Here is a 71,076-nt window from a genome sequence, read left to right as displayed (position 1 = left end):
TTTGGCCATTTCCTCTCATATGCCTCTATGGACATTTTGGATTTTTCTTTATTTTCTTTTGTTTCACCTTGGATTGAATTTGTTGAGTGCTAGGTAGGGTTTCTTAATATTTTCAAACCCTCTAGCAAAGGTAGAAAGGTCTAAATAAAAGTTTCACAAAAGTAGCCATAGGCACATAGGCCCTTTTTCTTTTTAATTTGATTTCTTTTTATTCGGTTATATCTTGAAGGGTAAAATGCAAGAGTAGGGTTTAGGGTTTTAGATCACATTTCAAAATACTTCACACAAGCATTAAGGCAAGGCTCACAACAATTGGGTAGGAGCTCTATGCACCAAACTCAATTGAGTTAAAGTTTTTGTTGGCTCCAATTTTTGGAAAAGGAAATTCATTTTCTTTCTTGTTTTGAAAATTTGGGATGTTACAAACCCTTCCCCCTTAAACAAATCTCGTCCCGAGATTTTAAGAAAAGTTAGGTTCCTAAGAAAGATTGAGCAATGGGATTTAACAGGAAAACATACTTGGCATGGCCTGTGGTGCTTCCTGAGCTTCAGTGGTAGTCATGTGGTAGAAACGGCCGTTGTTGTTGTTCTGGTTCCTTCTTCCTGCAAAGCGGCGCTGTTGCTGAGCAGGTGCAGCGGTATTGGCGGCAATCTTGGCAAGCTTCTTGGGGCACTCATTGGAGTAGTGACCCACAACTCCACATTCATAGCAGTTCACAGTTGACTTGTCTTTGAGGTTGACGGGAACAGCGTTGCTTCCCATCCTTGGGGCAGTATTGGGGTTGTTGTTGTTACCATTGGGGTGGTTGTTGTTATTGTTGGGGTTGCTGTTGTTGTGGTTGTTACTGTTGTTGTTGTAGTTGTTGCCTCCGGGCTTCGGGGTCCTCCGTTGTTGTTGGTGTAGTTGGGGCGATAAGTCTGAGTGGTTGGCTTGTTGTATCTTGAGGCAAATCCTCCAGTTGAGTTGTTGCGGTACTTCTGGGCGTTGTTGGGTCCATTCTGGTTCATCATTCTTCTCTTGCGGTTCTCGTTGACTTGGTGCAGCTTCCCTTCCATCTGTATGGCTGAGTCCACAAGGGCTTCGAGGTCAGCAAACGGGATGTTCACTAACACAGTCTGCATTTCATCATGCAGTCCGTTCAGAAATCTCTCCTTCCTTTTCTCGTTGGTGTCGGTCTCATCCGGGGCGTACCTTGACAGAGTAAGAAACCTGTCGCGGTATTCCACCACGGACATCCTTCCTTGCTTGAGTTCACGGAACTCGTCTCTCATCTTCTTGATCAGTCCTTGGGGCACATGATACTTGCTAAACTTCAGCTTGAAGTCTTCCCAGGTCATCATTTGTCCCGCATTCATTGCCCGGGCACTTGTCCACCAGGCTCTGGCAGGTCCTGACAGGTAGTGCGTGGCAAACAGCACTTTCTCTGCGGCTTCAACTCCCTCAACTTCGAGGTTGTTCTCCATTGTCTAGAGCCAGTCATCAGCATCTAGGGGTTCTTCAGTCTTGTTGAATATTGGAGGGTTGGTGTTCTGAAAATTCTTCAACTTTGATCCAGGGTGATCATGGTTTCCATGGCCTTGGTTGTTCTGGGCTATCTGCTGCAGTGCGGCAATGTTGGCTTGTCTTTCAGTTCTTTCTACTTCTCGATCTGCCATCATCATCTGCAACATCTGCAGCATGGCGTCTTGGTTGGTGCTGCGGGTTGGAGGGGCCATCTGAATATCGAGGTAGATGATAAGATAAGAGGGAAATTTCTATGGTTTGTTTTGTTAAATTTTAAAAAGTTCATAACTTGAAAACTTGAGTAGTGTTGCGGGGGTAAAACCAACAACACTTTTTTTTTCATTCATACCAAACATCACACAGTACAAATCTAACACACCGTTGGTTTGAAGAACCATTCATTCGCTCTACGATACAAGGGGAATCCTGATACAACTCACACCTACGAAAGTGCTTTAAAGATACTACTCTTCAGGGGGGGGATTCTTCGTCTTCACGGGTAATGTGCTTGGCGAAAGGCGAGGGCGTTGTCCAACTCCTTGCGGGTCTTGTACAGCATGAAGTCCAGGTGTGCTACATAATGGTTCATCTCCGGGTGCGGGGGCATGGTTATTGGTCTTCCCAGGGGATCATGTCTTGGGTAGTAAATGAAGCGAGTGTTCTTGATCTTGTTCACATTTTGTCCGCACAGACGGGCAAGTGCTTCCTGCATGGCTCTAGCTATTCCATCCTTCCAAGTTTTTCCTGTTACAGAAAACCATATGGTTTCCCATATTGGGGCTCCAAGCTTTCCTCTCAGATCTGCAGTAACTTCCCACCGAGGTTGTCTCCCTGATGGATGGTTGAGGGGTATTCCGAAGAACTCGGGATACGGGCGTCCTAGATATTCAACCAGTTGTTTCAAATCCTTCTCGAACATTAGGTTTCCTCCGTGGCCAAGCTGATAGGACTTGCAGTTGTACTCCATCTGTGAAGAATTATGATGAGTAAGTTAGAGGAGTGAGCAGTGTGTAAAATTTTTATGTAGTTGTATAAGAAGAATATAGCATAACTTTCTTATTTTGAAGAGGATCTCAAGGATAAGAGTGAGAATAAGTTTTCATAAATAATCACTTCATTTGTTTTGAAACTAAGTTTTTCAGACGTCCATTCTAACTAGGGTCTCCTAAGGTCAGCAATGGCTCTGATACCAACTTGTCAACACCCGGATTTTTAAGTCCAGATGCCTATTATGCCATTCATCGCAATCCCAGGAATATTGTTTTTGCGAGACATAATATATTGATATCACAGAACATCATTCATTACAACACATAATTGTCTTACAACAAAGGATCACATGATCCAGTCTCATTACAATAATAGTTGATCTATTGATCAATTACAAAACACATAGTGGAAGCGAAGTAGCGTAGTAGTAGTCCATCTATTCCACAGGCAACTGTTGACGTCAGGAGTGGTCCTAGTTGTCGAGACGTCCCGCTTTGTCCTTCTTCTGGTTCGGGTACTCCTCTTCATAGTCTGGCCATTTGAATAGCCAGGGACACAGCCATGAGTACTTTAAAGTACTCGCAAACTAATACTAATGTAAGCACTATCAACTATAGTAAGGGGGTGCTAAGCTCTAAGTTTATTTGCATAAAGCCAAATTTTAGTTCACAAACATTTTTGTAAAGCCTCTTCATTTGCTAATTAACTCAAGTGGGAACATTAGGGTCATTCCCACAACTCTGTTGTGATTCAAGTCAAATTCACCATTCACCTTTCAAGTTCAAGTCACAAGTCATATGCCACATTTTTGAAAATGGTCTGATGACGGAACAGTATGGCCTTTCCAACCGTCCATAACCGTGGACGCGGCTATTCGAATAGTTCTACACTCTGCAGAGGTCGTACACTTGTGCCACAACATTTGCAATAATCCGTCAGGGTTAACTGGCCCTGATTTATCACACTCCGTGTGCGGACTACCAACCATAACCATTCACTTACATACCCTAGTATAGGCACCTCTCCCCATGAGCTTGGCCTCCCAGTGAAGACAAACCGTCAGCCTGGGAACTGCACAGGGCTTGGGCCGGACATTCACCTCATTTCACGTCATCTCACATCATTTCATATTTCTTTGTGGAGGCAGCCCTCGGCATAACCCCGATGACGCTTGTTTAGAGGGAACCCATACTAAAGCACATAAATTTCTAGTTAAGCCTTTACCCATAATCAGGTATTGTGGGGGTACTCAAAAATTGGAATGGTATCGCATCCGAACCCAACCATCAGTTTTTGTAAAATTCACCATTCACTTTTCAAAATCTTTCAATAGAATGACTCATCATTCCAAGGTTTTCAAAGTCATTGGTTTTCACAAGTTCCCATCTAGAGTAGTCAATTTTAGTTTAGCACTAGCAACTAGTCATGAGGGGTGCTAACTAGCTTGTAGCTATCTAGGCTAAGTTTGATACTCTTGTACTATTCTATACTTAGACCAAAGTTAACTATAAAAGTAAGCTTTAATAAATAAAGTAACAACTTTGCAAGAATAAAACTTGGGATGGGATCATGAAGCATAAAGTAATAGGTGAGTGTGCCTTGCCCCGGGTAGAGCTTTGCACTTTGCAAGAATATTAGCTTGCCTTGATTGGGGTAGTGATCAAAGTTCTCTTCTTCTTCTTGGTAGAATACCTCCTCCTCCGGATAGTCTCCGGTACTAGCGTCTATAATCGAATACGAGGTATACAATCACCACACCAAACTTGAATACCAAACTAAGCACACACATGAGTCACACAACTTAGGCTAGCATCACACATTAATACTAGGTTGGTGGACTTTGTTTTCTTATTTAAGAAAAATAATTTCCTCTCATACTAATTAAGGTGTTTCTTTTCCTTCTTTAGAGAAATAATTTCCTCTCATTATCTTATTAAGATTTAATTTCCTTCATGAATAATATATGACCTAGGTTGACCAAAGTCAACCTCTTCATACTTATCATTTAAGAAAATGATTTAAATGAGGTGAAGCACCTCATGCAATTTAATCCTAACATATTAATGATTTAATATCATCAAACAATTCCACATGAGATTTACTAAACCATGGTATCTATCTCCTTTTGAATTGTTTGTGACACGATTTAAATGAGAGAAACACTCCCATACTATTTAATAAATCATTTGGCACCATTTAAATGGACTAGAAATAGCCATAGAGCCATTTTTTTAGACTAGGCCATGATCATGCAAACAACTATGGTATTTTATTACATAATTAATTATACAACATCAAATGTGATTTATGAGAGGTGGAATCACTTAAAAATAGTTTATGGCTGATTTTAGATAATTGTTTGAACTCTGAAAAGTTACTGAATTGTCATTTTTACCATTCAAATTCTACAACATATATTGACTTGAATCCAGTGTGGTTGGATGGAGCCTTTCATGAGCTTTCTAAAACATTTTGAATCACTAAATTTGGATTTGTACATTTGAAACTATTCAAAATCTAGCAATGCATCAGTCTGCAAAATTAAAGGAAAAAGATTAAAACGGAAATTAAATTCAAACGGGGGCGGGAACGGAGTTGGGCCGGCCCAGCTGCGGCATGGGCCACGCATGCATGGCGCATGCACGTCGGGTGCAGGCGGACCACGCGGCGCATCGGATCGGGATCCGACGGCGCTGGGCCGTCGTCTTCCTCCCGACGCAGCTAGCTTGCGGGGGCGATTTCTCTCACCTCGGAGCTCGGATTGAGGCGTGGTTAGGTGCGTTGGAAAGGTCTTTTCAAGGGCTACAACTTTGGTGTAGGGCTCGGTGGCTATGGTGATGAAAATCTGGGCGGTTTTTGAGGGATGCCGCCGGTGGCCGTGGCGAGCTTGTTGACGCCGGTGAGCTGTGAGGAGAGCAGGAGGGAGGTGCTAGGGGGGGAGAGAGGGAGGCTGCTGAGTTGTGTGGTGATGTCCAGGGCGCGGAGGGGGTTTATATAGCGGCCAGAGATAGGAACGCGACGGGGCCGGCATGGTGGCCATGTCGTCGGGTTCGTCATGTGCAGGTCTCTCTGGCAAGGGGCTGCGTCAGCTGGGTAGGTACTGGGTAGAGGGTGACGCGTGCGGAGTGGCTAGCCCTCAGGCGTCGTGTGCAGTGCGCATGAGGACATGGCCGACGTGGGCGTCCTCGCGTCATGGCATCGTCCTGGCGCGGGGGAGGGTCAACGACCGTGTCTAGGAGGTGTTCTGAGGTGAGAGGAGTGTGGTGGCGCAGTGGGAGCAGTTGGGTTGCAGTGTGCACGCAGGGAGACAAGGGTGGCCACGGGTGGGTGATCAAGTGGCATGGCATGAGTGTGGTGGTCGATTCCTTGCTCTCCTCCACCAAGGACCATGTCTGGCAGGGTCATCAGGGTCAGGTCAAGCTCAAAGACATGGTGTGGCTCAGCTGAGGTGAGAGGAGAGTGATGGCATGGTAGTGTCATGCCATGCCACGGCATGGTCAGGCCAGGGTCATGGAGGGCCAGGGCAAGGGTTGCAGGGGCTTGGACTGGTGTCCAGAGAGTTGGTGGTGTTCCAGAGCAGCAGAGGAGGGCCAGGTTTGGACTTGGTCCAAGCAAGAACTCAGCATGGGCACAAATCTGGTTACTGCCTGCAAGGTGTTTGTAATAATGGCCGCAAGAGAATTTTTGTTGAATTTTGGAAATCTTTTTGGTGTATCTCATTTATATAATTAGAGGAGTAGAATGGTGGTGGTGGTGGTCAATTTGGTGCAGGTTTGCAAGATTTCAAAATGGGGGTTGATCTTCTCTTTGTTTCAATGTCTCCTCTTGTCAATTCATTTCTGGTCAACCTGGTCAAAGTCAGCACTGATGGTCAACAGCAAATTTGTTCATCTTGATGAGGTCTTGGATGAGGTGCAAAGAGTTGTTAGGGTTTGGTTTAAGAATCTCTTAATAAAAGGGCTCAACGTGGGTATGTTGTTAAAAATATCACATGTGACCATCATCTCATGTGAGTTGGGAATTTCATTTATTTTTGTTTTGATTTGGTTTTTCTTGATTCCATTGATGTGGTTGAGTGTTAAAAGTGTATAAGAATGTAATCCAAGCCATCAAACCAAGTTTTGTGGCCTTTTGCTCAAATTTGCAGTTTTGGCCATTTCCTCTCATATGCCTCTATGGATATTTTGGATTTTTCTTTATTTTCTTTTGTTTCACCTTGGATTGAATTTGTTGAGTGCTAGGTAGGGTTTCTTAATATTTTCAAACCATCTAGCAAAGGTAGAAAGGTCTAAATAAAAGTTTCACAAAAGTAGCCATAGGCACATAGGCCCTTTTTCTTTTTAATTTGATTTCTTTTTATTTGGTTATATCTTGAAGGGTAAAATGCAAGAGTAGGGTTTAGGGTTTTAGATCACATTTCAAAATACTTCACACAAGCATTAAGGCAAGGCTCACAACAATTGGGTAGGAGCTCTATGCACCAAACTCAATTGAGTTAAAGTTTTTGTTGGCTCCAATTTTTGGAAAAAGGAAATTCATTTTCTTTCTTGTTTTGAAAATTTGGGATGTTACAGGCCCCCTCCCTCTCCCCTTCATTATATAGGTGGAATCCCTAAGGGTTTGCCCAAGATTCGAATAAGACCCCAATTCAAAACTTTCCATATGGGCGAAACCTAGGGGAAGTGGGACTCCTCCCTTTCCTTCCCCTATGGCCGGCCATGGTGGTGGAGTCCACCATGGACTCCACCTTCCCCTTTGGTTGGCCGGCTAGGGTTGGTGGAGTCCATCCGGGACTCCACCTTCCATGATGATTTCTTCTGGAAGGTTCTAGAACATTCTAGCGCCTTCCAAAAATGCACCGAATCATTTCCAAACTTGGAAAGTGACTTCCTATATATGAATCTTATTCTCCGGACCATTCCGGAACTCCTCGTGATGTCCTAGATCCCATCCGAGACTCCGAACAACATTCAAACTCCATTCCATATTCCATATCTACTTAAAACGACATCAAACCTTAAGTGTGTCACCCTACGGTTCGTGAACTATGCGGACATGATCGAGACCCTTCTTCGATCAATAACTAATAGTGGGACCTGGAGATCCATAATAGCTCCCACATATTCAACGATGACTTCGTGATCGAAAGAACCATTCACATAAAATAACAATTCCCTTTGTCTCGCGATATTTTACTTATCCGAAGTTTGATCGTCGGTATCTCCATACCTAGTTCAACCTCGTTACTGATAAGTACTCTTTACTCGTACCGTGATATGATATCTCTTGTGAACCAGTCACATGCTTGCAAGCTAATTCGATATCATTCCACCGAGAGGGCCCAGAGTGTATCTATCCGTCATTAGGATGGACAAATTCCACTATTGATACAAGTGCCTCAACCCTATACTTTCCGAACACTTAATGCCACCTTTATAACAACCCATTTACGCAGTACTGTTTGGTGTCATCAAAGCATCCATCTGGTGTAGGTGATTAACAAGATCTCATGGTCGAAGGATTAAGTTACTATGCATATTAAAGCTTGAAGCATAAAGAACTAAATGACTTGATCATATGCTACGCTTACTATGGGTGTATGTCCATCACATCATTCACCTAATGATATGACCTTGTTATTAATAACATCCAATGTTCATGATCATGAAACTATGATCATCTATTAATCAACAAGCTAGTTTAACAAGAGGCTTACTAGGGACTCTTTTATGTTTACATAACACACATGTATTAATGTTTCCGGTTAATACAATTATAGCATGAGATGCAAACTATTATCATAAACACAAAAATATAATAATAACCACTTTATTATTGCCTCTTGGGCATATCTCCAACAACGAGGAGGTCGCAGACGAGGAAAGCGGCGAGGAGGTCGCAGACGAGGATGCCGACTAGGTCGCAGACGAGGACGCCAACGTGCTGCTCCTGCTCTGCGGCGTGCTGCTTCTGCTCCTGCTCCGGGGGCGCGGCGAGCGATAGAGGAGGGGTCGGTGGAGAGGCGCCACCGGTGGGAGGAGGGGGATCGAGGTCTGGCCGGAGAGGCTGACTAGTGTGAGATCTGGTCGGGACGATGTACGGGGTGGGGATTAGTTTGGCTAAGTCCCTGACCCCCCTTAGCAATGGCGCACTGCTAGGGGGTGCGCCATAGAGATGCTTAGCAATGGCGCACCTCTAGGGGCGCGCCACTGCCACTTTAGGTTTGGGTCAAATCAAAAATGAACCATGATTTGACAGAATCTGATTAGTACCGCACTGGCTCCGTCCCCTAGTTGGTTTGCCAAACCTGGCCGCCCAGGTTCGAACCCTGGCGGCCCCAATTTTTTCCCTTTTTTAAAAATTGATTTAACCATGAGATAAATAGCTTAATACACCAAAATAAAGGGCATAAATAATATAGAATCTAGAAAATATCCAAAAATATAAATTATATGTCTATTTTGATCGGTACAATGTGTAGATTAACAATATGACATCCATTATTCATACAAGAAAATGATACATAATTATCTTTTCACAATCTTCTTGCCCTTCTTTCTCGCGGTTGAATAATTTAGTCCCGGAACCCCTTGACTTCTTCTTTTGAATGAACGGCCTTTATTAGGTAGGGTGGTCCTGCTTCTTCTTGTTGTGTATGGTGCTTCATCGTCGTCGTCATCTTCCATCTTCGGGTCACTGTACTGGTCGAAGTCTAGCTCGTTGGCGGCTCCATCCATTCCGATGATGCTCCTTTTGCCTCTCCTCACGACAACACGGCTGGGCTTTTGCAGGTCGGTAATGAAGAAGCATTGGTCCACTTGGGAAGCTAGTACCCATGGCTCATATTTCGCGGTGACCTTTGCGCCCGCTGTCTTGGATTTGTCTTTGGGTATAACCATGGTGGTGAAATGCCGGTCTTCTTTTACGACCCTCTTGGCCCACCTGACACGGAACATCGGCACATTCTCTCTGGCGTAGCTCAGCTCCCAGATCTCCTCGATCTTTCCGTAGTATCTCTGCTTGATGTCACCGGTGTAGGATTCCATCATTACCCCGGAGTTCTGATAATCGCTCTGCATGTCCTTTTCCTCGGTGTAGAATGTGTAGCCATTGATATCGTACGCCTGAAATGTCATCAGGTTGTGTTCGGCGCCCTGTGACAAGGCGAATATGAGTTTTTCTTCCGCAGAAGAATCCTCGTCTATAGGGTACGCCAGCATCTTGTCCTTGAACCACCGCGTGAAGGTTGAGTTGTGCTCTTTGATTATATCTTCGTCCGTCCTATGTTGGCCCTAGTCATTGTACGTCTTTGCGATAAAGGTTTTGTTCTCTACCACCCAAGGATCGACCACGTCTATGTGTTGTAGCGCGACTAGGTTTGCTCTTTCAAAGTCGGCGATTCGACCCTTGAAGTCGACATGCATTTTGCGGCTACCCTCGCGGTGACCCCATCCAGTGAGCTTCCCGAGGTGCCTGTTTACGGGCAGACCAACGGGGTTCTCGATTTCTAGATAACTCGTGCAGAAGGAGATGCACTCTTTGGTCAGATAGCCCTTGGCTATGCTTCCGTGTGGACGTGACCTATTGCGAACGTACCCTTTGATGACACCATTCATCCTTTCGAACGGCATCATGCTATGCAGGAACGTCGGCCCCAGTTGGATGATATCCTCCACCATATGTACCAGCAGATGCACCATAACGTCGAAGAATGAGGGCGCGAAGTACATCTCAAGCTCGCACAGTATCACCACGATCTCTTCCTGTAGCCTTTTGAGTTGCCTCACGCCAACAGACTTCCGAGAGATGACGTCGAAAAAGTTGCATAGGCCAAAAAGCATTTCACGGACGTGCACGTCCATGATCCCACGGATTGCAACCGGAAGTATCTGCGTCATCAGCACGTGACAGTCGTGAGACTTCATCCCGCTGAACCTCTGCTTCGCTTTGTCTAGGCATCTGCTTATCTTCCCCGCGTAACCGTAAGGAAGTTTTACTCCTAGGAGACAGTCGAAAAACTGCTCGATCTCCTTCTGACTTAGAGTGAAGCACGCGGGGGGCAGTAATATTCGATCTTCTTGGCCTTTTGGCCCTTGCAACGACTTTGCGTGTCCTCCACCTCATCATCGGCATCGTCATCGTCATCATCATTAGGGCATCCCACGTGAAGCTCCTCCCTTATCCCAATTGATAGCAAGTCGTACCTTGCTTTCGGCCCATCTTTGGTCCTCTCTGGCATGTTGAGGAGGGTACCAAGCAGACTCTCGCACACGTTCTTCATGATGTGCATGACATCAAGGTTGTGAGGCACACGGAGGATCTTCCAGTACGGCAAGTCCCAGAAAACAGACCTCGTCTTCCATACCTTAAGCAGCGGCTCCGGCGCCTTCCGCTTCTTTCCCGGCGGTGGGCACTCTTTCCAATTTTTCAATAGCTCGTCTATTTGCTCGCCGCTTCTCGTACGTGGCCGTCTTCGGGGTTCGTCTTCACCATCGAACAGATCCTTGCGTTTCCTCCATGGGTCATCGTCGTGAAGCCACCTTCGATGTTCCATGAACACCGTTTTCGAGGACCCGGGATCTCTATCTAGCTGGCGGTACGTTGTGTCATCCATGCACCTGACGCATGCATTGAATCCGTGGACCACCTGCCCCGCGACATATCCGTAACCGAGAAAGTCGTACACCGTCGTGAGTAGCGCGGCTCTCATAGGGAAATATTCTTCCACGGCGGTGTCCCACGTATTGGCAGGCGCGTCCCATAGCGTGGCTAGCTCCTCTTTCAGAAGCCCCATATACAGATTGATGTCGTTCCCTGGTTATTTCGGCCCTTCAATTAGCATACTCATTTGAATGTACTTCCTCTTCATGAACAACCAGGGGGGAGGTTGTACATCCACACAAACACGGGCCAGGTGCTATGCGTGCTGCTCTGGCTGCCAAACGGATTGACTCCATCGGTGCTCGCGCCCAGCCTTATGTTCCTAGGATCGTCCCCAAATTCTGGGTACTCGAGGTTCAACGCATTCTACTGGCTAGCATCCGAAGGGTGTCTCAACATCCTGTCCTTTTTCTTTATCTCCGGATCATCTGCGTCATCTTCTCGCTTCCTCATCTCCGCGTGCCAGCGCATTAGCTTTGCTTGCTTAGGGTCCGCGAAATACCGGTGCAGACGGGGAGTGATCGGAAAGTACCACACCACCTTCCGAGGAGCTTTCTTCCCCTTCTTGTACCGACTGACGCCGCACTCCGAACATATGGTAGACTTCGTGTGCTCATCCCGATAAATGATGCAATCGTTCAAGCACACATGGTATTTCATGTGCGGTAAATCCAGAGGACACACGATTTTCTTGGCCTCCTCGATACTAGTCGGACACATGTTCCCTTTGGGAAGACGTTCGTGCCAGAATGACATGTTGTCGTTGAAGGATGTGTCGGTCATTTTGTGCTTTGCCTTCATCTCCAGAGCCATGAGCGTTACTTTCAGGCGGGTATCCTCCAGCCTGCATCCTTCATACAATGGAGTAACCGCGTCTATCTCCAGTTGATCCATCTTGGCTTTCTCTCGGGCGGCAGCTCTTGCGTTACTCGTCTGCTTGAGAAGCATCTCTTGAAGATAAGGGTCCTGCACCCAGTCCATCGACGATGGTCCATCGTCTTCATCTTCATGATCGTCATGATGACCTCCATCTTGATCTTCCTCATCATCAGGTCCAGGATCTCCTACATTGTGATCATGATCATGTCCGGGATCTTCTACATTCTGATCATGTCCGGGATCTTCTACATTCTGATCATGTCCGGGATCTTCTACATGGTGCTCACCTCCTTCCTTATTTCTTGAAATCCCATGGACAAATTCATAATCATCTTCATCACCTTCCCACCGATAGCCATCCATGAAACCACGCACGAGAAGGTGGTCCCGCACCATATCGGCTTTAGGGTTCACAAGGCTCGTCAGCTTGCATCTTCGACACGAACATCTTGTCTCCGTTTGGTTATTTATAATCATCTCGGCCGTCGCGGATTTCAAAAACCTAGCCACAACGCCTTCGCTCGTCATGCGGACCATGGTCGCTTGTGGGTATAGAGAAAATGGATATCTTAGTATACCAAAAGAAAATTTTGGCATGACCTTCCCTAAAAATAGGACATATGTATATGCGTAGTATGCCCATTATTCACCGAAACGGAAATGAATCAATGTTTCGGCAAAATATTGGCAACTCGATCTCATTTCAAATCCCTGCAAACAAAAACATGCAACACATGTGTGGAGGCTTCGCATATACAACACATGTGGAGGCTTCGCATACAACACACACATTATGCATGCATGTGACGCTTCGCGCATGCACAACACACATGTGGAGGCTTCACATAACATATATGCACACACACGTGTGCAAGACGATCGGAACCGGTCACACACAAAGCATAAAACCAACAAAGTTACCGATACGGAGAGACCGAGAGTGTTGGATGAGGAAAAAAGTTGAGATTGAGTAGGGTATTGAGCTAGAAAGCTTCACCCTTACTTACCTCTCAAGAAAATTAAGTTTACCAACTTAATTTGGGTGAATGAAGAGGTGGAAATGAGGTGGGGAGGAGGGGCAACACGACCAGATCCAGATTTGGTGGGAGGTGGTGGTGGAAGAGTGTTTGGGGAAAGTGGGTGGCACATGTGGGAGAGGGGGGAAAAGCAGGAAATGGTCCCAGGTTAGCAGTGGCGCACCACCTAGTAGTGCGCCATTGCTAGGGTGACATAGCAATGGCGCACTGCTAAGTGGTGCGTCACTGCTGACCTGGTACAGCACCATCGAATCCTTACCCAACCTAGCAGTGGCGCACCTCTACAGTGGTGCACCATAGCTAGTAGTGGCGCACCACGGCAGTGCGCCATTGCTAAGGTTCTTATGTGTAGAGGGGCCCTAGCCACCTCCTAGCAGTGGAGCACCTCGAAGCAGTGCGCCATAGCTAGTCAAGATAGCAATGGCGCACTGCTACATGGTGCGCCACTACTAAGTGGGTAAGGAGCTGGGGATCGAGTTGCCCTATAGTGATGTCGCACCACATAAGCAGTGCACCACTACTACATTTTTATCAGTGGCCCACCACTTTTAGGTGCGCCACTGCTAAGTAGTAGTGGCGCACTGCTTTTGTGGTGTGCCACTAACACTCATCTTATGGCTAGGCCTTTTACTAGTAGTGAGACTTCTATTCCAAAATCAGAGATTTTCAGAGTGGAAAATAGTTGGATGGACATGGAAGGTTTTCTTCCCTTGGTTGAGCTGAATTGGACTCACTCTATACATTATGCTGATGCTGCCAAAAGAATAACTGCCAAGTTCAAAATTCTTAGGAAGAGCCTCAAAAGTTGGTCCAAGCAATTGTCTCCCCTTAAAGAAACTATTGCAGACCTTAATGCCCTTATTTCTCTTCTAGATGCCATTGAGAATTTTCGTGATCTTTCTGTCATGGAGAATAATTCAGGAAAGCAATGAAAAATCATTTTGCAACTAAATTGCCTCAACAGTTGGCTTATTGTAAGCAGAGGGGGAAAATTAAATGGGTCACTCTTGGAGATGAGAATTCGAGTTTTTTTCATTCTATGGCCTCCACTCAGAAGAGAAAGAATCACATTGCCTCTCTGGTAAATGCTTCAGGTGACACTATTAGTGATCATTCAGATAAGGCTTCTCTGCTGCTCCAAGCCTTTAAGGACATGTTAGGACAGGTGGATCCTGCTGTTCCTCTTCACAACATGCCTAAGTTATTGCACTTTGATATAGATTTTTCCTTCCTGGAGGCCCCTTTCACTCATGATGAGATTGATGTTGTTGTTAAAGTCGTTCCAAGTAATAAATCCCCTAGGCCAGATGGCTTCAATGCAGAATATCTCAAGAAATGTTGGCATATTATTAAAAAGGATTTCTATGACCTATGTGAGCAGTTTCATAATGGAACTCTCTGTCTAGAAAGTATCAATAGTTGCTTTATCACTTTGGTGCCAAAAAGGATGATGTCTCTGTTGTTAATGACTATAGGCCCATCTCTCTGCTGTTGCACTTTGAAACTGATCACTAAGCTGTTAGCCAATCGATTACAAACCATTATACAGAAGTTGATCCATGAGACCAATATTGTTTTATCAAATCCAGGACAATTCAAGACTGTTTGGCATGTGCTTATGAGTATTTGCACCACTGTCATAGATCTAAAAAGGAAGTGATTGCACTCAAACTGGATTTTGAAAAGTCCTTGACAAAGTGGATCATTCTTTTATTTTGAATGTCCTACAAGCAAATGGTTTTGGAAATTTGTGGTGTCAGTGGATTAAGCAGCCTTTTGATTCTGCGTCCTCTGCAGTTCTCCTTAATGGAATTCCTGGTAACTTTTTCAAATGCAAAAGAGGGGTTAGGCAGGGGGATCCTTTATCCCCTTTGCTGTTTGTTCTTGCTGCTGGTGTGCTGCAATATTTGATCAATTTCTCATTGGCTGAAGAGTTATTGAAGAGACCCTTAAATCTGCAATGTTCACCCTCCTTCCCTATACTCCAATATGCAGATGATACCCTCATTATCATGGAAGCAGATGTTACTCAACTCCAACACCTTACTGAGGTTTTACATACTTTTGGGGCTGCCACTGGCTTAAGAGTGAACTATGCAAAATCCAACCTTATTCCTATTAACATTCAAGAGTCGAGAGTGCATCTTTTCACCGCTGCCCTTCAATGTCAGTTGGCTGCCATGCCTTTTACATATTTGGGTCTGCCTTGATTCTGTGCATTCAAAGAAGGTTACCTGCAAGTACTATGTATCTCAATTATGTAACAAGCTCAGAATGCTTAACTATGTTCTCTCTTCTCTTCCAATATTCTATCTTTGCTCCCTAAAAGTTTATCAGTGGGTGATACGTCTCCAACGTATCTATAATTTCTGATGTTCCATGCTAGTTTTATGACAATACCTACATGTTTTGTTCACACTTTATATCGTTTTGATGCATTTTCCGGAACTAACCTATTAACAAGATGCCGAAGTGCCAGTTCCTGTTTTCTGCTGTTTTTGGTTCCAGAAATCCTACAAAGGAAATATTCTCGGAATTGGACGAAATCAACGCCCAGGGTCTTATATTTCACGGAAGCTTCCAGAGAGCCAGAGAGGGACCAGAGGGGAGCCCTAGGGGCCCCACCCCACATGGCAGCGCGGCCAAGGGGGGGGCGCCCCCCTATGGTGTGGGTCCACCAGGACTCCTCCGAGGCTGCCCTTCCGCCTACTTAAGGACTCCGTCGCGAAAACCCTAAACCAATAAGCCACGGGACGAGAAAAGTTACGCAGCTGCCGCCATCGCGAAGCCAAGATTCGGGGGACAGAAGTCTCTATTCCGGTACGCCGCCGGGACGGGGAAGTGCCCCCGGAAGGCATCTCCATCGACACCACCGCCATCTTCATCGACGCTGCTGACTCCTATGATGAGGAGGGAGTAGTTCTCCCTCGAGGCTAAGGGCTGTACCGGTAGCTATGTGGTTAATCTCTCTCTCCCATGTACTTCAATACAATGATCTCATGATTTGCCTAGCATGATTGAGATCCATATGATGAGCTTTGTAATCTAGATGTCGTTATGCTATTCAAGTGGGTTTTACTTATGTGATCTCCGGAGACTCCTTGTCCCACGTGTGTAAAGGTGACAGTGTGTGCACCGTGTGGGTCTCTTAGGCTATATTTCACAGAATACTTATTCACTGAGTTATGATTTGAGTTGGATGTCTCTATGAAATTGTGGTGTGTTAGTACCTCCTATGAATGCTCACAGTGACAGCGTGGGGTTTTTATTAGTACTTGGGAATACATCTTTAAGGTTTGCTTTTGCAGCCCTACACGGTGAATTAGTGTTCGTTATCCCGCCAGAGAGTAGTTCAGAATAGCATAGTGAAGTGCTTATATTTATATTCCTTTATGATTGCAATGTTGAGAGTGTCCACTAGTGAAAGTATGATCCCTAGGCCTTGTTTCTAAGCATTGAAACACCATTTCCAACAAGTTCTGTTACATGTTTGCTTGCTGCCATCTTTATTTCAGATTGCAATTACTACTTACAATCATCCATATTACTTGTATTTTACTATCTCTTTGCCGAACTAGTGCACCTATACATCTGACAAGTGTATTAGGTGTGTTGGGGACACAAGAGATTTCTTGTATCGTAATTGCAGGGTTGCTTGAGAGGGATATCTTTGACCTCTACCTCCCTGAGTTCGATAAACCTTGGGTGATTCACTTAAGGGAAACTTGCTGCTGTCCTACAAACCTCTGCTCTTGGAGGCCTAACACTGTCTACATGAATAGAAGCGTGCGTAGACATCAAGCTATTTTCTGGCGCCGTTGCCGGGGAGGTAAGGTAAAAGGTATTCACATCCTCCGACTACTAAGCTATTTCCTAGCACTGTTGCCGGTGTGTGAGTGCTCGAAGCTATTTCCTTTAGATCCTGCAATTGCATCTTTTTGTTTCTTGTTTTTATTTCACTAGTTAGGCATAATGGAAAACAACAAAAAATTTAGTGAGCTTTTTAATCTTTTTCCTGAGTTAAGACATGGATTGTTTGATGCGAAAATTAAAAAACCTATGGAACCTTATTTGCATGCTAGTAGCAATGTTATTAGTATGAACGCAATTACTGCTAATGTTATGGAAAAGTCTAAGCTTGGGGAAGCTAGTTTTTATGATCTTTTTAGCTTCCATCTTTAGGGGAGAAAATTTGCTCTGATAATACTTTATCTCCCATATGCGATAACTCTAGTGATGCTTGTGATATTTTAAATCCACCTACTGAAAGTATTCCTTTCAAGATACCTATGAGAATTGTTGAACTTGCTATGAACAATTGCTATTTTGGAGATGGGACTGTCCATCCTAGTGATCATCTACTCTTTATACATGAATTATGCGAGTTGTTCGAGAGTGCATGTATTTCAAAAGACCAAGTTAAGAGGAAGCTATTCTCTATATCTCTGAAGGGCAGAGCTGCGGAATGGTATAAGATGCTGAAGAATGGTCGATCTCTTGGTTGGGAGGAAATTGTACCTCTCTTTTATTCTAAATTGTATCCTCCTCATGAAGTGCATATTGATAGGAATTACATTTATAACTTTTATCCTCGTGATGGAGAGAGTATTTCCCAAGCATGGGGGAGATTGAAGTCACTAATGCTCAAATGTCCCATTCATGAGCTTCCCCGTAATGTTATTATTAATAATCTTTATGCAAGGCTTTCAGGACACCACAAGGACTATCTAGATGCCTGTTTGGAAGGATCTTTCACAAGCAAGGAGGTTGAAGCTAGATGGGATCTTCTTGAAAGAATTCAGGAGAATACTGAAGATTGGGAGAACGACAAAGGTAAAGAATCAGGTATAAACTATGAATATGAATGCATTAAGTCTTTCATTGAAACTGTTGATTTTCAAGAGCTTAGTGCTAAATATGGTCTTGATCCTCAAATTATGGTCGATTGCTATAGAGCCTTTGCTTCTCATATTAATGTTCCTAAAGAAAATTGGTACGTGTATCATGAACCTTTCAAAGACACTTGCATGGAAAATGAAATTGCTGTTAATGATTGCAATAAACATGCCCAAACTTCTGAAAATACTACTTCTTATAAGCATGTTAATTTTTGTGGAATGCATAGACCTTGTGGAATTAATCAAATCTAAGATGAATATTGTATCCATCATAGGAATGAAAAAACTAGAAAGTGGTTTAGGGCTATAGATGATCTTGGTAAAAAAGTTTGTGCCCTCTATCCTTTTATTTGTGAACTTTGCCATAGAGTGGGTCATTTTAATTTTCAATGCTCCTCCAATGATAATTCGAACCCCATGAGTGCTGCAAATTTGTATTGCGATGATGAAATCATTCCTAATCAGCATGATGAACTTACTTTATTTTTGGGGTGTGAAGAGTTATCAAGAAAAATTTCTTTGTTAGATATGAGTGATCTTGATATTAATAGTGTCCTGCATGGGTGTCTTTCTTATTGCATTGATAATTGCCATACAAATACTTACATACAAAATATTTTAGAAGATGACACTTTACCAAAATATGATAGGACCGCTGTGTGTTTTAAACTTATTAATAAAAAGGAGGAATCCTCCCAAGTTTCTTCTATTGTTTCTGGAAATAAATCAGGTTATGTGGAGAAGCCTCCCTTCAAGCCTCTTCCTCCTAAAGAAGGGAATGAGGAGAAGGAAAAGAAGAAGAAGGGAACGAAGAAGAAGAAGAAGAAGAAGAAGAAGAAGAAGAAGAAGAAGAAGAAGAAGAAGAGGGGGAATAAAAAGAAAGAGGTAACGGCATATCCCCGCGTGTATGAGATAACGATAGGTAACCGTAAGTATGTTGCTCCTAATGATTACTATGATAATGAATCTGAGTACAATGATCTTCCTATGCCCTTTACCTACATTAGTGATCATGATTTAGAAGAGCACACTACTTTTGATATTGAAAATCTCTGGGAAACTAATTCTGAAAATTATGATGTTAATAATTGCCATAGTATCAGTACTATCCATGCTTCCTCCCATAATGATATAGAAAGCTCTAAGCTTGGGGATGAGGTGTTTGAAAATCCTTTTGCTACTGATGATTATATGTTTGATACATCTCCTTCTAGTAACAATGATGGTATGGTTACAGATGAACATACTGTGGAAGATAACTATTCTATTTCTTATGATGACGCTATGCCTCCAATCTTTGACAATTATTATAAAGAATGCTATGACATAGGTTATAATTATCCTTATGAAACTTGTAATAGTTATGATGGGATTGCCAAAAACCATTCCCTTAGTATGCAACTTGTTTACCATGTTCAAATTCTTGATAATGATCCTGTTCCAATTACTATTAATAAGAAGAGTTTTTCTTATGCCAAAATTAATGATACTTTTATGCATATGAACCATGATAAGAATGTTTTAAGTGATGGGTATATTTTGGATTTCATCAATGATGCTACTGAAAGTTATTATGAGAGAGGGAAACATGGTTATATGCATCTTAATAATATTAAGTTTCCCCTCTTTATGTTGAGAATCTTGAAGTTACTCGTGTTTTATTTTCCTATGCTTGTCACTTTGTTTTTAATGAATTTATTTGTGTACAAGATTCCTTTTCATAGGAAGTGGGTTAGGCTTAAATTTGTTTCATACTTGCTTTTTGATGCTCTCTTTGCTTCAACTCTCATCCTTATGTGAGCATCATTAAAATTACTGAGCCCATCTTAATGGCTATAAAGAAAGCACTTCTTGGGAGATAACCCATGTTTTTATTTTTGCTACTGTTTTGTTGTGTCTTGGAAGTTGTTACTACTGTAGCAACCTCTCCTTATCTTTACTTTATTGCATTGTTGTGCCAAGTAAAGTCTTTGATAGTAAGGTTGATACTAGATTTGGATTACTGCGCAGAAATAGATTTCTTGCTGTCACGAATTTGAGTAGCCCCCTCTGTAGGTAACTCAGAAAAATCTGCCAATTTACGTGAATGATCCACAGATATGTACGCAACTTTCATTCAATTTGAGCGTTTTCATCTGAGCAAGTTAAGTGCTGCTAAAAAATTCGTCTTTACGTACTGTTCTGTTTTGACAGATTCTGCCTTTTATTTCGCATTGCCTGTTTTGCTATGTTGGATGGATTTCTTTATTCCATTAACTTTCAGTAGCTTTGTGCAATGTCCAGAAGTGTTAGGAATGATTATGTCTTCTCTGAACATGTGAATTTTTGATTATGCACTAACCCTCTAATGAGATTGTTTTGAGTTTGGTGTGGAGGAAGTTTTCAAGGGTCAAGAGAGGAGGATGATATAATACGATCAAGAAGAGTGAAAAGTCTAAGCTTGGGGATGCCCCCGTGGTTCATCCCTGCATATTTCAAGAAGACTCAAGCATCTAAGCTTGGGGATGCCCAAGGCATCCCCTTCTTCATCAACAACTTATCAGGTCACCTCTAGTGAAACTATATTTTTATTCCGTCACATCTTATGTGCTTTACTTGGAGCGTCTGTGTGCTTTTATTTTTGTTTTTGTTTGAATAAACTCGGAGCCTAGCATTCATTGTGTGGGAGAGACACACGCTCCGCTCGTTCATATGAACACTGGTGTTCTTAGCTTTACTTTTAATGTTCATGGCAAAGGTTGAAACTGCTTCGTTCATTGTTATTTGGTTGGAAACAGAAAATGCTTCATGTGGTAATTGGTATATGGTCTTGAATAATTTGATACTTGGCAATTGTTTTGCTCAAATAGATCATGTTTAAGCTCTTGCATCATGTAGATTGCACCGATTAGTGGAGAACTACTGTAGAGCTTGTTGAAATTTGGTTTGCATGATTGGTCTCTCTAAAGTCTAGATATTTTCTGGTGAAGTGTTTGAACAACAAGGAAGACAATGTAGAGCCTTATAATGCTTGCAATATGTTCTTATGTAAGTTTTGCTGTACCGGTTCATACTTGTGTTTGCTTCAAACAACCTTGCTAGCCAAAGCCTTATACTGAGAGGGAATTCTTCTCGTGCATCCAAAACCTTGAGCCAAAACCTATGCCATTTGTGTCCACCATACCTACCTACTATGTGGTATTTCTCTGCCATTCCAAAGTAAATTGCTTGAGTGCTACCTTTAAAATTTCATTCCTTGTCTTTGCAATATATAGCTCATGGGAAAATAGCCTTAAAAACTATTGTGGTATTGAATATGTAGCTTATGTATCTTATTTCTTATAAGTTGCTTGTTGAGCGGTAACCATGTTTCTGGGGACGCCATCAACTATTTCACCTTTGTTGAATATCATGTGAGTTGCTATGCATATTCGTCTTGTCTGAAGTAAGGGTGATTTATCATGATCAAATGGTTTGAGTATGCATATTGTTAGAGAAGAACATTGGGCCGCTAACTAAAGCCATGATCCATGGTGGAAGTTTCAGTTTGGACAACAATCCTCAATCTCATATGAGAATATTATCTGTTGTTGAATGCTTATGCATTAAAGAGGAGTCCATTATCTGTTTTCTATGTTGTCCCGGTATGGATGTCTAAGTTGAGAATAATCAAAAGCGAGAAATCCAATGCGAACTTTCTCCTTAGACCTTTGTACAGGCGGCATAGAGGTACCCCTTTGTGACACTTGGTTGAAACATATGTTATGCAATGATAATCCATGTAAATCCAAGCTAATTAGGACAAGGTGCGGGCACTATTGGTATACTATGCATGAGGCTTGCAACTTATAAGATGTCTTATGCATAACACATATGAATTATTACTATCGTTGACAAAATTGTTTCTATGTTTTCAAAAGAAAAGCTCTAGCACAAATATAGCAATCCATGCTTCCCTCTGCGAAGGGCCTTTCTTTTTACTTTATGTTGAGTCAGTTTACCTACTTCTTTCCATCTTAGAAGCAAACACTTGTGTCTACTGTGTGCATTGATTCCTACATACTTGCTTATTTGCATTCATCATATTACTTTGTGTTGACAATCATCCATGAGATATGTATGTTGAAGTTGAAAGCAACTCCTGAAACTTATATCTTCCTTTGTGTTGCTTCGAAACCTTCTATTAAGAATTTATTGCTTTATGAGTTAACTCCTATGCAAGACTTATTGATGCTTGTCTTGAAAGTACTATTCATGAAAAGTCTTTGCTATATGATTCAGTTGTTTAGTCATTATCTTTACCATTGCTTTGAATCACTTCATTCATCTCATATACTTTACAATAGTATTGATCAAGATTATGTTGGTAGCATGTAACCTCAGAAATTATCCTTGTTATCGTTTACCTACTCGAGGGCGAGTAGGAACTAAGCTTGGGGATGCTTGATACGTCTCCAACGTATCTATAATTTCTGATGTTCCATGCTAGTTTTATGACAATACCTACATGTTTTGTTCACACTTTATATCGTTTTGATGCATTTTCCGGAACTAACCTATTAACAAGATGCCGAAGTGCCAGTTCCTGTTTTCTGCTGTTTTTGGTTCCAGAAATCCTACAAAGGAAATATTCTCGGAATTGGACGAAATCAATGCCCAGGGTCTTATATTTCACGGAAGCTTCCAGAGAGCCAGAGAGGGACCAGAGGGGAGCCCTGGGGGCCCCACCCCACATGGCGGCGCGGCCAAGGGGGGGGGGCCCGTATGGTGTGGGTCCACCCGGACTCCTCCGAGGCTGCCCTTCCGCCTACTTAAGGACTCCGTCGCGAAAACCCTAAACCAATAAGCCACGGGACGAGAAAAGTTACGCAGCCGCCGCCATCGCGAAGCCAAGATTCGGGGGACAGAAGTCTCTGTTCCGGTACGCCGCCGGGACGGGGAAGTGCCCCCGGAAGGCATCTCCATCGACACCACCGCCATCTTCATCGACGCTGCTGACTCCTATGATGAGGAGGGAGTAGTTCTCCCTCGAGGCTAAGGGCTGTACCGGTAGCTATGTGGTTAATCTCTCTCTCCCATGTACTTCAATACAATGATCTCATGATTTGCCTAGCATGATTGAGATCCATATGATGAGCTTTGTAATCTAGATGTCGTTATGCTATTCAAGTGGGTTTTACTTATGTGATCTCCGGAGACTCCTTGTCCCACGTGTGTAAAGGTGACAGTGTGTGCACCGTGTGGGTCTCTTAGGCTATATTTCACAGAATACTTATTCACTGAGTTATGATTTGAGTTGAATGTCTCTATGAAATTGTGGTGTGTTAGTACCTCCTATGAATGCTCACAGTGACAGCGTGGGGTGTTTATTAGTACTTGGGAATACATCTTTAAGGTTTGCTTTTGCAGCCCTACACGGTGAATTAGTGTTCGTTATCCCGCCAGAGAGTAGTTCAGAATAGCATAGTGAAGTGCTTATATTTATATTCCTTTATGATTGCAATGTTGAGAGTGTCCACTAGTGAAAGTATGATCCCTAGGCCTTGTTTCTAAGCATTGAAACACCGTTTCCAACAAGTTCTGTTACATGTTTGCTTGCTGCCATCTTTATTTCAGATTGCAATTACTACTTACAATCATCCATATTACTTGTATTTTACTATCTCTTCGCCGAACTAGTGCACCTATACATCTGACAAGTGTATTAGGTGTGTTGGGGACACAAGAGATTTCTTGTATCGTAATTGCAGGGTTGCTTGAGAGGGATATCTTTGACCTCTACCTCCCTGAGTTCGATAAACCTTGGGTGATTCACTTAAGGGAAACTTGCTGCTGTCCTACAAACCTCTGCTCTTGGAGGCCCAACACTGTCTACAGGAATAGAAGCGTGCGTAGACATCAGTGGGTACAAGCTGAAGTGGACAAATATAGGAGGCATTGTCTTTGGAGAGATAAGGATCCACAGAAGAAAAACCCTCCTCTGGCAGCTTGGGATCTTGTTTGTAAGCCAAATAATTAGGGGGGCCTTGGAGTTCTCAATTTGGCAGTACAGAATGACTATCGTCTGATGAAACATGTTCACAACTTCTATAATCATGCAGATCTTCCTTGGGTTAAACTTGCTTGGGAGATGTATTACACCTCTGCTCTGCCACCTGCTAGACCCACAGAAGTTTCCTTCTGGTGGAGAGATTGTCTGAAAACTTTACCCACCTATAAGAATCTTGCTGTCTGTACTTTTGTGCAGGGTAATTCCATTTTATTATGGAAAGACAAATAGACAGATATTCCCTTGGAAGAAAAATGGCCACATTTATTCTCTTTTGCCAGAAATGTGTCTATCTCTATTAAGGAGGCTCTTGCTGCTCCTCATGTTCCAGACCTATTTCACTTACCTATTTCTAAGGAAGCACTGGTTCAGCTAAATTTATTCCAAGCACTGCTGCATGACTTATTACCTACTGCAGACTCAGACTCCTAGACCATGTTGGGCAATTCTTCAGTTCAGGTTTCAAAAGTTTATAAGAGGCTCATGGGAAATGATGGGACCATTCCGGCTTCGAATTGGATGTGGAAAGGATGTTGTCAACAGAAACATAAAGTCTTCTTTTGGCTCCTTATTCCCAATAGGATTAACACCAGAGCTCTTCTACAAAGGAAGAATTTTGTGATGGATGAATATTCTTGTGTCATGTGTGACCAGCAGCATCTGGAGACCAGGGATGATCTATTCTTCCAGTGCCCCTTTGCTGTTTTATGCTAGCAATACCTCTGTCCTCTTTGGGTTCCTCCTCAGGCTGGTCAGTTTGATCTACAAGAAGTTTTATCTAGCTTGAAGTTGTCTATTTCCAAGCCATTCTTTATGGAGATTATCATGTTGCTCACGTGGTCCATATGGATTACACGCAATGACTTCATCTTCAAAGCTGCGCCTCCTAGTGTCTACAGATGTCGGAAGAAGTTTAAAGATGAGCTTACCCTTCTAGTTCATAAAGCAAAGAAGAAATCTTATCATGGCATAGTTTCTTGGGTGGAAAATTTTAGCTAGTTTTTTTTTTTTTGGCTTGGAGCCTCTTACTTTTTGTTTCTGTTGCTTTTCTCAAGCAACTGTTTTTATCATGTAGACACTTGTTTACTTTCATATAAATAAAATGAAAAAATATACAGTGGGGAAACCCACTATTCATCCTAAAAAAAAACAATCAATGGCTATGATATTATATAGGTATATTATGAAAATACGTGTCATGGTGTATCTAATTATTGATATTGACTTGTTATTATACCCCTCGTCTCTCATCTCCTCCCACGCACAGGCGTCTAGGGTTTGTCATCTCCCATCGGTGCCGCTGTCGTTCTGCCTCGCTTTTGTAGCCTCTAGGCCATGGAGGCCTGGTGGATCTAGGGTCCTACCAGCGAGAGTCAACAAGACTTGCTGTGGGAAACATCTTGCAGTTTTTATCAAACTAAATTTACACATTTTCAAAATTTGACTTATATAGATATAAAATGATGTTAGAGCAACTCTAACAAAGCCCGTAAATGCCACCGGAACTGAAATTTCCCGGCGGATTTACGGGTTCGGGCTTAAAGCTGCGCGGATAAGAGCCTGAACTCACGGCCCGACCCGAAAAATTCTCGGGGGCCCGAGAAACGCGACGCAGGACGCGGAGGGGAGTTTGGTTCCAAAACCCTACTCCCCTCCACCACTTCCGCTGCTCCGCCGTCGTCCGCCGCCATACTACAACGAGCAATTCGCGCTCAGCCGCCACCGCATTCGCGCATCCGCCACTTCCACCTCCACCGCATGGCTCGCGGCGGCAGCTCCGGGAGGGGAGGCGGTCGTATTGGCGGCGAAAACACGCCGCCTGCGCCCCCCCGGTCTTCCGCTCGGAGGCGGAGCGGAAGAAGTAGAACCGCTTTGAGGGCGCGCAGAAGCGGAGCGCTCGGCGGTGGACCAACTGGGGGCTCACACCTCCGGGAAGCTCGCCCGCTACACAAATAGTGGCGAGGGCTCTTCCTCCGGAGGATCGTGACGTACCCTAGTGCCGCATGTCGACGACATCAGCGAGGCGGAGGAGGAGGCGCTGCGCGACGTCTTCAGCAGCGGCAACTACATCCTCAGCGATGACGATGAGGCGACGGCGATCCAGCAGGTTGCCGTCATATCGGACGCGGAGGCGCGAGTGGTTCCACGGCGAGGAGGACGACGCCGTTCGGCAGGTGCGCGTGTACGAGGTGTTGCAGATGGAGGCCCGCGTTCGCCGCGTCAAACAGGAGATTGTGGACCTCGACGCCGAGTAGGGTCGCGCCTCCTCCGCCTCGCTGTCCTCCGCCTCCCGTCCTCCGTCGCGCATAGAGGCCCCGGTAAGTATCCCGGGGCCGAATTTTGTTTATCGTTAGGGTCGCGTGACAGAGGAAATACATTCTATGATCTTTATTTTGCGATCCGTATGTAAATTATGTATGTATAACTATGAATTTCATCGCCGAACTTGTATTGCGATGAAAAAATTTCCCGCGAAATTTCAATTTCAAGTTTTTCGGTTCCGATTTACGGATTCTGTTCTGCGACTCAACCCAATTTTCCAGTTCGGCACTATTAGAGATGCTCTTAGAGCAATCTAACAGAACCCGTAAATCCCACCAGAACTGAATTTTTCCAACGGATTTACGGGTTCGGGCCGAAAACGTCGCAGATCAGACACCGAATCGAAGGTCCGGCCCGTATAAATTTCCCGGGGGCCCGAGAAACGCGAGCGTCGCCCCGTATATATACAGGCCGCGGAGGGGCCCTACTCCCCGCCACCGCGCGCACGCTTCCACTTCCGGCGAGCAATCGCGCCGCTTCCTCCGCCGCATCTCCACTTCTGCGACCTCCACCGGTACCGCATGGCTGGCGGCTGCAGCGACGGGAGGGGAGGCGGGCGGATTGGAGGGAGCAACTCACTGTCGCGCCCCCCTCCCCGTCTTCCACTCCGAGGAGGATCGGCGGAAATGGAAGCGCTCGGAGGGCGCACGGAAGCGCAGCGCGTGCCGCTGGACCAACTGGGGCCTGACACCGCCGGGGAAACTGGCCCGCTACGCCAATAGCGGCGAGGGGTCTGCCTTCGGCGCGTCGGGCCGTGCGCTTGCACCGCCAGTCACCGACAACAGCCGTGAGGAGGAGTAGGAGGAGAAGGAGGAGGAGGAGGATGTGGCGCCAGAGTGGGCCGTCCTCGAGTCGGAGGATTACATCCTCAACGACGAGGAGGAGGAGACGGTGATCCAACAGGTCACCGTCATCTCTGAGGCCGAGGCGCGCGGGCGCTTCCGCCGTTAGGAGGCGGAAGCCGTCCGTTCCGTTCGCGCGTACGCGGCCGCGCAGAAGGAGGCGACAGTCCGCCGCGTGAAGCAGGAGGTCGTCGACCTCGACTCCGAGTAGGCCGTGGACGGCGTTGTCCTCCGACGCGCGTAGATTAGGTCGCCGACGGACGAAATTAGCTAAGTTTAGGAGTTGATCGCCGACGGCCAGACTTTATGTAATCTCTTTTTTGATCGCAACTATGCAAATACGCAACCATGCAGTTTGAATTTCACTTTTCTAAACTTGTTTGCGATGTCAGTTACCACTAAATTTGAATTTGCGTTTTTTCGGTTTCAAATACGGGTTCTGATCTGCACCACCTTTTAAACTGCTCGGAAATTGCTTTTCGGTAAACTGAACTCCGCTTTTTTCAGTTCGCTGCTCTTATAGCATACATAATATTAGCAACACTGTTTTTACATATAAACCGTCGTCTATCTTCTTTCCTGGTTAATCCATCCATCTCCTCGCTTTCTGGGCCGGTGCTGAAGTGCAGGCCGGGCCGGTGAATAATCACTCGCACGGAGCTTCTCACCCATCTGTCCGACGCCGACCACCGCCGCCGCCTCCGCCTTCTCCGTCACCCATCCTCAGCAGGCAGCACAAGCCACAAGGACGAGTTCCCCCCAAATCCCTAGCCTCCAACCTCCCCCAACACCACCACCAAGAAAACCCTAGCCACAATGCCGCCGACCAAGGGCCTCACCAGGCAACACAAGCAGCAAGAACCCCCCAAAATCCCTACCCAACCTCGCCCCACCACCACCAAGAAAACCGCACCGCCGCCGTCCACCAAGAGCGTCGCCGCCCAGTTCCGAATCTACCAGCTTCCATCCTCTCTACGGGGCTGGGCCTACGACCGCGACCTCGAGGCGCCCCTCCGCCACCTCGGCCTCCTCGACGTCGCGCGCCTCCAACTCTCGACTGGTGGCCCCCAACCGTCCCTCGTCTCCCAGCTCATCGCCTCCTACGACCCCAAGAAGCGCTGCAGCTGCGTCTTGGGTATCCGCGTCAGTGTCGACCGCAGGTCCTTCCTCAGCGCGGTGTCCCTCCTCCCCACGGCTCAGCGCGGGGATCTCCCTCCCGGCGTTACCCGCGCCGCCGAGCAGTTCATCAACGTGTGCCTCCGGGTCCAGTGGCGTGACACGTTGCCGATTGTGTCGGCAGCGATGCGGGAGGTAAAGGCGGGGGCAGCGCAAAAGGTTGACTGGGGTAAGCTTATGTGGGATCTGGTCGAAAATGAGATTCTTGAGCTGCCAAAGAGGGATGACAAAGTTTCGTATTTCGGGATCTATCTCCAGAAACTCATAATGGTGCAGCTGCCACAGCTGTTCAAGTCTGACACGTTCCAAGCTGCCCAGCAAGGTGCCTGGCTCAAGGTAATGGATAACAGAGCCATTCTTTGGGCTGGGACCAAACCCATGGAGGTGCAGAGCTCACAGCTGGGCGCCGTAACGCTGAATGATGATGCGGGCGTGGGCAACAGCGTTAGACAGAGATTGTCTTCCACTCTCAACGATGGGAAGATGCACACTGATGACCACAATGATCATACGGAATCACAACATCGCTTTATCCAGCAGGGCAACCAACAACACAAGAGGGCCCGGAGCAATATAAATTGTGGTGGTGTTGTACCCACTGGAACAGCAATCGCTGTTGCAAATAGTTCTCACGACATCGCAGATATAGAGCGAGAACTTAAAAATGCTACTTCAGATGAGTTGCATCAGGCGGAGACACTTGTCCAGGTAGTAAAGTTGCTGCAGGAGGAACTATCTGCAGAAGCCATCATGCATATGTTTGATTAGGACCATCCTTAAGCTACCCAGGACTCTCCTGTGTCTCCCTCCCGGCTGTAGATATGTTCTCATCGGGTTAACTGGTTTTCGTTTTGCTTTTGGAGCTCAGCCTTTATTAGTCTCAAGCAAGAAGGATTATCTAGATCTGCTAGCCCTTGGTTGCTTGGGTGTTGGAACATCTTTTGGATGCCTTTTTTTGTAAAACCCAGAGCCAGAGTAGTTCGTATGAAAAAAAAAGATATATATGCTGGCTGTTCTATAGTTTTTTCGGAGTAGTCAGGACTTGATGCTCGAGGTTTCCAGGTCTGATCTTTATCTTGGTCCCTCCTACTTTATTAGTACCACTAGTAGATCATGTTTCTTTTGGATGCTGATTATGATTACGTCTTGAACATCATCTGAATATTCCAAACCATGAAGTATGGATATAATTATAGATTTTTTGCTGTTCGTGCCCGCTATCCAAATTTACTTTCTTGGTGTCAAGAGCAACATTTTTAATGAGAGATCCAATCTTCGACAATCGCTCTTGCAAATAGTTCTCACCACATCGCAGATATAGAGCGGGAACTTAAAAATGCTTCTTCAGATGAGTTGCGTGGGGCGGAGACACTTGTCCAGGTAGTGAAGTTGCTGCAGGAGGAACTATCAGCAGAAGCTATCATGCATATATTTGAGTAGGACCATGCTTAAGCTACCCAGGACTCTCCTGTGTCTCGCTCCCGGCTGTAGATATGTTCTCATCGGGTTAACTGGTTTCCGTTTTCCTTTTGGAGATCAGCCTTTAGTAGTCTCCACCAAAAAGGATTATCTGGCTCTGCTAGCCCTTGGTAGCATAGGGTGCCGGAAAACTTGGATGCTTTGTTCATCCTATGGATGCTTTTCTGTAAAAGCCAGAGCCAGAATAGTTGGTATGGGAAAAAAAGAGAGAGATATATGTTGTCTGTTCTGTAGTTTTTTGGGAGTAGTCAGGGCTTGATGCTCGAGGTTTCCAGGTCTGATCCTTATCTTGGCTCCTCTTACTTTATTAGTACCACTAGTAGATCATGTTCTTTCGAATGCTGCTTATGATTACGTCTTGAACATCATGTGAATATTCCGAACTATGAAGTATCTATATAATTTTAGATTTTCTGCTGTTCGTGCCTGCTATCCAAATTTACTTTCATGTTGTCAAGAGCAAGAATGGCATTATTAAATGAAGATTCAATCTCGGAGATGCTCTTTTAGCAAATAGTTGGCATTCTTTGTTGTTCAAGTTATTCTGGGTCTTTTCATCACCATTGCTTTAACATCTAACGGACAATAAACGGTGTTAGACACGTGTCAGACAGTTAGGGGGTGCTCACGTACGCCCCTGATCACCGGGCTTCATCCGTTCAACATAAAAGGAAAATCTTTTACCTCATTTCAGTAAAAGATGCGGGCTTTCATGCTTAATTGTTGGTACTCTTTAAAATTTTAAAAATCCAAATTGTAACAAAATGAAGGAAAGGGAAGCTAATTTCTAGCAAATTATTATCCTGATAAAAAGGTACTTATAGAATGAGACTTGGTTCATACATGGTAAAGTTGTAAGGTAAACTTCTTATCAACCAGTATTTGCCTAGAAATTAAATATGTTCTTGTTCCTGGCTTGTATATATTCATATCAAGACTACCAGGCTGCAACTTAACTGTCTTAAAGACTATTCTCATTAAATATCAACATATTTTAGTTATTTCTACCTTCTCCTCAACCATATTTACAATTTTGACAATTTGAGATAATCTTGTGCCTGAAACTGTGAACATGAGAAGGTATTTACCATCCTATTTTTATTATGACATGCTATTTTTTCCATGCAATACCCTTGACTCCTTCAGGATCAGGTGTGGTCTTCTAGACTTTACCAAGAGTCTTGATGAATTTTTGCTGCATCCGAATGTGTAAAAGATAGTTTATCGTATTGGAAGAGTATAGGATTTTGAAATAATGTGCAATGAAGTGCGAAGTTGAATCACCTTTTGTTTCTGATGTGATACTAAGCCAAGTATTGATACATTCCTTTGCATATATGCACACTGATCCAGTTCAAGAAAACTAATATATTGGCAAAAAAAAGTTATTGGTTGTCTAGGACTTGCTGACTGATGCTCTCTGGACCTCCCTGCCAGATTTAGTAAATGATAGTTTGTCAGCCTGAATTGGATTACTGAAGCCTCATTCATTTCTTCACTAGTGTTAGGGTTGCAGAATGCTGTTAGAAAATGGACAGTTTATCTACTTTTGTGACTGATTTGTAGGTCTTGATGGAAGAAGGTTTATCATCATCTTTTTTCCGATATGGTACTTAAGTGAAGGATTAATACATTTGATAATGTGCTATCATATGGAAGCTTCTTCACATATAGCTCATTGTTTATCCAGAAGTGTAATTAAGCTGAAGGAATCCGATATCCTCGCAAAACAGTGTTGATCATCTAGCACTTGCTGAGTGATGACTGTTACTTTCTTTTTCGAGCATGCACCTGCCTGTGTCGTTTTGTATTAGAAGAAAGTGGACCTGGTATTGGAAAGAACAGTTTGTCACCCTGAATTCGGATCACACTCATTTCTTCAGTATTGTTAAGGCTGCAGGATGCTGTGTTAGTAACAGCCAGTTTATCTGCCTTTGAGATTGCATTCTGCAGACTGCAGTGCTCTGTGAAAGCAAATCTTGTTCTCCCTCCGATCCATAGTAATATCACTGATTTAGTACAAATTGGGGACACTTATTATGGATCAGAGGGAGTAAGTTAAATTTGAGGAAACTAGATGCTTGATGAGATAAAGATTAGTCTGATGGTAACCGTTGAACCTTTGACTGTTTTTCTGACTGACGGACTAACATTTGTTGAATCCAAGGTTCTGAAGAGTGGGGGTGAACCTTCAGTACTGATCAGTTTGCGACCTGTATGATGCATAGGTGGTCAGCGTAGCCAGGGAGTCAGATTGCTCAAACTCTTTCAAAGAGACCAAGCTAAGCACAACACAGGTTGGCTTGTTCTTAGGTTCCATTTTCTCTGTTTTCTATTCCAGGATACATTTTTTCTGAATTTTGAACAGCTGGTCATGTGTTTGCATGGAAAAATTCAGATACGTCTACGGATGGGATAGTGTGCCTGTGGATTTTGCTAGCTATCCATGCTTGAACCAATCAAAGCTGAAATTCTGCTTCGCTTTTTAAACTTCTATTCTATCTACGGTTTGTACATCTTTCCTCTCTCTGTCGTGTGCTAGCCCTTTTTTTGCAGGGAAACTTCAGGGCTTTTAAGTTGGAACTGATCTTGTTATTAGTACTATATATGTTTAGTTGACTAGATATATGGCATGCATGTAGTAGTAGGCTGCGGTAGTGCACTCACATAAAAAATAGATCTTGTGTGCATGTGCATGTTGGCTGGGTCATGTGGCCGTTGAGAAGGCGTGAGTGCTAAGCCTCCTATATGCATGTGTGTAGTTGCTAGTGGAGAGATAAGATGATCAAGCAGTTAGTGGCTTGACCGTGGTGTGCTGTGTGTGGTTTATATAAAGCCTTGTAATCAGATGAGTTAAAGAATGTGAAAGAGAGGAAAAATGTAGTATTTATGTGTGCCAAGGTAGAGTCTCTCTCTACAAAGATTTTTTTTTTCTCTTCCTTGGTGTGTGTCTGTTCATGTGTCCATTGCCTACTCATGTGAGTCTTCTTCATCCTTGGTTAATAGATAGGAGAGAAGAAGATCGAAGAGGGAGCTGCAAGGTGCAGCTCCAAGACTTTATTCAAACTGCACCAGGCACAAAAATAGACGGACAGTTAACCTCCAGAGTGCAAGCATGCTTAGCACAAAGGTGGGCTAGAGTGTTAGAAATGGACAGTTTATCTACTTTTGTGACTGATTTGTAGGTCTTTGTGGAAGAAGGTTTATCATCATCTTTTTTCCTGACGTGGTACCAAATCAAGGATTAATGCATTTGATAATGCTAAGTGATGGCTGTTACCTTTTTTTTTCGTGAACATGCACCTGACTGCGTGTCATTTTGTATTAGAAGAAAGTGAACCTGATGTTGGAAAGAACAGCTTGTTCCCTGAACTGGGATCACTTTCATTTCTTCAGTGTTGTTAAGGCTACAGGATGGGGATGCCGTGTTTGTAGCAGTCAGTTTCATTGTGTTTGAGATTGTTTCCTACAGTGACTGGCGAGCTGATGATTAGACCTTTAACCTTTACATTTTTCCCTAGCTGTAATACTGAGTTATAATGATTGCAAGATTTATGTTGTACGGTTGCTCAACGTGGTTACGTGGGGGCTGGGAAGGGAGGCAGATTGCTCGAACTTTCTCCAAGACCAGCGCAACAGAGGATTGCCTTGTTTTCCCGGGGTCTGTTTTGTCTGAATTTTGAATGTCATCCGTAGGCATGGAGAAATCCTGATATGTTGTAGTAAATCAAATAGAGCGACATGGTTTGTGCTCGGTATGGGGATGTTCCTAGCAAGCCATGTTTGAATCAAGTCTAGCTGTATTGCTGCAATTTGGTGCTCATTGTCCAATATCTGAAGAGCTGCTTTGTTAATACTACTTTCATTTCAAAGGTTATGAATTTTTTTAAAAGTCAAACCAAGTAAAATTTGACCAATTTTTTAGAAGAAACTATCAACAAATACTCCCTCCGTTCCTTTCTATAGTGCCTATAGATTTTTGGCATTTGTTTCAGAATATAAGGTTGTAGCTTAGATTTTTTTCAATTACCCCCTCCCCGTTCAGCTCCCAAATCGTTCATCTCCCAAATTTATTATGGTAAGCTAGGAAGATATGGATTTCCCAAATTTTATGTTGATCTCAAATCGTTTAGCTAGGGATCTTGTGTAAAAAATACTCTTGCGCTAATTTTCGTGCCAAAAAACTATAGGCACTATAGAATGGAACAGAGGGAGTATGATATTTTGTAGATAATATATGAGAATATATATTTTATTATCTATCTAATGATATTGATATTGTATTTTGCATGTTAATGATTTTAGGTAAAAACTTAGTTAAACTTGACTTCCTAAAAACAGTATATGGATGGAGCTTTGGGATGGAGGTACTAGATTCTCTCAAAGATTTAGGAGTATCATACCCAACATAAATCCGTCGTAGTCTAGGTGGTTAGGATACTCGGCTCTCACCCGAGAGACCCGGGTTCAAGTCCCGGCGACGGAACTTTTTGATTACTTCCTCGCCATTTTTATTCATACGTTTTTTTTTCCGTAAGTATACATGCCGACATGAACGTCACGATCAGTTGATCACATAGCCCACCGTTTGAAAAGAAGGAGCAAAACGATGGATGATACCTTGCCTCCTTCCCTCCACTTCTCCTTTCCCTCCCCACCTCAAAAAGCAGCCACTCCCACCGACCACCAGCACCCCGATCTCTTACTCCTTTCACACTCGCGACGATGAAGCCACGGCGAGGTTATAAACCTCACCTCCTTCCGGTAGCTCCCTGCAGGGAGCACAGCCACGTGCGACGATGGGAAACGCAGGGCTGGGACGACAGCGGCCGGCGGTGCAGGAGCGGCTCACGCGGCCGCAGCGCCTGGTCCGGCAGCTCTCCGACCTGGACTCCGGCCGCCTACGCCGCCTCATCCGCTCCGGCGACCTCGCGCCGTGCTTCGACGCCGACGATGACGAGCGCGCCGTCGAGTGCCCCATCTGCTTCTATGTACGTATGTCGCGTGACCGATCACTCCCTGTTCATGAGAGTAGGGTTACTGAGCTGTGTTCTTCTGATGTTTTTTTTTTGTCCTCTATATGATGGACGATGCAGTTTTATCCGAGCCTGAATCAATCCAAGTGTTGCGGCAAAGGGATCTGTACGGGTGAGTTAAGCTAGCTTCCTCTTGATTTCTGTCGAAATTCTGCTCAATTTTTTTAACTGAAACTCGGACATATGAGTAGTTATAATTGTGTCCTACGTTAAGCCAAGTGGACTTGAAAATACAGACTAACATTGTACAACTAAAATGTGCTCACATATCACTGTAACTCAAATTTCCCTCTCCTGTTTGCAGAGTGCTTCTTGCAGCTGATGCCGTCCAAGGCTTCCAAAGCGGTCCAGTATCCTATTTTGCTACTTACTAGCTAGCGTGAAACACTCTGCACATGTATCCCATATAAACATCTTTAAGTTAACCTCAAGCATTTTCCGTGTTTGTGCTTCATACTTTCGTTTATTGAAGAAAATTGGTCTTGATTGTTGTATTGTGTAGTACGACTTACTGTTTACTACTCCTTCCCTTCCATAGTTCTTGTTTTGGTTTAGCTCAAATTTGAACTAAAACCACAACAAGAATTGTGGAACGGAGGTGGTAGCTGAATTTTGCATCCGAAAAACTGAATTCCCTGGAGCCCTTAACTAGCAATGCAGCTGCCCTTTCTGCAAAACTGCAACTTACGCTGTAGAATACTGCAGTGCTAGAACATCAAGTGAGAATAAACTTCAACAAGAAGTAAGCTTTCTTGCCAGATATTCTGATCAAAAGCATCATCGTACTACCTTGCAATTTCCAACAAGTCTTGTTCTGAGTTTCTTGCAGGAAGAACAGAACACAAATGAAGCCAAAACAAGAATACGATCCAAGACTCACAAAACCATTGAAATACAGTCTTAGAACCTGCAAACCTGATGATATGTCACTGCTAGAAGTTCTCTCCCTATTTTTTCTTAACCTCCCCAGAGGTATCATGGCATCCAATCCATCCATGATCGCTCCTGGAATGTTTCAGACATTATTTTCATGTAGTATTGTTTTGGATCTAGAGGTATGCAGTTCAGAACAGAGTCAGGTTCAAAACAATATATTGAAACAATACTACATGAAAACAATGTCTGAAAGGTAGCCTGTAAATATTTTGGTTTCAATATTCTTCCGGTGGCAGCAGCAGACTGAGGATTTGGTACAGCACTGCAGAATGATTCTGTAGCCGGCTCTTAAGACAAGGATAAAAGTCCCAAGTGCTCAATTCAGGACTAAATTATTTTCGTGGTGGCCAAGAACTCCACGTTAGCATCCAGTCACCACTCACTTTGCAACGCGTCTGCTTTGATTCCATACGGTGCATCTTGCCTACTGCAGAATCCTGGTCTGTAATACTTTTTGTTTCTATGAATTTTAGCTTGCTCTTACTGCTGTCAAAGTTCAGAATGTGACAGCATCAGTGTATTTTTCAGTTCAGATTCAGATGAAGACATTTTGATCGTTTCGTATTCCTCAGATGAGATGCAAACTAGCTGTAATTCATTTGTCAGATGTTACAACATTTTTTTAAAATTCCAAATTCTTGCATTTTACTATATTGGAAGCAGTTGTTTTATGAACTTTCTACTATCCCCTTAGGAGCTCAAAGTTGTTTAATAACTACTCAGCAAGGCATATGAATCTACGGTATGCTTGCTGAGTTAGATTGCACAAGACTCAATGCGGTGTCTGAACAAGAATGCAGCAGAAGCACAATTTCACAGTTTACCTGAATGTTCATCAAGAGCATCCATTTGCAGCAATGTACTTTCAGACCAAAGCCAATGGGGTGGAGACAAAACCCAGTCTAGAGACTTCCATTCGAAACTCTCAGGTATTATTATTAATAGCAAACTGGCAATAGCAACCATATATTGAGCCAAATCTCTCACTAGTTCCTAAGATAATACGAACTGACAATGGTTAAGCTCCAAAAATGTTAGGTCATGCTCACATGTAAAGCGCCCGTGAAGGAATCCAGTCACCATTTTGCACCACCTTTTACAGTAAGCATCATGTGCCACCAATACATTAACATTAAATTGTGGCTATATATACATGCATACATGACACTGCACACATCACCAGCAAAGATCATAACACAGTCACAGTCACCAATGGCCTCGTCCCGCAGAGCTAGTGTTCTTGCTGTTCTTGTACTAGTATCAGTAGGTGTTGCAATGGGTAGGCCAATGAGAAGCAATTTGGGTCTGGGTTTAGGCCTTAGTGCTAATGGTGGCTTGGGCATAGGACTTGATCTTGGGCTAGGTGGATCCGGTTCAGCCTCTAATTCAGGTGAGGGGTCAGGTTATAGTGCCTGGTCTGGTCAAAATGGCGGTTCTCATACTGCATATGGTAGTGGTTCGGGCACAGGCAATGGGTTCGGGTATGGCTCTAGCTCTAGTAACGGGGCCTCGGCTTCTGGTTGTGGTTCGGGTACATCATCTTGTCCAGGTTCGAGCTCCGGCTCAGGATCTGTAGGGTTGGGCACATCGATAAATGCTGGTGTTGGTGTCGGCTCAAATGGTGGGACGAAAGGTGGTTCCGACTGTAACACGGGTACCGGATCAAGCCAAGGTTCTAGAATTGGTTCAGGCTATGGGTCTGGGTCAAGTCAAGGTTCGCGCGGCCGTCAGTCTTATGGTGTTGGCTCGGGTTCAGGTGTATCATCTGGGGTCGGTAGTGGGTCCGGTAACATTGGGCAAAATGGTGGGTGCTCATCTTGTGGTTCTGGCTCCGGTGTTGTGGATGGTTCCTCGTCGAATTCGAATTCGGGTTCTGATTCAAGCTCCAATTCCATTGGAGGGTCAGGGTCAAATGCCGGTTCCTACTCAAATTCCGGAGCTGGTTCTGGGTCAAGCATAGGCTCGGGATTTGATGCATCCGGCTCCGGTTCAGTTTCCATGTCTGGGTCAGGTTCAAGTTCATCCGCTGGCTCATCAGGTTCAGTGTCGTGTTTGGCCATTCATATTGTTGTTGCTAGCATCTACTTTTTTTTCATTTGTACTCACCCATGCCTTTTGTGCCTTAGGTGCAGGTGCATTCGGTGCCTCAGGAAGTGGCTCGACTTCTAACTCCGGCTCAATGTCTGGTGCAAACTCGGGTGTCGGTTCAAGCACCGGTGCAATCGGTGCATCAAGCAGCGGATCAAACTCCATGTCCGGTTCAGGGTCAAGCTCAAGCTCCAACTCCGGCACCGTGTCGGGTGCCAATTCAGGTGCTGATTCAAGCTCTGATGCAGTTGGTGCCTCGGGAAGTGGATCGAACTCCATGTCGGGTTCAAGGTCAAGCTCAAGCTCCAACTCCGCATCCGGCTCAAGCTCAGGTCCACTACTCTCATAGAATTACTTTACTCAACTTTCGATACGGAATATTGAAAATACCATATACCATAATCATAAGTTCTTACCAAGTCATTTGAAAGTTATATTGTTCCTTGAAGTGGTTAATATAGTAAACCTGTGTTTTATTTTGCTACAGGATCTACCGGGTCTAATTCTGGCGCGAGTGCTTGGTCCGGCTCGGGCTCAAACTCGGGCACTCTCTCCGGAGCTGGATCGTCCAGTTGGTCGACCTCTACATCTGGGTCAAACTCAGGCTCATGGTTCGGGCCTGGACAAGGGCTTGGTCCTGGGACACGGCCGGGCTTTGGCACGGGCGTTGGAGGAGCGTTTGGATCGGGTTACGGGTTCAGGGGTGGGTCTGGTAACGGACATGCCGGTTGGGGCAAACACCATTAAGACACCGGTTATTGTCTTAAAAGGAGATACTGCTCTTAGTTGAGCCAAAATTTCCCCTTTCCATGTTGTGTTTATGTAAACATGCGCGCACCGGCAGTTCTTATTTTTTAATATTTGAGAACAAGCATGCGCCATATGAAGTCCTGTGGGGACGAGTTGTAATCTATAATTTCGAATTTTCTTTCCGAAGCCATGGCAGTTCCACAAGTATGGCTCGAGCCCTTATATATGTCCTAGAGCGATTCATTCTCCATGGTGATTTCTTTCTGTTTGATCGATCCAATGATGCGGATGGTGGGTCGGTCAACACAGACGACAACACCTTTACGAAGACAATGCACGCCGCACCGCCAAAACGCGGCCTAGATCGGGCCCGGACGGCCCGCACCGCCCGCCGCCACCAATAGCAGCACCTCGACCCCGCACGGTCACCACGCGTCGCCCGCTGCCAGAAGCGCCGCCGCGCCTGCCGTCCGTCGCGTCGGCCACCGCCCGTCGCCGCGCCCGCCACCCGCCACCCGCCGACGCGCCCGAGTGAGCTCCCTCTCACCAGGGGCCGCGGGAGGGAAGAAGCCGCCCCGCCGCCACCTTCCCCGGGGTGCGCGCGGCTTTGCCCGGCCCCCTCCGGCGGCGGTGAAGCAGGGGAGAGACGGGGTGGGGGCTGAGGTGTGGCGGCGGCTAGGGTTCCCCCCTTGTCGCTAGAGGTTCAAAATATTGCAGCACTATAGGAAAACTGTGAAGGTAGCTTGTCCGGTAAAGGAGGAGACAAGGGCGTGGCAGCGAGAAGAAACAGTGACCGACCGCATGGCGCGCGCCAACCGATCGACCCGATCGATGAGGCCAACGCACCTACCGACCCGGACCCGGCCGGACGCAGTAGTCGAAAGCGCCCGGTCATACGATGTTCCGGCGATCGACATGTTGACGTAGGTCCGCAACCGGCCAAGCTAAACTAGGTTACTATCAAGTTCCATGCTAATAGCATGATGCTATTGACTTCTGTTTATTAAGCACGAACAAATCGGCAGCGTTCAGCATGGGCTCCTCAATTTCAACGTGGAAAATCAGGAAACTAGGACTAGGTACGACCGAGAACATTAAGCTAAGCGATCGCGGTGGCTCGCCCGTGAGTACGCTGGATCCGGCCCCCGGTCGATCGGTCTCAAACTCGTATCAATCAACTCTGGTCAGCAACTCAGCTTAATTCATAGGTTGTTGACGACGTAGGTTTAGCCTAGGCAGCCTTTAGCCTAGTGGTTGGGCTGACTTGATTTCAATTTCTGTTAGGGACGAATTTTAAAATTATCACACTAAATCTCGCTTCTACTATATATATCAAAAAATGTCTAGTTCATTCTAGACACGGTTTTTTTTAATTCATAGGTTGTTTGTACGTGATCGTCACCTGCTTCCATCCGTGGCCAGTGGCCTTGCTGAATGCCAAACACGTACCTACGTTACCTACGTACATCGATTCCGTTTCGTTTTCCGTCCTTGCTGGTCCAAAACTTCCTACCCATCCGTAAATCCGTGACCAGTGCGTCCCTTCACTCCAGCGTGAAAATATATCATTTCTTTTTTCTGTTTCCTGAAAAGGCACTACACGAATGTTTGGTAGGTAGTAGCTTCCGTTTTGCTTCATTATCGTGGCTTACCTGACCGGCCAACACTGTCTACCATCGGTAAATCTGGGTCGATCAGAGCATCTCCACTCGTCTCCCCGCAGAGCCCCCCACGGCCACTTTTTTTCATCCGGACGGCGAAAAACGGCCCAGTCAGGCCCCCGGTTCCTCGTTTTGATCCGGATTTGAGCCTATTTTCGTCCGGACTCCCCATGCCATCCCCGGCCCCCCGGGGAGCGCTCGGGGACTCCGGATGAAGCTAAACCAACCGCCCACGCCCACGTGTCTCCTCTTTCGTCCGGATTCCCCGAGCCGTCCTCTTTTTCCCCGAGAAACGCCGCTTGGGGAGCACACGACTGGAAATATACTGCCCCCACGCCAAATCTTCCTCCAATCCGGACAAAAATTTCGCCGGATTTGGGCGTGGGGAGCGCCAACGAGTGGGGATGCTCTCAACCCGATATAGAGAGTACCTGGCCGGTGCCGTGCAGTCATGCGTTACGCAGTACGTGCATGCGCTCAAAGAAAAAGAATACTCTGATCATTGATCAATGGTTATTTTGGTCGTCAACTCATCATTACAGTCCACCGGCCGTGTATCGATTCAGATGTCGCAATAGCAGCATGGAGCGGAGTCGACCGCATGCGTGGTAGGAGGGATCAGCGACGCTGCGTTATTAACACCGTGTGTATTATTCAAGGTTTAAAATAGCGTGCTAAATGAAATAGCGTCGGCCTCCTTCAAACACTATGGAGGCTATATCGTGCTAATTGCGTGCTACATTTCAAATAGCGTTTCAAAAAAATATTAAATATAGTCTAGAAATAAAAGATTTCGCTAAAAAGGTTACATATTTAGTCCAAAAATAACTGAATCATACATACATAACCACATGCAACAAATAGATCTCCAATTTTTCAGAAGGCTAACATCAGTATTCCATAAGGCAACAACATATTATAAATTATTTATTAAGAATCATCAACATTAACGATATTAAGTTCTAATCTAGAAGAGGAATCAACATATTGCAGTTCATTACCACCAAAAAGTGAAAGCAACTTAGCTTGAAAAAATAGCGCGCTAACGCTATGAAGTTTTAGCACGATATATCATGCTATTTCACAAATAGCGCCATAGCGAGAAAAATTACTAAAATTTAGCGTAGACCCTCCAAATATGCTATTGCGTGGTATTAGCGGAGAAATAGCGCGCTATTTTAAACCTTGGTATTATTTGAGATGTCAGCATGGAGTGCAGTGGCTTGGATTGGATGGGTGTGATCAGGGACGTGTTAGCCTCTTGATCACCCTGCCATGATCGTCCAGCTGAGCCGACCGACCGGCCATTGATGAGCCCGCCCGGCGGCATCGCATGCAATGCAAGTGGGTTGACCAGGGAGGGCGTGGCGGCGCCGGCCGGCTGGGTGGCTGCTGGGTGCTGGCCAGGCTAAAGAAGTCCAGACAAGTTGTGCCAGTAGCTGGAGGTACTCCAAGTTGCTTCAGTTGGGAGATTGGCAGCTTGGGCGATGAGCTGAAATAAATTGGCACGCCGGTTTCCTCCTGCCCTGCCTGCCGGCTGCCGGATGCTGCCGCGCCGGTCCACGACGACTAGACACCTGCTGCAGCCTGCAGGGTCCCCTCCGATCATCTCTCGTACACTCTCTCTCGTACACTCTCTCTGCCGCACTGAACCATTAATTTCTGGAAACGATCGATCTCTAGACCATCAGTCTTTCACCGATCGATGGCAGCTTCCTCTTCTTAGAGTTCCCTAAAGAGATTTAGGGTGTGTTTGGTAGCTCGGAGCTACTCAGAATCTCTCCTCCCAACCGAGATTTTAAGGGGACACAGTGTTCGTTAGGCCGGCTCTTCTCGTCTAACCACTGCCGAAGGGATACGGAAAACGTACGAGAGCCGGGATGAGAAGCTCTAGCTCGCCCACCCGCCGTTGCGACGGACGAGTGCCTCCACGCAAAGCTCCCCCGCGCCAAGGCCATGGACGAGCTCCGCCGCGCCCAGGCCACGCAGCCGTCGGTCGCGCCCTCCGCTGCACGCCGGCCGCCGCCCTCGTCGGCCACGACCCGCCGGTCGCCAACCACTGTCGTGCCCCCGCAAACCCGCGGCCATCGTTCCAGCGCCGCCCGCTGCCGCCCATGGCCGCCCAACGCCGGCCGGCGCCGGCCACCGCGCCGCCCAACACGTCCATGCCGTGCCCCCGCAGACCCGTGGCCATCGTTCCAACGCCGCCCGCCGCCGCCCAGCGCCGGCCACCGCGTCGTCCAGCTCGTCCATGGCGTGAGATGCAATCTTGAGGGCCGGATTGCTTTTCGATCTTGTTTCGGGGCCTTTTTGCTAAAAATTTGGACCATTTTGTAAAACTGTTGTGAGCCATGCTCACCTCATCATAAGTGGTACCAAACACCATCTCATGTGAGCATAGCTCAACAGATACGGGGTTGCCAAACATGTGATGAGTCTCACCTCAACATAGGGCGCGTTTGGTAGCCTGGGCGCCCATTGGCTCGCATCGGCCCAGCATTTTTTGGACCGTTTGGTTCCCTGGGCGCACTCGCGTTCTGGCATAGCACGGGTTTTAAAGCACCCCTGGGACATGCCCCGGAGGAACGCCCGGTTTGACAGTTTCTCCAGGGCCAGGCCCTAGCGAGACGAAAATCGACAACGTCGTTTGCGCGAGAGCTCCACCTCGTCATGGCGGGAGAAGCCGAAATCCCAGCGGTGTAGTGCGGCAAAGGTAGGGGTAACCTCCCTCTTCGGTTACCCTCTCCATTAGCCCCCTCCCAAATTTTCTCTTCCCCCAAATTTCGCACCGACGACGGCGGCGGTGACCCAGATCTGGCAGGGCGTATCTTCCTTCGGTCTCCGGCGCCGGACCAGGGTCCTTTTCTTCAGCCGCGGCGGAGCCTGCGGACATCTGCGGCGGCTTTCGGCCGTGTCCATCGTCCACCAAGACGGAGTTAAGGGAAAACTCCTCTGCTCTACTGTAGTGTTCGATTCATGTTCGTAGAACTGGTTGGGTTCGATAAGACCGTTCGTAATGCATAGATCTTGTTTGAGTAGACGGACCAGCTCCAGCTTGTGCATCACGCTGCAGCACTCATCATTTGCGTACAAGTTTGGATCCTGATCGATGGTGCACAAGAGAGCAGTTAGGCATGCTGCTTATCCTCGTGTGACTTACGGACCTATGTTACAACGAGATCAGGAGAGGATTTGCCAACCTAAACAACATATACAACTGCCACGACGTAGAGGCCATGCAGATGCTACGGATGAGAAGAGCCCCTTTCTATGCACTTGTGAAAACGTTCAGGGAAAGGACTGCTGACTGATAGCATCCACACATCTGTCGAAGAACAAGTCGTAATGTTTCTTCATGTCGTCGGTCATAACCAGAGGTTCAGAATCATCCATAACACATGCAGGCGATTCACAGAGACTATCTCTCGGTACTTCCAGCAGGTGTTGTACGCAATTTGGGAGCTCAGAGGTGAAATGATCAAGCCAGCATCAATGAACACACCAACCAAGATCAAGAACAACTATAGGTGGTTCCCCTATTTTAGGGTGAGTACAAAATAATGTTCCTTCTACCTATCAGATGTGTGCTACTGTCAGAAACATGAGGGGCTACGGCTGTGGCTACGGTGGTGGTGGAGGCAGCGCGCGGCCGTTGAGGCCAAGCATGGAGTAGGTGGTCTTCAGACGGCGCGTCATTCTGAGGTGGAGAGGAGAGAATAGAGCGGCGGCGGTGGTAGAGATGATAGGATAGCACCGCGGTGGTGGACGGCGTACGTACTATATAGCGGTGCCAACTACCTGCATTTACGGCAGCGTAGACGACTAGACGTCGCGTGGCCAGTTGTTGCCCTCGTGGCCGCCTCGGTTTCCGCGCGGGAAACCATTAAACGCCGACGACCAACCTTCCCGCGTCGCGGCCGAAGCGAACCTTCACGTCCTCTCGCTGACAAGGCGCTCCCACCCGCGAAAACCGTCGTGCCGCGAAGCACCGGCGCGCCCGATTCGCGCCCTACGCGAAGGGCCGGCATGGGAATGCCGGCGATTCTATTGGGCTCGAAAACTAGCCGGCGCCGTTTGGGAAGCACCGGTGCAAGCCCAAAAATAACGCCGCCCCCAAATCGTATCGAGGCCGCTATTGGGACCGCCGGTGAAGATGCTCTAAGTACTCGGTACCACCGTGTGTGTATTATTTCTGATGTCGTTATAGCCAGCATGTCAGCATGGAGTGCCTGGATGGGTGGGATCAGAGACGTCCATGAGTCCAACCTGAGCCGACGGACCGGCCATTGATGAAGGCGGTGGCCGGCCGGAGCCTGGAGGCATTTCATGCAATTAAACTGGGTTGACTGGGGAGGCGGAGGCCTTGCGGCGCTGGCCAGGCGAAAGTTCAGACCAGTTGCGCCACCGGTAGCTGGATATATTCTCCTAGTTGTTTCAGTTGGGAGAATGGCAGCTGAGGCAGGCGATCATCGATCACTCACTGGCTTTTGACGACCGGACGGATCAGGCGGTCGACGACGACCATACAGTCACACACCTCGACTGATGATCTAGTCAACGCTCTCGTGCTCGTGCAGGCCTATTTCCTGAACCGATCGATCTTGTCCGACACTGCAATCACGTTTCATCGACCGCCGCAACTAACAGGCAACCTTCCTCTGCTTTTGGCTGGGCCTGCAACGATCACACGGCAGCATGCACGTACGGAATTAATGGCGAAAAAGACGCAGGTTTGGTTCGTTGACTAAGGGAGTAAGGGGCATACAGGCGTAGAGCAGTCACGTACGTTGATGAACGACGAAAGACATATTCAGCTCCCAACTGCACCATGATGTGTGTATGTGATATGATCATATGAAGACAGCCAAGTACTGCAGATTGAGGACGAGACGGGGTTGGCTTTGGTGTGGGAAAGCTTTCCTTGGCTGGCTGCGCGTAGGTGCCCCCTTATCGGCAATGGGCATCCAACCACGGCGCGGATGTATCCGCTACATGCACATGCCGCTCGCCCCTCTCTAGCCAAGCTGCATGCATGTCGACCACACGCTCGCAGCGCCAACAATACCGTGGACTGAGGGTCCGATCCGTTGATGACCTAGGGCGTGTTTGGTAGCGTGGGCTTAAATCGTGGCTCATTGATGCAGTGGTACGAGCATACCTGCCGTTGAGAACGAGCCACATGTTAAAATTGGTGTTTGGTAGGTTGGATTGCATCGGTTCTGTCGAAAAGAGCTTTCTATTTGTTTACCTGCAGCCAACCCGAAATCTCGATGGAGATGAGATTAGGCATGTTTGTTACCATCCAGACATGCTTAAAGTCACCTCTTCTGTACAACTGGTAGCTTTACCATGATATCACCTCCCATCACACAGAAATCAGTTCATGACACTTGCAGATTAACAACGCTAGCAGTTCACAAAATCAGCCCTAGCTAGTACGAATGGTAGTTCATAACGATGCTCCCTAGCTACTACGAATAGCAGTTTATCATCACGGGGTAGTTCAACATACGAAGATCAAATTGGGGTTCGAAAAACAGGGGATCAAAGGAGGTTCTTTTCTTCACTTCTTCTTCTCAGATGGTGATGTTGCCTCTGACTTCCCATATTGCATCTGCCCACTCTTGCCTCTTCTCTTCCAGACATCATTGTCGCATGCGTCGACGCCAGGGCCGGTCTTCGAAGAACTCATCCTCGCTTCAACCTAGTATCCAGTTGTGAAGAATGCACCAAGCAAAGACCAGCTTTACTTGAGTGTCAAAAGTGTGGAACAGTTTCTGGTCAAGGATCTTAAAGATGTTCTTCAATGCAGCAAATGCCCTCTCAATGGTGACTCTAAGGCTTGAGTGTCTGAGATTGAACAATTCTTTTGCATTCTGAGGTCGGTGCATGGGAGAGAACTCGTTGAGGTGGTACCTTGTTTTCCTGAAGGGATGTAGAATACCAGGTTGGCATGCATATCCAGCATCTCCAAGGTAGACCTTACCCTCAGGGTTTGCAACCCATCAGGCCTTGACAAGCTGTCGGCCAGGATGCTCGCATCATGAGCTGAACCCTCCCACCCAACATGCACGTATGTGAACCTCATATCAAAATCCACAGCTGCTAGCATGTTCTGGTTGGTGTAGTGCTTCCTCCCGTGGAATGCTGCATATATTGATCTCGGTACCTTTGCAGTCACATGAGTATCATCAATAGGCCCAATGCAATCCTGTCAAAAAAATTAGCACACAGTCATGTTTCTGATAGTAGCACACATCTGATATGTAGAACGAACATGATTTTGTACAATACGGGAACCACCTATAGCTGTTCTTGATCTTGGGTGGTGTGTTCGTTGATGTTGGCTTGATCATTTCACCTATGAGCTCCCCAATTGCGTACAACACCTGCTGAAAGTACCGGGATAGTATCCACCTAAATGTGCTATGGATGACTATAAACCTCTGGTTATGACCCACGACATGAAAAAACATTGCGACTTGTTCTTCGATAGAGGTGTGGATGCTATCAAGCAGCAGTCATCTCTCCTTAAACGTTTTCACAAGTGCAAAGAAAGGGGCTCTTCTCATCTGAAGCATCTGGATAGCCTCTACATCGTTGGAGTTGTAGATGTAGTTTAGGTTGCCAATCCTCTCCTCATATCGTTATAACATAGGATCGTAACTGATACGAGAAAAAGCAACATGCCTAACTACTCTCTTGTGCACCATCAGGATTCGGGCTTGTATGCAAACGATGAGTGCTGCGACGTGATGCACAAGCTGGAGCTGGTCGGTCTACTCAAATAAGATCTATGCATTACAAACGGTCTTATACAACCCAACTAGTTCTACCAACATGAATCTGACAGTACAATAGAGCAGAGGAGTTTCCCCTTACCTCCGTCATGGCGGACGACGGACACGACCGAAAAAGGCCGCAGACGTGCGCAAACTCCGCCGCGCCTTGAAACGACGACCCCAGTCCGGCGCCACGGCTAGAAACGATGACCCTGGTCGGCGCCGGAGACCGAAGGGAGATGCGCGCTGCCTGATCTGGGTCGCCGTAGCTTCCGTCGGTGCGAAAATTGGGGGAAGGCAAGATTTGGGAGGGGCTAATGGAGAGGGTAACCCAAGAGGGAGGTTACCCCTACCTTTATCGCGCAACGATGCTGGGATTTCCGGTTCTCCCGCGATTCTGAGGCGGAGCGCCTGCGCGAATGGCGTTGTCGGTTTTTGTCTCACCATTGTTCCCGGAGAAACTACCAAACTAGGTGTTTCTCCAGAACCTGGCCCAGGAGTGCTTTAAGACCCGTGCTATGTAAGAACGCGAGTGATCCCAGACAATCAAACATGCCAAAAAAATGCTGGGCCGATGCGAGTTAAGGAACGCCAAAGCTACCAAACGCGCCTATATGATTTTTACCCCCTATATGATCGACGATGCAGTTCTATCCGAGCCTGAATCAATCCAAGTGTTGCGGCAAAGGAATCTGTACGGGTGAGTTAAGCTTCCTATTGATTTCTGTCGAAATTTCGCTCAATCTTCTTTACTGAACCTCAGAAGTAGGAGTTAGTTAATCGTGTGATCGTGTCCTGTGGTAAAGCCAAGTGGACTGAAAAATACGGACTAACATTGCACACCTAACATGTGCTTACATATCAGAGTAAGTTTTTCACTGTAACTCTAGTTTCCCTGTCCTGTTTGCAGAGTGCTTCTTGCAACTGATGCCGTCCAAGGCTTCCAAAGCGGTCCAGTATCCTATTTTGCTACTTACTAGCTAGCGTGAAACACTCTGCACATGTATCCCATATAAAACATCTTTAAGTTAACCTCAAGCATTTTCCGTGTTTGTGCTTCATACTACTCCCTCCCTTCCATAGTTCTTGTTTTGGTTTAGCTCCAAATTTGAACTAAAACCACAACAAGGATTATGGAACGGAGGTGGTAGCTGAATTTTGCATCCGAAAAACTGAATTCCCTGGAGCCCTTAACTAGCAATGCAGCTGCCCTTTCTGCAAAACTGCAACTTACGCTGTAGAATACTGCAGTGCTAGAACATCAAGTGAGAATAAACTTCAACAAGAAGTAAGCTTTCTTGCCAGATATTCTGATCAAAAGCATCATCGTACTACCTTGCAATTTCCAACAAGTCTTGTTCTGAGTTTCTTGCAGGAAGAACAGAACACAAATGAAGCCAAAACAAGAATACGATCCAAGACTCACAAAACCATTGAAATACAGTCTTAGAACCTGCAAACCTGATGATATGTCACTGCTAGAAGTTCTCTCCCTATTTTTCTTAACCTCCCCAGAGGTATCATGGCATCCAATCCATCCATGATCGCTCCTGGAATGTTTCAGACATTATTTTCATGTAGTATTGTTTTGGATCTAGAGGTATGCAGTTCAGAACAGAGTCAGGTTCAAAACAATATATTGAAACAATACTACATGAAAACAATGTCTGAAAGGTAGCCTGTAAATATTTTGGTTTCAATATTCTTCCGGTGGCAGCAGCAGACTGAGGATTTGGTACAGCACTGCAGAATGATTCTGTACCCGGCTCTTAAGACAAGGATAAAAGTCCCAAGTGCTCAATTCAGGACTAAATTATTTTCGTGGTGGCCAAGAACTCCACGTTAGCATCCAGTCACCACTCACTTTGCAACGCGTCTGCTTTGATTCCATACGGTGCATCTTGCCTACTGCAGAATCCTGGTCTGTAATACTTTTTGTTTCTATGAATTTTAGCTTGCTCTTACTGCTGTCAAAGTTCAGAATGTGACAGCATCAGTGTATTTTTCAGTTCAGATTCAGATGAAGACATTTTGATCGTTTCGTATTCCTCAGATGAGATGCAAACTAGCTGTAATTCATTTGTCAGATGTTACAACATTTTTTTAAAATTCCAAATTCTTGCATTTTACTATATTGGAAGCAGTTGTTTTATGAACTTTCTACTATCCCCTTAGGAGCTCAAAGTTGTTTAATAACTACTCAGCAAGGCATATGAATCTAGGGTATGCTTGCTGAGTTAGATTGCACAGGACTCGATGCGTTGTCTGAACAAGAATGCAGCAGAAGCACAATTTCACAGTTTACCTGAATGTTCATCAAGAGCATCCATTTGCAGCATTTACTTTCAGACCGAAGCCAATGGGGTGGAGACAAAACCCAGTCTAGAGACTTCCATTCGAAACTCTCAAGTATTATTATTAATAGCAAACTGGCAACAGCAACCATAGATTGAGCCAAATCTCTCACTAGTTCCTAAGATAATACGAACTGCCAATGGTTAAGCTCCAAAAATGTTAGGTCATGCTCACATGTAAAGCGCCCGTGAAGGAATCCAGTCACCATTTTGCACCACCTTTTACAGTAAGCATCATGTGCCACCAATACATTAACATTAAATTGTGGCTATATATACATGCATACATGACACTGCACACATCACCAGCAAAGATCATAACACAGTCACAGTCACCAATGGCCTCGTCCCTTAGAGCTCATGTTCTTGCTGTTCTTGTACTAGTATCAGTAGGTGTTGCAATGGGTAGGCCAATGAGAAGCAATTTGGGTCTGGGTTTAGGCCTTAGTGCTAATGGTGGCTTGGGCATAGGACTTGATCTTGGGCTAGGTGGATCCGGTTCAGCCTCTAATTCAGGTGAGGGGTCAGGTTATAGTGCCTGGTCTGGTCAAAATGGCGGTTCTCATACTGCATATGGTAGTGGTTCGGGCACAGGCAATGGGTTCGGGTATGGCTCTAGCTCTAGTAACGGGGGATCGGCTTCTGGTTGTGGTTCGGGTACATCATCTTGTCCAGGTTCGAGTTCTGGCTCAGGATCTGTAGGGTTGGGCACATCGATAAATGCTGGTGTTGGTGTCGGCTCAAATGGTGGGACGAAAGGTGGTTCCGACTGTAACACGGGTACCGGATCAAGCCAAGGTTCTAGAATTGGCTCGGGCTATGGGTCTGGGTCAAGTCAAGGTTCACGTGGCCATCAGTCTTATGGTGTTGTCTCGGGTTCGGGTGTATCATCTGGGATCGGTAGTGGGTCCGGTAACATTGGGAAAAATGGTGCGTGCTCATCTTGTGGTTCTGGCTCCGATGTTGTGGATGGTTCCTCGTCGAATTCGAATTCGGGTTCTGCTTCAAGCTCCAACTCCATTGGAGGGTCAGGGTCAAATGCCGGTTCCTACTCAAATTCCGGAGCTGGTTCTGGGTCAAGCATAGGCTCGGGATTTGATGCATCCGGCTCCGGTTCAGTTTCCATGTCTGGGTCAAGTTCAAGTTCATCTGCTGGCTCATCAGGTTCAGTGTCGTGTTTGGCCATTCATATTGTTGTTGCTAGCATCTACTTTTTTTTTCATTTGTACTCACCCATGCCTTTTGTGCCTTAGGTGCAGGTGCATTCGGTGCCTCAGGAAGTGGCTCGAGTTCTAACTCCGGCTCAATGTCTGGTGCAAACTCGGGCACCGATGCAATCGGTGCATCAAGCAGTGGATCAAACTCCATGTCCGGTTCAGGGTCAAGCTCAAGCTCCAACTCCGGCACCGTGTCGGGTGCCAATTCAGGTGCTGATTCAAGCTCTGATGCATTTGGTGCCTCGGGAAGTGGATCAAACTCCATGTCGGGTTCAGGGTCAAGCTCAAACTCCAACTCTGCATCCGGCTCAAGCTCAGGTCCACTACTCTCATAGAATTACTTTACTCAACTTCCGATATGGAATATTGAAAATACCATATACCATAATCATAAGTTCTTACCAAGTCATTAGAAAGTTATATTGTTCCTTGAAGTTGTTAATATAGTAAACCTGTGTTTTATTTTGCTACAGGATCTACCGGGTCTAATTCTGGCGCGAGTGCTTGGTCCGGCTCGGGCTCAAACTCGGGCACTCTCTCCGGAGCTGGATCGTCCAGTTGGTCCACCTCTACATCTGGGTCAAACTCAGGCTCATGGTTCGGGCCTGGACAAGGGCTTGGTCCTGGGACACGGCCGGGCTCCGGTACGGGCGTTGGAGGAGCGTTTGGATCGGGTTACGGGTTCGGGGGTGGGTCTGGTAACGGACATGCCGGTTGGGGCAAGCACCATTAAGACACCGGTTATTGTCTTAAAAGGAGACACTGCTCTTAGTTGAGCCAAAATTTCCCCTTTCCAAGTTGTGTTTATGTAAACATGCGCGCACCAGCAGTTCTTATTTTTTAATATTTGAGAACAAGCATATGCCATATGAAGTCCTGTGGGGACGAGTTGTAATCTATAATTTCGAACTTTCTTTCCGAAGCCATGGCAGTTCCACAAGTATGGCTCGAGCTCTTATATATGTCCTAGAGCGATTCATTCTCCATGGTGATTTCTTTATGTGTGTTTGATCGATCCAATGATGCGGATGATGGGTCGGTCGACATAGGCGACGACACGTATTCACAAACTAGGCGAAAATTGACAACTCGTTTACGAAGACAATGTCGTGCCCTACGTAAGGAAGAGCGGCCGGGTTCACTTTCAATTCAGCCTACAACATGTTTTTCCTAGCCAACACACAATTATGCACCAAAGCCATCGAAAGCCCTAGTCAAGTGCAAGTTCTTTATGTGATTGGTCGTGCACCACCGGTCACTGCGTACAATCTTGCGTGTAGAGGGTGGCCGCACCAACCCTCTTGCTGACTTGTGGTTCTAACTTGGGTAGCTGGTCTGGTTCAGTCTCTCTCTCTCCAGATTTTTCAATTGGTCCACCTCTACATAATCCGGGTCAACCTGAGGCTCAGATTTCATGCGTGGACAACGGGTTGGTCCTGGGTCGCGGCCGGCTTCGGCACGGGCATAAGAGGAGTGTCCGTAGTAGTTTACAGGTTCGAGTTGTTTTCGATGACGTACATGTTGGCTGGGGCAAGCACCACTAAGGGCATCTCTAGCGGCCCGACTCAAAACGGACGCGAAATGTAACCGCGCGACCTGCTTGTGTCGGGCCGCGAATGCGAAATTGGCATTCGGGCCACGCTTGATCGGAAGTTTCCGTGCAGGGGTGTCCAAGCGACCTGAAGCATTTTGTTTGGCACAACCGCGCTAAGAATTTATTGCATCAAAATAGTGCAATATTTGAAACAATAGCCACACAATGCGAAAGTAGAGGTTCAAAATATAGCAGCACTATCGGAAAATTGTGAAGGTAGCTTGTCCGGTAAAGGAGGAGACAAGGGCATGGAAGCGAGAAGAAAGAGTGACCGACCGCATGCCGCGCGCGCCAACCGACCCGATCGATGAGGCCAACGCACCTACCGACCCGGACCCGGCCGGACGCAGTAGTCGAAAGCGCCCGGTCATACGATGTTCCGGCGATTGACATGTTGACGTAGGTCCGCAACCGGCCAAGCTAAACTAGGTTATCAAGTTCCATGCTATTGACCTCTGTTTATTAATAGTAATAAGCACGAAAAAATCGGCAGCGTTCAGCATGGGCTCCTCAATTCCAACGTGGAAAATCAGGAAACTAGGAGTAGGTACGATCGAGAACATTAAGCGAAGCGATTGCGGTGGCTCGCCCATGAATACGTTGGATCCGGCCCCCGGTTGATCGGTCTCAAACTCTTATCATCAACTCCGGTCAGCTGCTTCCATGCGTGGCCAGTGGCCTTGCTGAATGTCTATCGATTCCGTTTCGTTTTCCGTCCTTGTTGGTCCACCGTGGTTTGCCAGACCGGCCAAAACTTTCTACCCATCCGTAAATCCGTGACCAGTGCTTCCTTCACTCCAGCGTGAAAATATATCATTTCTTTTTTATGTTTCCTGAAAAGGCACTACACGAATGTTTGGTAGGTAGTAGCTTCCGTTTTGCTTCATCGTGGCTTACCTGACCGGGCAACACACCATCGGTAAATCTGCGTCGATCAAACCGATAGAGAGTAACCTGGCCGGTGCCGTGCAGTCATGCGCAGTTACGCAGTACGTGTATGCGCTCAAAGAAAAAGAATAATACTCTGATCATTCATCAATGGTTAGTTTGGTCGTCAACTCATCATTACAGTCCACTACAGGAATCGACGTAGACGCCGACGGCCGGCTGCCCTCGGCGTAGCCACGCCTGGCCCTCGGCGTAGGCTACGCCGACGGCAGCCCTCGGCATAGCCCCTCGGCGTCCAGGTCCCTCGGCACCTGTCATCGTGCCGTCGGCGTAGGGCCGGCCGTCGGCGTATGCCGCCTATACCGACGGTGCGACTTCCCTTCGGCGTAGCTGCCCTCGGCGTTTGGCCACGGCCGGCCGTCTCCGTTAACGGTGCTCCGCCAGACGCCGACGGCAACCCCCTCGGCATAGCCCAGCCATCTGCGCGCCGTGGGGGCGACGTGGCGCATCGCCTGGCTGCCACGTACGGAGTCTATGCCGACGGCCCGGCCCTCGGCGTCTGCATGGCGCATGCAGCCAGGCCTCCTCGCGGGTGGGCGACGTGGCCCGTCGTGGCGCCGCCAGCTGGGCTTCTACGCCGAGGGCAACCCCCTCGGCATATGCTTCATCCATGCAGCCAGGCCGTGGACACGCGGCGGCACCTGGGCGCGTCGGGCTACGCCGAGGGCAATCCCGTCGGCATAGACCTGACCATATGGCCCTATGTCAGGGTCTATGCCGACGGCATTACCCTCGGCATAGCGCCTGCCATTTTTTTTTTTGCTGTTTCAGTTCCAGTTCTGTTGCTCAGCCAAATTTCTGTTCCAGTTCAATTGCAATGCAATTCAGTAGGTCCAATTCATCCAAAATCGACCAAATTCGCCATAATTCACCAAAATAGCATATAATTCACATAGTAGCATACATGGTGCACATAGTAGCATACAAGAGGAGAGCGGAGAGTGCCATGTCATCCAAATACATAGTAGTAGCAAGCAAACCCTAGTTCTAAGCTGACTAGCGGAGGAAGGACCCGGGCGGGGTGTGTCCGCCCACATCGTTGGCGAAACGAGCAGCCCGGGGTTTCGCTCTGGTAGAAGCTGCAGAAGAACCACCTGGAGAAGGACCGGTAGCACGCCTAGGAGAAGTCGACGGAGAGGCACCGGGAGTAGTCCCAGGAGTAGTCGACGGAGAGACACCAGCAGAACGCCCAGGAGACCGACCACCTTCATGAACCGGTGTGACCTCGCGCCCACCCGGCGATGCCTGGTTCCCGGACCATCCCGTTCCCTACGTGTTCCCTACATGTTAGCAACTTGCGAGGCAAAGGAAAGTGGTAACTACCGGTTTGGCAAAGAACTTACCTCCGGTGTGGATCCGTAGTAAGTCGCAGCGAAAGCTGCCCTCGATGGCATGATAGGCATGTCCCCCGCCACGGCAACTCGAGCCGGTGGCGGTGTACCAGTAGACATAGAGATCATCATTTCCTGCAAGATAGGTTACAAGTTAGGCTTTGCAGAAATAAAGCATCAAACTGAGACTTGTCATCTACTTGCGCGAGAAGGAAGATTCAGACTTACTGATATATACGTCATATAGGCCGTATTCTGCCTATTCCACTGGGCAGCGGCCTGCTGATACGCTTCATTGCAGGCTTCGAAGGCCGCCTCGAAGTCAGGCTACAATTTCAGAAACAATGATTCTCGTAAACACTTAGCCATGTAGGAAGGAAAACCGGAAAGAGGATGAAAATGAGGAAACTTACATCGTAGGCGGGTGGACGAGCAGGCCGTGGACGAGGCTGGGGGCTGTCGGCGGTGAGGGTATGCTTGAGGCGCGTGTAGCTCGTGGAGTGGGTAGGCTAGACCGCCTTATTCATCCAAGGGAAACGGCCATGCGGACGCCCGTGCCCCGACAGGACCAACGACTCCTCGTCGACCGGAATGCTCAAGGGGTCATCCACCTCGGGGTGACGAGACTTGACCATGTCGCAGTAGTCCTCCTTGGCGGCCTTGGCATTGCCGTAGTACCGTAGGCTGAGGCAATGCGGGATTGGGCTTCGCCGTCCGCATCATGTCATATATCTGGGCATGATGTAGCTCCACCCCGGGTGGGGCCTCGGCCACCTGCATCGCGAAAAGAAAAGTTAAGCGTACCACAAATGAGACATGGCGGGAAATGAATGAAGGTCGTTCCATGTATATACATACCTTTTTCCCCTTGAAGCGGGTGTAGTCGCGGTTTCCCCGTGATGTGTGCCACCGGTGCCTCGGTTCTCCATGTTACGCCTCGACACGGCTGCAAACTCCTCGTCTGCCTGAGCCACCTCGCCCTAATCAGCTCCTCCCATGCCTCCCTATGCTTTGCTCGGCCCACTCCGGACAAACCTGAAAACGCAATACTCAGCTCAAGATAATTCAATGAAAACTTAGCGACAATGTAGAATCTCATTGACATTTTACTCACCGACATGTACTCCTCAATGGTCATTGCCCATTCGTCCGTAGGCTCGTTACCAACATAGTACTCCTTCTTGACCCTCTTACCCTTGTTAGCCCAGAAGGCACTAGCGCTGGTGAACTTTTGGTTGTACCAGCTGCTGTGGTGTCAACCTCTCGCAAGCGCCACGCAAAGTGAGACGCGCCTGCGTGTCATGCTCCGGGTCCACACGATAGAAGCACTTCAATCATGCATAAATCAGTTGTGAAAGTCATGAGTTAGCACATTAGGGTCATCAACTATGAACGGTGCTCGAGAAATATATGCCTTACCCAGAACTTGGTGGTCACAGCCTCGGCGGTGTCGCGAAGCCTACGGCAGGGGCATCCTCATAGTCCGCCCAAGTAGTGGCTAGCTTCGTCGGGCCACCGGGGACCGTGCTAAGGGGAGTGTATCTGCCGGGCCAGAACTTCTTAATCGAGCCCCAAGCAAGCTGTTAGGCATGCGGGGGGCTTGGCATCCCATGTCCGATTCTGCAAACAAATCACACATTAGTACACATGCCAAATTGTTTATTATGCCCAAGATGAAAATACATGTTCGAAATTTCTGAAGTAGTACACTTACTCATCGCTCGAAGGAATGATAAGGGCCTTGTCATCATGGGTCTTCGGCTCCTTCCTCGCATCGGGGACTCTAGCTTCTCCACGAAGCTTCAAGGGCTTCGGCGCACCCCCATCCTCCATCACCTCCAACTCAGCCCTAGAGTCCGACTCGTGTGTAGACTCCGTCTCCATCTCCACCTCCCCACTAGACGGACCCTCTAGGTACAACTCAGGAGCCACGTCGCCGAAGCGGAGGGTGGCTCGTCAAAGTCCATGTGTACCCCGCCGCCACCTCGTCCTCCACCTCGTCCTCCTCGTCCTCGTCCTCGACCTCCACCTCGTCCTCCTCGACCTCGTCCTCCATCGGTACCATCGGGCGTAACGCGGATTTTGCACCGGGGCTCGATCACTCCGTCTAGTGGGTCTAGGAATATTCCTCTTCACTGCGCGCCGAGCGTCTTAAGCAAGCTCTCGGAGTCTGCACTTGCCGCTGCTCATATTGTCCGATCCACCTGCATTGAGAAGAATAAAACAGTTAAGCACAAAGACATATTATATGAAGATACTAAGAATAAAAGGCACAATGCAATTAAGAAGCATGTTGACATAATAAAATGAAGATACTAAGAATAAAAGGCACAATGCAATTAAGAAGCATGTTGACATAATAAAATGAAGATACTAAGAATAAAAGGCACAATGCAATTAAGAAGCATGTTGACATAATAAAATGAAGATACTAAGAATAAAAGGCACAATGCAATTAAGAAGCATGTTGACAAATAAATACTAAGAATAAAAGACCCTCACCAGCCATCATCGCTCTCACGCTCACTCTCATACTCCATCTCTTTCTCTTTCTCTTTCTCTTTCTCTGGCCCACTATCACTATCACTATCTTGTGAGTACAAAGTTGAAGGGTCGACGGGTGGAGGCTCATCATAATTGTCATTCGCCTCAAGTAACTTCTCGAGCATAGATATGTCCTTTAGATCCACCACTGACTCACCACGAGTTTACGCATCGTTCCCGAGGTCCTCTTGAACAAACGGTTCTAAAATATATTCCCGAAGTCCTGTTCCTCTTGATAGAAAATCCCCTCGTATGTCACGGGGTCAATGTTGTTGTAATCATCCTCAGAGGGAATCGGTAGGTTACCATGTGGCGATACCTGGAAGATGACTTCCCAACCCTTGAGTTCCGCTTTCTGGCATGGGTAGGGCAAATAATAAACTTGCTTGGCTTGGTGAGCCACAATAAAGACATCGGCTCCGCTATAGGTGGTTGAAGGCTTAACTTCAACTAACCCAATGGACTTATCACTTCTCTGTCCACCTATTGGGTCGAACCAATGACACTTGAACACGACGATATTGAGTTGCACGTTCGTACGATTGAATGTCAACTCGTATACACTTTGTAACCTTCCGTAGTAATCAAAGTTGTTGGCTCCTTTGGTGAAGACCCCAGTATTTATCGTTTTGGGATTCGCCCGGCCCTTCTGGTGCGTCTCTGTGTGGAAGCGAAACCCATTCACATCATACTTATCATACTTGGTCACCTCACGGCTACAACCTTGGGAAACACATTTCAACTCATCTATCATATCAACGTTTCTCTCACGGCCCTACAAGAACATTTCAAATTTGTTGTGTGCATTAGTTACGTGTAATAAGAGGGACAAGTCACATGTTGCAATGTAAGAGGAAAGGTTAGAAATTACTTTTTCCATGAACCATGTCACAAAGTTTTTATTAATTCCGGGAGCACCGTCTTTCAGTAGAGTGTCCATCTCCGAGGTTTCGGGCAATTCATCATACGGCCACATTTCATCCGTGAATTCGCTGAAAGGAGAAAATAAGCATTAGACCGAGACGAGGTTACTAGCTGCAAAGTAATTTGTTCACCATTTTACCTTACGAATGGGATCACTTCCTCCATGTTCATAAGCACATATAGCATTATACAATCCTTCTCTTCGTTCTCCAATTTATATTTTGTTCCTTTACCAGCCTTGCCACCGGGAATTGGAATAGTTTTAGCTTGGGGTCATTCTCGGGCACGTCGACATTGTAACGAGTGACCGGGTTATGCTGAGTGGGAACATCATCGGGATAGTACGTTGTCGCGGCATCTGCCATCTCCCGAAGGCATATTGCCTCAGCTATGCATGCTTCAATCTTGGCCTTGTTTCCAGTTATCTTTCGAATATACTTAAACTCTCTCTCAATACAGAACTGCCAACGAAACTGCACCGGACCACCCAAGAGTGCCTCGTTGGCGAGGTGCACAATGAGATGTGCCATCGGAGTAAAGAAGCCTGGCGGAAATATCATCTCCAAATTGCATAGCAACTCCGGCACTGTATGTTGTAGCTTTGCAATAACCTCGGGACATATCTGCTTAGCACAGAGCGTGCGGAAGAAATGGCTCAACTGCGCAAGCACTCGCCAGACTTTCTCGGGGATATACCCTCGAAGCATCACCGGCATGAGCCGCTGAATCCATATATGATAGTCGTGACTCTTGAGCCCGGTGACTTTTCCCGTCGAAAGATTAACTCCCTTACTCATATTCGAGCAATAACCATCCGGGAACATCACGACGTATTTGAGCCAGCTGAATGCCTCCTTCTTTTGGATGGAATCAAGGCAGAAGTTGGCATGCGGCTTGAACCAATTCTTTTGACGGCCAATAGGACGCTTCATGTGTAATTTTTCCCTATCACAGAGGATCTCAATATCGACTCTAGCCTTGACATTATCCTTTGACTTCCCGGGAATGTTCAGGCATGTGTGAAAGACGGACTCCGCGACATTCTTTACAGTGTGCATCACATCGATGTTATGGGGAAGTTCGAGGTCCTTGTAATACTCGAGCTTCGTTAAAGCCGCCTCGTGAGTCCAGTTGTGCGTTACACCATATCCCTCAAATTGATGGCCAGTTGGCGTCGCTGCCGGCACGAGAGCACGTAGCTCGGCTTCAACAAGTGTACCATCAAACTTCGGCACATCTTTTTTTTCATGCACAACTTTGCCCTTCTTGAAGTTCTTTTTGTCTTCTCTAAACGGATGCCTCCTTTTGAGGAACTGTCGATTCGTGTCAAACGCAACATACTTGCGACCCTTCTGTAGCCAAAGGAACTCAAGCCGATGCCTGCACACTGGGCATGGCCACTTACCAGCTGTACACCATCCACATGTTAGGCGTGCACCGGGCATGTCATGCATGGTATACTGCAACCAAACTCTCATGCGTAAGTTTGTCTTCGATGCTCGGTCGTACGTCAATGTCCCGTGGTGCCAAGAGTGGTTCAAATCTTCCACAATCGGCTGCATGTAGACACTCAAATTCTTCCCCGGGTAATGAGGGCCTGGAATGATCAGCGACAGAAACATGGTCTTCCTCGTCATTAGGACTCCGGGAGGGAGATTGAGCGGAATAACAAACACGGGCCAGCAACTGTAATTGGCATTGGACATACCATATGGATTGAAGCCACTGTTGCTATCGCAATTCTGACATTCCGAGCCTCGGCTGCCTTAAGGCGGTGTTTTGTATCGAAGTTCTTCCATGCCGTACCATCGGATGGATGTCCCATCTTCAACTTCTTGTTTTCGTCCACGAATCTCTTCCCATACTTGTGCCACGTCATCTGTTTGGCTGTCTCCTCGTGCATGTAAAGCCGCTGGATTCTTTTTATGAATGGGAGATATCGAAGAATCGACTTTGCGGTGCTTGACTGCCTCACCTGACCATCCTTTCCCGTTACCTCTTCATACCTAGACTGCTTACAGATGGGACAGTACTTGTCCTCCGCATACTGTCTCCAAAATAGAACGCAGCCTTTCGGACAACAGTCTATCCTTTGATAATCCATGTTGAGGTCCTTCATAATTCTCCTCGTCGCGTGCAGGCTTTGAGGCAGACAATGATCTTTGGGCAACATGTTACCAGTTGTTTTCAGACTTGCTTCAAAGCCCTCACGGGTGGTGTTGTACCGGGTCTTGTCGGCTAGACATTGGGAGATGGCATCGAGCTGAGAAATCGCGGCGCCCTCGTACAGAGGCCTCTTAGCCGCGGCAATCATATCATAGAAGGCCTTCGCGGTGGGCTCTGGTTCCTCCGGTTCTGGCGGCGCCTCCGGTTCTGGCGGCGCCTCCGGTTCTGGCGGCGAATCCGGGACATCGGCATGGTCTAGTTCATCTAGATAGTCTCTAATTCCATCGTACGCATTGCCATTGAGCCGCTGCCGCATCACCTCACCTCTGTCACGTTCGCTCATCAAAGTCGATTTCCGTGACGTACCCATGCATATACCCATATTGCGAAGGTGTCTATACATTTCATCCTTCCCACGACGTTGACGCTTCACGCAGCGAACACAGGGGCAAAGTGCCCGAACCAGCCCCTTTGTACCACGCGCTAACTCATTCACTAGAAAATGGGTCTTCCTTGTCCACTCATCTGTTTTCTCAGTTGCACTAACACGCTCATTGTACATCCATCCATTATCAGCCATCCTCTGCTTTATTGGGAGCCAAACCACAGACATAGCATTTATATCAAATAGGAAATTAAATGCATCATATTTTTATTTATTTTACCGGGCGAAACGCATGCATCAACCTACATCTCTACTAGGTGGGCTCCTAGCAGCCGCCGGATCCGTAGTTGGCTACGTTCTCCATGCTCTACCCCGGTCCAAGTCAGAATTTCGGCAGCACCTCCCCGCTGCTCTCCCGATACACGTCTCGGCAAAAAGCCGAGAGGATGTGCATCCGGAGAACAACGGGGAGGCGCCGCCGAAATCCTGACTCGGACCGGAGTAGAACATGGAAAACGTAGACAACTACGCATCCGCCGACTGTCCCGTAAATGCCGCAAGCGTTACGGTTCAAAATATGCGGACCACTAATGCATATTTATCCGCGTAACGCTCGCGGACGGGAAGTGACACCTAGGTTACGCAACTGGACTTGGAAAATGAATCTAGTGACATAAGAAAATGCGGAGATGAAGTTGGAAATTTAGCTCACCCTCGGCTGAAGAGGAAGTAGTCAAACAACCGAGTGTCGATGTCGGCGAACGCCGAGAAGCGCGTCAAGATCCGGGATCGTCACGCCGGGGTGCTCATGACAAGGCGGTCACGACATGGCCTATTATAAATTCACATTATTAGAACAAATTCCACATTCACATTCACATTTCCAATTTCTATTTCTATTTCTATTTCTATTTGCAATTTCTATTTCTATTTGCAATTTCTATTTCTATTTGCAATTTCTATTTAAATTTCATTTCTATTTCACATTTGCAATTTCCATTTCATTTCTATTTGCAATTTCTATTTCTATTACTATTTCTTTCTTTCTATTTCATATCAATTACACAATTCCATTTCTAATTCTATTACAACAACTAAAACTAATGAAAAAATAAAAAAAGAGGAACCTTACCGTATGCAGGGAAGAGGGCCTGGCAGGGCGACGGCAGGCCGGGGTGCGAGGAGGAGGCCGGCCAGGGGACGGCGGGCCGGGCGCGAGGAGGAGGAGGAGAGCAGCGCGATGGGGTGGGGGAGCAGCGGCAGGGGAGTAGCGCGGCAGGGGAGAAGCGCAGCGGGGGAGGAGCGGAGGGGGAGAAGCGGCGGGGGAGGAGGGCGGCGCGACAGGAGGGTGGCGGCGAGGCAGGAGGGCGGCGCGACAGGAGGGCGGCGCGACAGGAGGGTGGCGGCGAGGCAGGAGGGTGGCGGCGGGGCGAGCAGCAGCGGGAGAGCAGCTCCTGGCGGCGCGCGGGGGAGAGTTGTGCGTGGAGATGTTGAGTGGGTCCGGCTCGACCAACTCGACCGGCCTGGTCATAACCCTAGAGGCTATGCCGAGGGTCAGGGCTATGCCGACGGCAGCCCTCGGCATAGACCCCATTTTTTTATTTTTCAATTTATTTTCTATTTAAATTTTGTGTTGTGTCAATTATATTATAAAATATGCTAATATAGGTCCATACAAATATGTTTTAATCTTCTACATTCCCTAGCTATGCGCATAAAAAATATTACCATCTTAACTTAATATTTCCTCCGGTAGACGAAACCCTAATCCGGTAGCCCCGCAGATCTACCCCTTTGACCGACCTCCGATGACAGCTGACCCATGGACTTTTCTCTTCCTTTGTGTTGTGTTAGGTCATTGCACATGTAGTATCAATAATTACCCCTATCTTACATCAATATTCCCTCCGGGAGACGAAACCCTAATCTGGGAGCCCCGCAGATCTACCCCTTTGACTGCATCCCATCGGGGGTTCCCCGGTGGGCATATGCCTCCATTTGAGCTTGGTTAGGTCATAGGTACATGTGGAAACAAGGATCATCCCATATGATCTCAAGTTTATCTCCGGTTCACGTACGAGGTAGTTCCCCCCTATACATGCAGAATCTGCCTAAGTGTAGGAACCCCCTGTCCGAGAAGACGGACACACACAGGGGGGTAGCCTTGGATATAAAACCATCTCAAATCACTTTTGTGCATTCCATGTGGACACACACAAGTTTTGGGGCCATTCCCTACATCCGATGCTCGATTTCCGATGAAACCCTAGTTGTGTTGACCGCGCTGTCTACCCCATTGTCTGCATCCCATCGGGGGTTCCCCGGTGGGCATATGCCTCCATTTGAGCTTGGTTAGGTCATAGGTACATGTGGAAACAAGGATCATCCCATATGATCTCAAGTTTATCTCCGGTTCAACTCCGAGGAGTTCCCCTATACATGCAGAATCCGCCTAGTGTAGGAACCCCCGTCCGAGAAGCCGGACACACCTGGAGGGGTAGCCTTGGATATAAAACCATCTCAAATCACTTTTGTGCATTCCATGTGGACACACACAAGTTTTGGGGCCATTCCCTAGATCCGATGCTCGATTTAAAGCGAAACCCTAGTTACGGTTGACCGCGCGGTCTACCCCTTTGATCGCATCCCATCAGGGGGTCCCCCACTGTGGGCATATGCCTCCATTTTAGCTTGGTTAGGTCATAGGTACATTTGGAAACAAGGATCATCACATATGATCTCAAGTTTCCTCTCCGGTTCAACTCCGAGGGAGTTCCCCCTATACATGCAGAATACGCCTAAGTGTAGTAACCCCTGTCCGAGAAGCCGGACACACACAGGGGAGTAGCCTTGGATATAAAACCATCTCAAATCACTTTTGTGCATTCCATGTGGACACACACAAGTTTTGGGGCCATTCCCTTGATCTGATGCTCAATTTCCGATGAAACCCTAGTTACGTTGACCGCGCGGTCTACCCCTTTGATCGCATCCCATCGGGGGTCCCCCGGTGGGCATATGCCTCCATTTGATCTTGGTTAGGTCATAGGTACATGGTAAAACAAGGATCATCACATATGATCTCAAGTTTCTCTCCGATTCAACTCCGAGGGAGTTCCCCCCTATACATGCAGAATCTGCCTAAGTGTAGGAACCCCCTGTCCGAGAAGCCGGACACACCTGGGGGGGTAGCCTTGGATATAGAACCATCTCAAATCACTTTTGTGCATTCCATGTGGACACACACAAGTTTTGGGGCCATTCCCTAGATCCGATGCTCGATTTCCGACGAAACCCTAGTTCTGTTGACCGCGCGGTCTACCCCTTTGACTGCATCCCATCGGGGTCCCCCCGTGGGCATATGCCTCCATTTGAGCTTGGTTAGGTCATAGGTACATTTGGAAAAAATGATCATCACATATGATCTCAAGTTTCTCTCCGGTTCAACTCAGGAGTTCCCCTATACATGCAGAATGCGCTAAGTGTAGTAACCCCCTGTCCGAGAAGCCGGACACACCTGGGGGGGGTAGCCTTGGATATAAAACCATCTCAAATCACTTTTGTGCATTCCATGTGGACACACACAAGTTTTGGGGCCATTCCCTTGATCTCGATGCTCGATTTCGATGAAACCCTAGTTACGTTGGACCGCGCGGTCTACCCCTTTGACTGCATCCCATCGGGGGTCCCCCGGTGGGCATATGCCTCCATTTGATCTTGGTTAGGTCATAGGTACATGGTAAAACAAGGATCATCACATATGATCTCAAGTTTCTCTCCGATTCAACTCCGAGGGAGTTCCCCCCTATACATGCAGAATCTGCCTAAGTGTAGGAACCCCCTGTCCGAGAAGCCGGACACACCTGGGGGGGTAGCCTTGGATATAGAACCATCTCAAATCACTTTTGTGCATTCCATGTGGACACACACAAGTTTTGGGGCCATTCCCTAGATCCGATGCTCGATTTCCGACGAAACCCTAGTTCTGTTGACCGCGCGGTCTACCCCTTTGACTGCATCCCATCGGGGGTCCCCCGGTGGGCATATGCCTCCATTTTAGCTTGGTTAGGTCATAGGTACATTTGGAAACAAGGATCATCACATATGATCTCAAGTTTCTCTCCGGTTCAACTCCGAGGGAGTTCCCCCCTATACATGCAGAATCTGCCTAAGTGTAGTAACCCCCTGTCCGAGAAGCCGGACACACCTGGGGGGGTAGCCTTGGATATAAAACCATCTCAAATCACTTTTGTGCATTCCATGTGGACACACACAAATTTTGGGGCCATTCCCTTGATCTGATGCTCGATTTCCGACGAAACCCTAGTTCTGTTGACCGCGCGGTCTACCCCTTTGACTGCATCCCATCGGGGGTCCCCCGGTGGGCATATGCCTCCATTTGATCTTGGTTAGGTCATAGGTACATTTGGAAACAAGGATCATCACATATGATCCCAAGTTTCTCTCCGGTTCAACTCCAAGGGAGTTCCCCCCTATACATGCAGAATCTGCCTAAGTGTAGGAACCCCCTGTCCGAGAAGCCGGACACACACAGGGGGTAGCCTTGGATATAAAACCATCTCAAATCACTTTTGTGCATTCCATGTGGACACACACAAGTTTTGGGGCCATTCCCTTGATCTGATGCTCGATTTCCGATGAAACCCTAGTTCTGTTGACCGCGCGGTCTACCCCTTTGACTGCATCCCATCGGGGGTCCCCCGGTGGGCATATGCCTCCATTTGATCTTGGTTAGGTCATAGGTACATGGTAAAACAAGGATCATCACATATGATCTCAAGTTTCTCTCCGATTCAACTAAGGGAGTTCCCCCTATACATGCGAGAATGCTGCCTAAGTGTAGTAACCCCCGTCCGAGAAGCCGGACACACCTGGGGGTAGCCTTGGATATAAAACCATCTCAAATCACTTTTGTGCATTCCATGTGGACACACACAAGTTTTGGGGCCATTCCCTTGATCTGATGCTCGATTTCCGATGAAACCCTAGTTCTGTTGACCGCGCGGTCTACCCCTTTGACTGCATCCCATCGGGGGTCCCCCGGTGGGCATATGCCTCCATTTGATCTTGGTTAGGTCATAGGTACATGGTAAAACAAGGATCATCACATATGATCTCAAGTTTCTCTCCGATTCAACTCCGAGGGAGTTCCCCCCTATACATGCGAGATACGCCTAAGTGTAGGAACCCCCTGTCCGAGAAGCCGGACACACCTGGGGGGGTAGCCTTGGATATAGAACCATCTCAAATCACTTTTGTGCATTCCATGTGGACACACACAAGTTTTGGGGCCATTCCCTAGATCCGATGCTCGATTTCCGACGAAACCCTAGTTCTGTTGACCGCGCGGTCTACCCCTTTGACTGCATCCCATCGGGGGTCCCCCTGTGGGCATATGCCTCCATTTTAGCTTGGTTAGGTCATAGGTACATTTGGAAACAAGGATCATCACATATGATCTCAAGTTTCTCTCCGGTTCAACTCCGAGGGAGTTCCCCCCTATACATGCAGAATCTGCCTAAGTGTAGTAACCCCCTGTCCGAGAAGCCGGACACACCTGGGGGGGTAGCCTTGGATATAAAACCATCTCAAATCACTTTTGTGCATTCCATGTGGACACACACAAGTTTTGGGGCCATTCCCTTGATCTGATGCTCGATTTCCGATGAAACCCTAGTTACGGTGACCGCGCGGTCTACCCCTTTGATCGCATCCCATCGGGGGTCCCCCGGTGGGCATATGCCTCCATTTGATCTTGGTTAGGTCATAGGTACATGGTAAAACAAGGATCATCACATATGATCTCAAGTTTCTCTCCGATTCAACTCCGAGGGAGTTCCCCCCTATACATGCAGAATCTGCCTAAGTGTAGGAACCCCCTGTCCGAGAAGCCGGACACACCTGGGGGTAGCCTTGGATATAGAACCATCTCAAATCACTTTTGTGCATTCCATGTGGACACACACAAGTTTTGGGGCCATTCCCTAGATCCGATGCTCGATTTCCGACGAAACCCTAGTTACGTTGACCGCGCGGTCTACCCCTTTGACCGCATCCCATCGGGGTCCCCCTGTGGGCATATGCCTCCATTTTAGCTTGGTTAGGTCATAGGTACATTTGGAAACAAGGATCATCACATATGATCTCAAGTTTCTCTCCGGTTCAACTCAGGGAGTTCCCCCTATACATGCGGAATGCCTAGTGTAGTAACCCCTGTCAGAAGCCGGACACACCTGGGGGTAGCCTTGGATATAAAACCATCTCAAATCACTTTTGTGCATTCCATGTGGACACACACAAGTTTTGGGGCCATTCCCTTGATCTGATGCTCGATTTCCGACGAAACCCTAGTTCTGTTGACCGCGCGGTCTACCCCTTTGACTGCATCCCATCGGGGGTCCCCCGGTGGGCATATACCTCCATTTGATCTTGGTTAGGTCATAGGTACATTTGGAAACAAGGATCATCACATATGATCCCAAGTTTCTCTCCGGTTCAACTCCGAGGGAGTTCCCCCTATACATGCAGAATCTGCCTAAGTGTAGTAACCCCCTGTCCGAGAAGCCGGACACACCTGGGGGGGTAGCCTTGGATATAAAACCATCTCAAATCACTTTTGTGCATTCCATGTGGACACACACAAGTTTTGGGGCCATTCCTGTGTGTGGGTGTAGTTCTTTAAGTGTTTCAGTTCGTGTGTGGGTCTAGTACTTTAAGCGCTTTGGTATGTGTGTGGGTCTAGTTATTTAAGTGTTTTGTATCGTGTCTGGGTCTTAAGTTCTTAAATGTATCACTTTTGTGCATGCCATGTGGGCACACACAAGTTTTCCAGCGATTCCGACGCTCCGGTGGTCTGTAACTTGGAAAACCCTAGGGCGGGGACCCCACACATCTACCCCTATAGCTTTCTCCGTGCGAGGGTTTACCAGTGGACTTTTTTATTTATTTTGCTTTGTTTAGGACATATGTACGTGGAAACCATAGGTTGGGCATACTTTACCATAAAATAGGCTCCGTTCGAGCCATGGCGGGGGTTTCCACATACAGATCCTCGATTTTACCAACTGGTAGCCCATTATGCGGAAATCGTCAACGCCGGGTACATCCAAGGTTAGCCAAACCTTACATCACACTTGTAAATGTATGTTAGGGGCAGAAGCATGTTTTCCAACAATTCTGACGCTCCGGTGATCTGTTTCTTGGGAAACCCTAGGGCGGGACCCCTAGGGTTAGGGTTTTACCAAGTGATCTATTAGGGTTATAGTTAGGGTTAGCAATGTATGTGGAAACCCTAGGGTTAGGGTTAGAGTTAGGGTTAGGTTAGGGTTAGAGTTAGCAATGTATGTGGAAACCCTAGGGTTAGGGTTAGGGCTAGAGTTAGGGTTAGGGTTAGAGTTAGCAATGTATGTGGAAACCCTAGGGTTAGGGTTAGGGCTAGAGTTAGGGTTACGGTTAGGGTGAGAGTTAGGGTTAGATTTAGGGTTACAGTTAGGGTTAGGGTTCGGGAAACCGTAGGGCGGGGACCCCGCGGATCGACCCATATGTACATCGATAGCAAATGTTGGACCTAGTGGCTCCGGTTGACCCGTCTGAAAGAGCGTCACCCATGCATGGGACCTACATATGCCATCTACATAATTCATACTAGTAAATAAATAATAGAAACATATTATAAAGTAATATGAGAGAGGGAAAAAAAATAAAAAAATAAAAAAATACTATATGCCGAGGGTGGCCGTCGGCATAGGGTGTCCATGCCCTATGCCGAGGGTGGCCGTCGGCGTCTGACTGACGCCGTGAGCGGGCGTCGACGGCGCGGGCTGGGCCAGAGGCGATGCCGGTGCTACGCCGAGGGCCTAGGTGACGCCGACGGCTGCCCTCGGCGTAGCCTCCTCTACGCCGACGGTGTTTGTACGCCGACGGTCGGGTTCGTGAGCTGCCCCGGCGAGGCCGTACGCCGACGGCCCCGATAAAAAGCCGTCGGCGTACACTCTGGCCGTCGGCATCTGTCACCATTCCTGTAGTGGTCAACCGGCCGTGTATCGATTCAGATGTCGCAATAGCAGCATGGAGCGGAGTCGACCGCATGCGTGGTAGTAGGAGGGATCAGCGACGCAGCGTTATTAACACCGTGTGTATTATTTGAGATGTCAGCATGGAGTGCAGTGGCTTGGATTGGATGGGTGTGATCAGCGACGTGTTAGCGTCTTGATCACCCTGCCATGATCGTCCAGCTGAGCCGACCGACCGGCCATTGATGAGCCCGCCCGGCGGCATCGCATGCAATGCAAGTGGGTTGACCAGGGAGGGCGTGGCGGCGCCGGCCGGGCTGGGTGGGCTTCTTGAGTCTTGCGCGAGCTAAAGAAGTCCAGGACAAGTTGTGCCGGTAGCTGGAGATACTCCAAGTTGCTTCGATTGGGAGATTGGCAGCTCGGGCGATGAGCTGAAATAAATTGGCACGCCGGTTTCCTCCCTGCCCGCACTGCCGCTGCCGGATGCTGCCGCGCCGGTCCACGACGACCAGACACCTGCTGCAGCCTGCAGGGTCCCCTCCGATCATCTCTCGTACACTCTCTCTCGTACACTCTCTCTACCGCACTGCCACTGAACCATTAATTTCTGGAAACGATCGATCTCTAGACCATCAGTCGATCACGAGACCTTTCACGGATCGATGCAACTCGCAGGCAGTTTCCTCTTCTTAGAGCATCTCCAGCCATGTTCCCTAAAGAGATTTAGGGTGTGTTTGGTAGCTCGGGATTACTCAGAATCTCTCCTCTCAACCGAAATTTTAAGGGGAGACAGTGTTTGTTAGGCTGGCTCTTCTCATCTGAGCACTGCCGAAGGGATACGGAAAATGTCCGAGAGCCGGGATGAGGAGCGAAGCTCAAATCGAGCTTCACAACAGGCCTAGGCTCTACTCATCCCGCAAAACACTGTGCAGACCCAACGCTACCCCCCAGACCCCCCACCCCACCTTTTCTTCTTCTCATTTTTCCCCATCTCCTCTCCCGTCAACCTCGAGCTCGCCCACCCGCCGCTGCGACGGACGAGCGCCTCCACGCAAAGCTCCCCCGCGCCAAGGCCATGGACGAGCTCCGCCGCGCCAGCCACGCCCGGCCCGACGGTCGCGCCCTCCGCTGCACGCCGGCCGCCGCCCTCGTCGGCATGACCCGCCGGTCGCCAACCACTATCGTGCCCCCACGGACCCGCGGCCATCGTTCTAGCGCCGCCCGCCGCCGCCAGAGCCGCCTCTCCGTCGCCCATGGCCGCCCAAAGCCGGCCAGCGCCGGCCGCGCGCCGCCCAACACGTCCATCTTGTGCCCCCGCAGACCCGCGGCCATCATTCCAGCGCCGCCCACCGTCGCCCAGCGCCGGCCACCGCGTCGCCCAGCTCGTCCATGGCGTGAGATGCAATCCTGAGGGCCGGATTGCTTTTCGATATGTTTGTTCCAGGGCCTTTTTGCTAAAAAGTTGGACCATTTTGTAAAACTGCTGTGGGCCATGCTCACCTCATCATAAGTGGTACCAAACACTATCTCATGTGAGCATAGCTCAACAGATACGGGGTTGCCAAACATGTGATGAGTCTACCTCAACTTAGGGCGCGCTTGGTAGCCTGGGCGCCCCTTGGCTCGCATCGGCCCAACATTTTCGGGCCATTTGGTTCCACAGGCGCACTCGCGTTCTTGCATAGCACGGGTTTTAAAGCACCCCGGGACATGCCCGGAGGAACGCCCGGTTTGACGGTTTCTCCAGGGCCAGGCCCCGGCGAGACGAAAATCGACAACGTCGTTTGCGCGAGAGCTCAACCTCGTCATGGCGGGAGAAGCCAAAATCCCAGCGGCGTAGCGCGGCAAAGGTAGGGGTAACCTCCCTCTTCGGTTACCCTCTCCATTAGCCCCCTCCCAAATTTTCCCTTCCCCCAAATTTTGCACCGACGATGGCAGCGGCGACCCAGATCTGGCAGCGCGCATCTCCCTTCGGTCTCTGGCGCCGGACTAGGGTCCTCTTCTCCGGCCCGCGGAGCCTACGGACATCTGCGGCGGCTTTCGGCCGTGTCCATCGTCCGCCAAGACGGAGGTAAGGGGAAACTCCTCTGCTCTACTGTAGTGTTCGATTCATGTTCGTAGAACTGGTTGGGTTCGATAAGACCGTTCGTATGCATAGATCTTGTTTGAGTAGACGGACCAACTCCAGCTTGTGCATCACGCTGCAGCACTTATCATTTGCGTACAAGTCTGGATCCTGATGGTGCACAAGAGAGCGATTAGGCATGCTGCTTATCCTCGTGTGACTTACAGACCTATGTTACAACGAGATCAGGAGAGGATTTGCCAACCTAAACAACATCTACAACTGCCACGACGTAGAGGCCATCCAGACGCTACGGATGAGAAGGGCCCATTTCTATGCACTTGTGAAAACGTTCAGGGAAAGAGGACTGCTGACTGATAGCATCCACACATCTGTCGAAGAACAAGTCGTAATGTTTCTTCATGTCGTCGGTCATAACCAGAGGG

The 71,076-nt window shown here is 47.4% G+C and overlaps 3 protein-coding genes, 1 long non-coding RNA gene and 1 other non-coding gene across 7 annotated transcripts; 4 read left to right on the top strand and 1 right to left on the bottom strand.

Moving 5' to 3' along the window:
- The first annotated feature begins 34,229 nt into the window (after positions 1-34,229).
- TRNAE-CUC (transfer RNA glutamic acid (anticodon CUC)) lies at positions 34,230-34,302 on the top strand. Its single transcript has one exon. It is a non-coding gene; the product is annotated as a tRNA-Glu (tRNA).
- A 246-nt stretch (positions 34,303-34,548) lies between these two features.
- LOC127311194 (E3 ubiquitin-protein ligase GW2) lies at positions 34,549-49,121 on the top strand. 3 transcript variants are annotated; one of them, XM_051341566.2, is made up of 5 exons: positions 34,549-34,807; positions 47,718-47,769; positions 47,980-48,025; positions 48,276-48,357; positions 48,445-49,121. In XM_051341566.2, the coding sequence occupies exons 1-5, from the start codon at positions 34,616-34,618 to the stop codon at positions 48,517-48,519; spliced, it is 447 nt and encodes a 148-aa protein (XP_051197526.1). In that variant the 5' UTR covers positions 34,549-34,615; the 3' UTR covers positions 48,520-49,121. The 3 variants fall into 3 exon arrangements, with proteins under 3 accessions (XP_051197526.1, XP_051197518.1, XP_051197520.1); XM_051341558.2 differs by lacking the exon at positions 47,718-47,769 and adding an exon at positions 34,913-34,964 and having other exon boundaries at positions 34,553-34,807; XM_051341560.2 differs by lacking the exons at positions 47,718-47,769; positions 47,980-48,025; positions 48,276-48,357; positions 48,445-49,121 and adding exons at positions 34,913-34,964; positions 35,157-35,202; positions 35,513-35,594; positions 35,682-36,354 and having other exon boundaries at positions 34,556-34,807.
- On the top strand, positions 36,950-38,225 carry LOC127311192 (uncharacterized). Its single transcript, XM_051341554.2, has 2 exons — positions 36,950-37,826; positions 37,915-38,225. Exons 1-2 carry the CDS (start codon positions 36,950-36,952, stop codon positions 38,223-38,225), a joined length of 1,188 nt encoding a protein of 395 aa, XP_051197514.2.
- A 375-nt stretch (positions 49,122-49,496) lies between the features above and the next one.
- On the top strand, positions 49,497-51,439 carry LOC127311193 (uncharacterized). The gene is made up of 3 exons (XM_051341556.2): positions 49,497-50,587; positions 50,677-50,958; positions 51,114-51,439. Exons 1-3 carry the CDS (start codon positions 49,591-49,593, stop codon positions 51,371-51,373), a joined length of 1,539 nt encoding a protein of 512 aa, XP_051197516.1. The 5' UTR covers positions 49,497-49,590; the 3' UTR covers positions 51,374-51,439.
- Positions 51,440-54,308: 2,869 nt separating this feature from the next.
- Positions 54,309-55,163, bottom strand: LOC127311196 (uncharacterized). The gene is made up of 4 exons (XR_007857605.2): positions 54,927-55,163; positions 54,742-54,840; positions 54,526-54,648; positions 54,309-54,451 (listed from the first exon to the last, which is right to left on the bottom strand). It is a non-coding gene; the product is annotated as an uncharacterized lncRNA (long non-coding RNA).
- Positions 55,164-71,076: the final 15,913 nt, after the last annotated feature.

The sequence above is a fragment of the Lolium perenne genome, chromosome 7 (genome assembly GCF_019359855.2).
Source record: "Lolium perenne isolate Kyuss_39 chromosome 7, Kyuss_2.0, whole genome shotgun sequence".
NCBI classification, from domain to species: Eukaryota; Viridiplantae; Streptophyta; class Magnoliopsida; order Poales; family Poaceae; genus Lolium; species Lolium perenne.
Note: the sequence above shows the minus strand (reverse complement) of the source record. Positions and strands in the feature narration are given on the sequence as shown.

Coding starts and splice junctions, on each gene's coding strand:
- LOC127311192 (XM_051341554.2), top strand. CDS start 36,950: ATGACACTGCACACATCACCAGCAAAGATCATAACACAGTCACAGTCA. Junction 37,827..37,914: donor TTCATCCGCTGGCTCATCAG/GTTCAGTGTCGT, acceptor TTTGTGCCTTAG/GTGCAGGTGCATTCGGTGCC.
- LOC127311193 (XM_051341556.2), top strand. CDS start 49,591: ATGCTCACATGTAAAGCGCCCGTGAAGGAATCCAGTCACCATTTTGCA. Junction 50,588..50,676: donor TTCATCTGCTGGCTCATCAG/GTTCAGTGTCGT, acceptor TTTGTGCCTTAG/GTGCAGGTGCATTCGGTGCC. Junction 50,959..51,113: donor TGCATCCGGCTCAAGCTCAG/GTCCACTACTCT, acceptor ATTTTGCTACAG/GATCTACCGGGTCTAATTCT.
- LOC127311194 (XM_051341566.2), top strand. CDS start 34,616: ATGGGAAACGCAGGGCTGGGACGACAGCGGCCGGCGGTGCAGGAGCGG. Junction 34,808..47,717: donor AGTGCCCCATCTGCTTCTAT/GTACGTATGTCG, acceptor TCGACGATGCAG/TTCTATCCGAGCCTGAATCA. Junction 48,358..48,444: donor AGAATAAACTTCAACAAGAA/GTAAGCTTTCTT, acceptor AGTTTCTTGCAG/GAAGAACAGAACACAAATGA.